Source organism: Oncorhynchus masou, chromosome 28 (genome assembly GCF_036934945.1).
Source record: "Oncorhynchus masou masou isolate Uvic2021 chromosome 28, UVic_Omas_1.1, whole genome shotgun sequence".
In the NCBI taxonomy this organism is placed as follows: domain Eukaryota; kingdom Metazoa; phylum Chordata; class Actinopteri; order Salmoniformes; family Salmonidae; genus Oncorhynchus; species Oncorhynchus masou.
Genome location: NC_088239.1, coordinates 78,543,034 through 78,615,122, shown reverse-complemented (window position 1 = coordinate 78,615,122; position 72,089 = coordinate 78,543,034). Strand labels below are relative to the sequence as shown.

Sequence of the window (72,089 nt, the reverse complement as noted above, 5' to 3'; positions counted from 1 at the left end):
AATTTCCATGCATTAAAGTCCCAGGCCACTAGGAGTGCCACCTCTGGATGAGCAGTTTCCTGTTTGCTTATGGTGGAATACAGCTCATTGAGTGTGGTTTTAGTGCCAGCCTCGGTCTGTGGTATGTGGTATGTAGACAGCTACGAAAGTTAGAGATGAAAACTATCTAGGTAGATAGTGTGGTCTACAGCTTATCATGAGATTCTCTACCTCAGGCGAGAAAAACCTTGAGATTTCTTTAGATATCGTGCACCAGCTATTGTTTACAAATATGCATAGGCCCCCACCCCATGTCTTACCAGAGGCTGCTGTTCTATCCTGCCGATATAGTGTATAACCCGTTTCACTGTTAGCACTGAGGCGGTGTGTCCTAGTAGGAAGACCACTTTCTGCAGCTCACCCTGCACTGTCAACTCCAATGTAAATGAGTAATGAGTAAGTCTACTTCTGATAAGCTTAACAGTAAAGCATTAAAAACAATCAAGCAACCCGGAAAAGTGCTGAAAAATAGGCCATATTAACATATGTAGCCTAAGAAACAAGGTCTACTAACTTGCTTGTAATAGATGACATTCATATTCTGACTATCTCTGAAACTCAGTTAGATAATACCTTTGACGATTCAGTGGTAGCAATGCATGGTTAAAACATCTACCGAAAAGACAGAAATGCCAACGGGGGTGGTGTTGCGGTCTATATTCAGAACCACATTCCTGTAAAGCTTAGAGACAATCTAATGTCAAATACTGTTGAAGTAATATGGCTACAGGTTCATCTGCCTCACCTACAGCTCATTCTTGGCTGCTATAGACCACCAAGTGCTAACAGTCAGTATCTGGATAATATGTGTGAAATGCTTGATAATGTATGTGATATCAACAGAGAAGTATATTTTCTGAGTGAATTAAATATCATCCGGCTATCATCAAGCTGCCCACTCAAGAAAAAACTTCAAACTGTCACCAGTGCCTGCAACCTGGTTCAGGTTGTCAGTCAACCTACCAGGGTAGTTACAAACAGCACAGGAATTGAATCATCAACATGCATTAATCACATCTTTACTAATGCTGCAGATATTTGCTTTAAAGCAGTATCCAAATTCATAGGATGTAGTGATCACAATATAATAGCCATATCTAGGAAAACCAAAGTCCCAAAGTCTGGGTCTAATGTAGTGTATAAGAGGTCATACAAGAAGTTTTGTAGTGATTCATATGTTGATGATGTAAATAATATTTGCTGGTCTGTGGTGTGTAATGAGGAGCAACCAGACGCTGCACTTGACACATTTATGAAATTGCTTATTCCAGTTACTAATAAGCAGCACCCATTAACAAAATTACTGTAAAAACTGTTTAATCCCCTTGGAAGGATGAGGAATTGAAAAATGGTACGGTTGAGAGGGATGAGGCAAAAGGTATGGCAAATAAGTCTGGCAGCCCAACTGATTGGCAAACGTACTGCTAATGAAGAAATCATGTGACTAAACTAAATAAAAATAAACTATACTATGAAACAAAGATCAATTATATAAAGAATGATTGGAAAAAGCTTTGGGGCACCTTCAATTACACCTTCAATTACATTTTGGGGAAAAAAGCCAACTCGCCTCCATCATTCATTGAATCAGAAGCTCATTCATCATTGAATTCTGTAAAGTCGGTGTAGAAGAGGTGAAAAAATGATTGTTGTCTATCAACAATGACAATCCACCGGTGACTGACAATCTGGATGAAAAACTACTAAGGATAATAGCAGACACGATATTGCTACTCCTACTTGCCACATCTTCAATTTAAGCCTACTAGAAAGTGTGTGTGGAGGTTGTGCTTTGGCAAAGTTGGTGGGGTTATATCCTGTCTGTTTGGCCCTGTCCGGAGGTATCGTCAGACAGGGCCACAGTGTCTCCCAACCCCTCCTGTCTCAGCCTCCAGTATTTATGCTGCAGTAGTTTATGTGTCAGGGGTCTAGGGTCAGTCTGTTATATCTGGAGTATTTCTCCTGTCTCATCCGGTGTCCTGTGTGAATTTAAGTATGCTCTCTCTAATTATCTTTCTCTTTTTCTCTCTCTCTCTTTCTCTCTCTTTCTCTCTCTCTTCTCTCGGAGGACTGAGCCCTAGGACCATGCCTCAGGACTACCTGGCCTGATGACTCCTTGCTGCCCCCAGTCCACCTGGTCATGCTGCTGCTCCAGTTTCAACTGTTCTGCCTGCGGCTATGGAACCCTGACCTGTTCACTGGACGTGCTACCTTGTCCCGGACCTGCTGTTTTGGACCCTCTCTCTACCGCACCTACTGTCTCTCACTCTGAATGACTGGCGATGAAAGGCCAACTGACATTTACTCCTGAAGTGCTGACCTGTTGCACCCTCTACAATCTCTATGATTATTATTATCTGACCCTGCAGGTCATTTATGAACGTTTGAACATCTTGGCCATGTTCTGTTATAATCTCCACCCGGCACAGCCAGAAGAGGACTGGCCACCCCTCAGAGACTGGTTCCTCTCTAGGTTTCTTCCTAGATTCTGGCCTTTCTAAGGGGTTTTTCCTAGCCACGGTGCTCTACATCTGCATTGCTTTCTGTTTGGGGTTTTAGGCTGGGTTTCTGTATAGCACTTTGTGACATCGGCTGATGTAAAAAGGGCTTTATAAATACATTTGTATGATTGATAGTAGCTAAAATGGGGAGAAGTCTGTTCATAATAAAGCCACATAATAACCACAAGGCAGGTCCTACAGGCTCTAGTTTTGTCGCACCTTAACTACTGTTCAGCCGTGTGCTCAAGTGCCACAGAAAAAGGACTCAGGAAAATTGCAATTGGCTCAGAACAGGACAGCACGGCTGGCCCTTGGATTTACACAGGCAGCTGATATTAAAAGTATGCATGTCAATCTCTCCTGGCTCAAAGTGGAGGAGAGATGAACTTCATCACTACTTGTGTTTGTGAGAGGTATTGACATGTTGAATGCACCCAGCTGTCTGTCTAAACTACTGGTGCACAGGTCGCACACCCATGTATACCCCACAAGACATGGCACCAGAGGTCTCTTCAGATGGGAGGCGCACTGTACCTCATAGAGCCATGACTACATGGAACTCTATTCCACAGTACTACATAGAGACATGACTACATGGAACTCTATTCCACAGTACCTCATAGAGCCATGACTACATGGAACTCTATTCCACAGTATTACATAGAGACATGACTACATGGAACTCTATTCCACAGTACTACATAGAGACATGACTACATGGAACTCTATTCCACAGTACTACATAGAGACATGACTACATGGAACTCCATTCCACATCAGGTAACTGATGCAAGCAGTAAAATTAGATTAAAAAACAGATAAAAAACACCTTATGTTAGAGCGGGGACTGTGAAGCAACACAAACATAGGCACAGACACACACATACACACACACACGATAACATACGCACTACACACACACACATACACATGGATTTATTACTGTAGATATGTGAAAGTGGTGGAGTAGGGGCCTCGGGGCAGAGGGTAGCCTAGTGGTTAGAGCGTTGGACTAGTAACAGGAAGGTTGCGAGTTCAAACCCCCGAGCTGACAAGGTACAAATCTGTCATTCTGCCCCTGAACAGGCAGTTAACCCACTGTTCCCAGGCCGTCATTGAAAATAAGAATTTGTTCTTAACTGACTTGCCTGGTTAAAAAAAGGTTAAAAAAAAAGGGCACACAGTGTGTTGTGAAATCTGTGAATGTATTAAAATGGTATAAACTGCCTTAATTCTGCTGGACCCCAGGAAGAGTAGCTGCTGCCTTGGCAATGGAGATCCATAATAAATACAAATATGACTTTCAGTAGTCTTATAAGCAACAATTTTATACAATGCCTTCAATTGCATAGGCCTACTTTATTCCAATATTTGGTGAGTTTTCCTATCTCCTCGCTTTTCTGAGACAAGGGCTGTCTCCTCATCTGACTGTCTCCTCATCTGGCCGTCTCCTCATCTGGCCGTCTCCTCATCTGGCCGTCTCCTCATCTCCTCACATTTCACTGCCGTCCGCCTCTGCTGCATTGTTCTCAACACCTTAAATCAACGAAATGTGGCTTTTTTTTCAGGTCTGAGCTTACATTTCAGTGATGTTGGACCGGGCCTGGGCTTAGGCTTCAGTTCAAGCCCCGATGGCTCGAATTTTCAAGCCCGATGAGAACTCTAACACACACAAACACATCCAGCATTCGAAGAAGACCTTAAGAGGGGACCAGCCAATAAATATCATATTTATTAATATTATTAATCATATCAAATAAATATCAGAGTAATAGTCTGTCTCCTCTTATCAATTTCCTGCCTCGTTGTCTTCTATGTCGATGACCTTTACTAGTGAATTTCCTGCCTCGTTGTCTTCTGTGTCGATTACTTTTACTAGTGGATTTCCTTCCTCGTCTTCTATGTTGATGACCTTTACTAGTGAATTTCCTGCCTCGTTGTCTTTTATGTCGATGACCTTTACTAGTGATTTTCCTGCCTCGTTGTCTTCTATGTCGATGACCTTTACTAGTGAATTTCCTGCCTCGTTGTCTTCTATGTCGATGACCTTTACTAGTGAATTTCCTGCCTCGTCTTCTATGTTGATGACCTTTACTAGTGATTTTCCTGCCTCGTTGTCTTCTATGTCGATGACCTTTACTAGTGAATTTATTGCCTCATCTTCTATGTTGATGACCTTTACTAGTGAATTTCCTGCCTCGTTGTCTTTTATGTCGATGACCTTTACTAGTGATTTTCCTGCCTCGTTGTCTTCTATGTCGATGACCTTTACTAGTGAATTTCCTGCCTCGTCTTCTATGTCGATGACCTTTACTAGTGAATTTCCTGCCTCGTTGTCTTCTGTGTTGATGGCTTTTACTAGTGAATTTATTGCCTCGTCTTCTATGTTGATGACCTTTACTAGTGAATTTCCTGCCTCGTTGTCTTCTGTGTTGATGACCTTTACTAGTGAATTTCCTGCCTCGTTGTCTTCTGTGTTGATGACCTTTACTAGTGAATTTCCTGCCTTGTTGTCTTCTATGTTGATGACCTTTACTAGCGGATTTCCTGCCTCGTCTTGTGTGTTGATGACATTTACTAGTGAATTTCCTTCCTCGTTGTCTTCTGTGTTGATGGCCTTTACTAGTGAATTTATTGCCTCGTCTTCTATGTTGATGACCTTTTATAGTGAATTTCCTGCCTCGTTGTCTTCTGTGTTGATGACCTTTACTGGTGAATTTCCTGCCTCATTGTCTTCTGTGTTGATGACCTTTACTAATGAATTTCCTGCCTCGTTGTCTTCTGTGTTGATGACCTTTACTAATGAATTTCCTGCCTCGTTGTCTTCTGTGTTGATGACCTTTACTAATGAATTTATTGCCTCGTCTTCTATGTTGATGACCTTTTATAGTGAATTTCCTGCCTCGTTGTCTTCTGTGTTGATGACCTTTACTGGTGAATTTCCTGCCTCATTGTCTTCTGTGTTGATGACCTTTACTAATGAATTTCCTGCCTCGTTGTCTTCTGTGTTGATGACCTTTACTAATGAATTTCCTGCCTCGTTGTCTTCTATGTTGATGACCTTTACTAATGAATTTCCTGCCTCGTTGTCTTCTGTGTTGATGACCTTTAAAAGTGAAATTCCTGACTCGTCTTCTGTGTCGATGACCTTTACTAGTGAAGGGCATTTCAGTCTTTTCTCTCAGCCTTTTCATGCTTATCGGATTGTGATGTGAATCCGAGAACACGCCATTTAGTATGAGATGTTACATTTCGTATGATATGTATTAATTTGTGCATAGCCATCACCCATTTTATAAGATATCTTACAAATTACAATTCGTAATATATGTTACGAATTTGAAAAATGTACAATATGCTGCACATTTTCTAAATCACTATATGTTACAGATTTGCTAAATGTTTGACGTTACAAATTCTAGCTAGGTGACTAATGTTAGCTAGCTGGCTAACGTTAGCTAGGCTAGGGATTAGGGTTAAGGTTAAATTTAGGAGTTAAGTTAAACAGTTAAGGTTAGGGTTAGGGGAATGGTTAGCTAACATGCAAAGTAGATAAAAAGTAGTAAGTACTTCAAAAGTTAATAATTAGCTAAACTGCTAAAGTTGTCCGTGTTGAGATTTGAACTTGCAACCTTTGGCTTGCTAGACGTTAACGTCATACGCCTACCCCTCCACCCCGATCAACCACCCTACTTTCATTTTTGCCTGAAGTACTCATCTGTCTTATGTAACCATACCAAACATAAAGTATCATACTCATTTGTCCAAGATTTACTTTTACTATGTTACATCTAGTATATGAGACCAGGCTGTGTCAAGTCGAATAAGAAAAAATGTATGAGATGGCATGCTTTATTCAATTCAACTACAGCAGCAATACCAAAATGGTCATATTCAGAATACAAGAATGAAGTGAAAGATAACTATCTTATTGCTGGAAGATTGTCATGTAATATAATTTACACGTGGTAGACTATATACTGTACTAATCTATATAATAATGCTCTTGTGTGCTCTGACTGTATATCCAGGGTCATGGCTTTCTTACGTATATAGATCCAGATATAATAAAGTTAATTGTATGGATGGTCTCATCCCCATTGTCTGGCACTGTGCAGATCTAAATAAATAGATGGAGAGGTCAGTAAGGACACTGGGCAGATATTTAAAAAAGATGTGGAGTGGCCAGTAAGGACACTGGACAGGCCTTTATGGTAGAGCCCGCTTGGAGTTTGCCAAAAGGCACCTAAAGACTCTCAAACCAACAACAAGATTCTCTGGTCTTATGAAACCAAAGTTGAACTCTTTGGCCTGAATGCCAAGCATCACATCTGAAGGAAACCTGGCACCATCCCTACAGTGAAGTATGGTGGCGGTAGCATCATGCTGTGGGGATAGTATTCAGCGGCAGGGACTGGGAGACTAGTCAGGATCGAGGGAAAGATGAATGGAGCAAAGTACAGAGAGGTCCTTGATGAAAACCTACTCCAGAATGCCCAGGACCTCAGACTGGGGGTGAAGGTTCACCTTCCAACAGGACAACGACCCTAAGCACACAGCCAAGACAACGCAGGAGTGGCTAGGGGACAAGTCTCTGAATTTCCTTAAGTGGTCCAGCCAGAACCTGGACTTGAATCCCATCAAACATCTCTGGAGAGACCTAAAAAGAGCTGTGCAGTGATGCTCCCCATCCAACCTGACAGATCTTGAGAGGATCTGCAGACGCGAATGGGAGAAACTCCCCAAAGATAGGTGTGCCAAGCTTGTAGTGTCATACGCAAGAAGACTTGATGCTGTAATCGCTGCAAAAGGTGCTTCAACAAAGTACTGAGTAAAGGGTCTGAATACTTATGTAATTGTGATTTCAGATTTGTATATATACACATATATATAGTCGGAAGCTTACACATACACCTTAGCCAAATACATTAAAACTCAGTTTTTCACAATTCCTGACATTTAATCCCAGTAAAAATGTCCTGTCTTGGGTCAGTTAGGATCACCACTTATTTTAAGAATAAGAAATGTCAGAATAGTTGTAGAGAATGATTTATTTCAGCTTTTATTTCTTTCATCACATAACCAGTCGGTCAGAAGATTACATACACTCAATTAGTATTTGGTAGCATTGCCTTTAAATTGTTTAACTGGGTTCAAATGTTTCAGGTAGCCTTCCACAAGCTTCCCACAATAGGTTGGCTGTATTTTGGACCATTCCTTCTGACAGAGCTGCTGTAACTGAGTCAGGTTTGTAGGCGTCTTTAATCGCACACAGTTATTCTGTTCTGCCCACAAATGTTATATAGGATTGATGGCCACTCCAATACCTTGACTTTGATGTCCTTAAGCCATTTTGCCACAACTTTGGGAGTATGCTTGGTGTCATTGTTCATTTGGAAGACCCATTTGAGAACAAGCTTTAATTTCCTGACTGATGTCTTGAGATGTTGCTTCAATATATCCACATAATTTCCCTACCTCATGATGCCATCTATTTTGTGAAGTGCACCAGTCCCTCCTGCAGCAAAGCACCCCCACAACATGATGCTGCCACCCCTGTGCTTCACGGTTGGGATGGTGTTCTTCGACTTGCAAGCCTCCACTTTTTCCTCCAAACATAACGATGGTCATTATGGCCAAACAGTTCTATTTTTGTTTCATCAGACCAGAGGACATATCTCCAAAAATTACGATCTTTGTCCCCATGTGCAGTTGCATCCCGTAGTCTGGCTTTTTTATGTCGGTTTTGGAGCAGTGTCTTCTTCCTTGCTGAGCGGCCTTTCAGGTTATGTTGATATAGGACTCGTTTTACTGTGGATATAGATAATTTTGTACCTGTTTCCTCCAGCATCTTCACAAGGTCCTATGCTGTTGTTCTGGGATTGATTTGCACTTTTCGCACCAGAGTACGTTCATCGCTAGGAGAGAACGCGTCTCCTTCCTGAGCGGTATGACGGCTGAGTGGTCCCATGGTGTTTAAACTTGCATACTATTGTTTGTACAGATGAACGTGGTACCTTCAGGCGTTTTGAAATTGCTCCCAAGGATGAACCAGACTTGTGGAGGTCTACAATTTTTTTTCTGAAGTCTTGGCTGATATCTTTTGATTTTCCCATGACGTCAAGCAAAGAGGCACTGAGTTTGAAGGTAAGCCTTGAACTACATCCACAGGTACACCTCCAAATGACTCAAATTATGTCAATTAGCCTATCAGAAACTTCTAAAACCATGACATCATTTTCTGGAAATTTCCAAGCTGTTTAAAGGCACAGTCGACATAGTGTAAACTTCTGACCCACTGGAATTGTGATACAGTGAATTATAAGTGAAATAATCTGTCTGTAAGCAATTGTTGGAAAAATGACTTGTGTCATGCACAAAGTAGATGTCCTAACCGACTTGCCAAGCCTATAGTTTGTCAACAAAAAAATTTGTGGAGTGGTTGAAACTAGTTTTAATGACTCCAACCTAAGTGTATGTAAACTTCTGACTTCAACTGTTCATATATATAAACAGTACCAGTCAAATGTTTGGACACACCTACTCATTCAAACGGGTTTTCTTTCTTTTTATAATTTTCTACATTGTAGAATAAGAGTGAAGACATCAAAACTATGAAATAACACATATAGAATCATGTAGTAACCAAAACAGTGTTAAACAAATCACAATATATTTGAGATTTTTCTAAGTAACCATCCTTTGCCTTGATGACAGCTTTGCTCACTCTTGGCATTCTCTCAACCAACTTCATGAGCAACGCTTTTCCAACAGTCTTGAAGGAGTTCCCACATATGGGGAGGCAGTGTAGCCTAGTGGTTAGAGCATTGGACTAATAACCGAAAGGTTGCAAGTTCCAATCCCCGAGCTGACAAGGTGCAAAATCTGTCGTTCTGCCCTAGAACAGGCAGTTAACCCACTGTTCCTAGGCCGTCATTGAAAATAAGAATTTGTTCTTAACTGACTTGCATAGTAAAATAAAAGGTATATTGAGCACTAGTTGGTTGCTTTTCCATCACTCTGCATTCCAACTCATTCCAAACCATCTCAATTGGGTTTACCATCAGGATATTTTGGAAGCCAAGTCATCTGATGCTGCACTCCATCACTCTCCTTCTTGGCCAAATAGCCCTTACACAGCCTGGAGGTGTGGGTCATTGGGGCGGCAGTGTAGCCTAGTGGTTAGAGCGTTGGACTAATAACCGAAAGGTTGCAAGTTCTAATCCCCAAGGTACAAAGGCTGTCATTTAAAATAAGAATTTGTTCTTAACTGACTTGCCTAGTCAAATAAGGGTAAAATAAATTTAAAAAATGCTTCATGGTGGAACCACACATGCAGAGATCATTTAATCACTTACTCTGCCTCTCACAAAGACACAGTGGTCAGAGCCAAAAATCTCCAATTTGGACTCATCAGAGCAAAGGACAGATTATTCTTATTGCTGTCCTTTAGTAGTGATTTTGTTGCAGCAATTGGACCATGAAGGCCTGATTCACACAGTCTCCTCTGAACAGTTGATGTTGAAATGTGTCTGTTACTTGAACTCTGTGAAGCATTTATTTAGGCTGCAGTTTCTGAGGCTGGTAACTCGAATGAACTTATCCTCTGCAGCAGAGGTAACTCTGGGTCTTCCTTTCCTGTGGCGGTCCTCATGAGAGACAGTTTCATCATAGTGCTTGAAGGTTTTTGCGACTGCACTTGAAGAAACGTTCAAACTTCTGGAAATGTTCCGTACTGGCTGACCTTCATGTCTAAAAGTAATGATGGACTGTCATTTCTCTTTGCTTATTGGAGCTATTCTTGCCATAATATGGACTTGGTATTTAACCAAATAGGGCCGTCGTCTGTTTATCACCCCTACCTTGTCACAACATAACTGATTGGCTCAAACGTATTAAGAAGGAAAGAAATTCCACAAATTAACTTTTAAGAAGGCACACCTGTTAATTGAAATGTATTCCAGGTGACTACCTCATGAAGCTGGTTGAGAGAATGCCAAGAGTGTGCAAAGCTGTCATCAAGGCAAAGAGTGGCTACTTTGAAGAATCTAAAATCTAAAATCTATTTTGATTTGTTTAACACATGTTTGGTTACTACATGATTCCATGTGTGTTATTGAAGAGGTTGATGTCTTCACTATTATAAATTTGTAAAAAAAAATGAAGAGTTTTTCCTTTGTCATTATGGGGTATTGCGTGTGTATTGAGGGGGTGGGGGGTATTTAATCAATTTTAAAATAAATCTATAACGTAACAAAATGTGGAAAAAGTTAAGGGGTCTGAATACTTTCCAAATGCACCGTACTCTATATATACAAAGTATGTGGACACCCCTTCAAATTAGTGGATTGGCTATTTCAGCTACACCCGTTGCTGATAGGTGTATACAATCCAGCACACAGTCATGCAATTTCTATAGACAAACATTGGCAGTAGAATGGCCTTACTGAAGAGCTCAGTGACTTTCAACGTAGCACCGTCATAAGATGCCACCTTTCCAACAAGTCAGTTAGTTACATTTTTGCCCTGCTAGAGCTGCCCCGGTCAACTGTAAGTGCTCTTATTGTTAAGTGGAAATTAAGTTAAGTGGAGCAACAGCGGCTCAGGCGCGAAGTTGTAGGCCACACAAGCTCATAGAACGGGACCGCTGAGTACTGAACCGCGTAGCACGTAAAATTCATCTGTCCTCGGTTGTAACACTCACTACTGAGTTCCAAACTGCCTCTGGAAGCAATGCCAGCACAATAACTGTTCGTCGGGAGCTTCATGAAATGTGTTTCCATGGCCGTTTAGCCATACACAAGTCTAAGATCACCATGAGCAATGCCAAACGTTGTCTGGAGTGGTGTAAAACTTGCTGGAGTGATGAATCACGCTTCACCATCTGGCAGCCCGACAGACGAACCTGGGTTTGGCGGATGCCAGGAGAACGCTACCTGCCCTAATGCATAGTGACTGTAAAGGAGGAGGAATATTGGTCTGGGGCTGTTTTTCATGTTTGGGCTGGGCCCCTTAGACCCAGTGAGGGGATATCTGAACGCTCCAGCATACAATGGCATTCTAGATGATTCTGTGCTTCCATCTTTGTGGCAACAGTTTGGGGAAAGCCCTTTCCTGTTTCAGCATGACAATGGACCCGTGCATAAAGTGAGGTCCATACAGAAATGGCTTGTCGAGATCAGTGCGGAAGAACTTGACTGGCCAGAGCCCTGACCTCAACCCCAGTGAACACCTTTGGGAGATATTTGATCTCCGATTGCAAGCCAGGACTAATCGCCCAACATTAGTGCCCGACCTCACTAATGCTGCTGTGGCTGAATGGAAGCAAGTCCACGCAGCAATGTTTCAACATCCAATGGAAAGCCTTCCCAGATAAGTGGAGGCTGTTATGGCAGCTAAAGGGGGGACCAACTCCATATTAATGCCCATGATTATGGAATGAGATGTTCCACGAGCAGGTGTCCACATACTTTTGGTCATGTAGTTTAAATTAAGAGGTGAAGAGGTCAGCTAGGACACTGGACAGATATAAATAAACAAGTGAAGAGGTCAGTTAGGACACAGAAAAAAGGGATGTCAATTACCCCTCCCATTCTGTTACTGTTAAGTGGAAGACATTACATCAAACATATTTTAGAGTTCAATCAGATTTCATGCCATGAGTAAAATTAGAGTGTACATTTGCTGAAAACTGTTGATTGTGTAAAATGGTTTGTGCTGTTCCCAGCATTTGTTTTGTTGATTCACTTTATTTACATCTGTGGTCTCACACCTCTCATTTTCTTACAGTCTCTTCTTAAATAAAGGCAAACATTTGACAGAATACACATGAACAAATACCTATACTGTATAAAGAAAGACTCGATCTCTGGACAATATTTTTCTCATTTCACGTTTCAGGTGGACCTGTTTGGTATTATCAAGGTTTTATTCAAAAATGATTTGGGATTTAGAGCTCAATAGAGGAAAGGACAGAAAGGGCTCTATTCAATCCGCCAAGCTGAAGATCCGCTTTATAGTGCCATTGACAATTAAAGGCAATGTTCCCGTGGTCGCGGAGACCGTATTCAAGGTCAACGATGCATATGTTGGCTCAATCGGAAATGACTTGTTATGTTGACGCTGTTAAAACGTTCAAATGTTTAACGCTCCTCTTCCACGATACTTTGGCTCTAAGAGGGAGACATCTGGAGCAGACAAAGAAAACAATTTCACATGTACAAAAGGCCTACATAAAGTGAAAGAGAAGGTGAAGGTCTTGTAAAGAACCAACCCACACATGGACTGATTAAATCTAAAGTGGACACTAGGTAGGTCTCCAAATAGATTGGTGGAGCAGATTGGATCTGTGAAAATCACTCATCAGCATGAAGTGTCGCCCCTTGATCCATTCAAGAAGGCCATATCCATAGTGAGATGGGTTGGGACACTTCAGGGGGTCCTGATTTCGAGTCGTGGTATGAGCTGAATCAGGGGGAAGCGGTACTCGCTAAGCGAGCATTGTGGCATCCTTAACATGGGCACTGGAGCAAATGGCTGAAAAACAACAGCTTGCACCCGGAAAGTAGTGCAATATAACTACTGTAATACAACTGAATGTAATTTTTCAGGATTTTTACCAACATTTCATAGTAGGCCCCATCATACATGCGAGTTATGTATTTGTCCTCACCCCCCAAAAGCATAGATTGATCAATAAAGACACCTTTGTGTAAAATGACTTATAAGCCTCATTTAATGTATTTGAACTATTTCACGCAAATTTATATTCATGTATGTATGTTGATGTGTTCATTTAGCCTGTTGCACAAGCATATCAGACTCCTCGGATGTCTCTGATTGATGGAAGGCTACAATAACCAATGAGATTTGGGACCTCCCCTGATGTTTCTGAAGCTGCTGAGGGAACTTTATGAACCTGAGCCGCGGTGCACCGGTATATGGCCCGTGATATGAGCGGCCAAAAGCGGTGAGGGAGGAGCGCCCTTCTCAAATGCAACAGTAATCTGCACCGCTTGGTTAGGTTGTCAACAAGGCAGCATGGTACATCTTCCAGAAACATATAATATATATTTTCATATAATATATATTTTCTGTGAAACATATGGTAGAATGTTCAAACTAGTTTTCATTGGGAAGGCAGATAAAGCATTTTTTTTAAAGCAATCCTTTTTTAATGTGAAAACACAGATTCCTACTCATTACTCAACATGCCTAATATAGCCTAGGCTACATTACTTTTGTTTTGAGCCGATTTCTCGAGTGGACTTTGAACTGGGCACCTGGCTCACACCCAGGAGGCAGACCGGTTCCAAAACGAATGCTATCGTTTTACAAACCGTTGATAACCTAGGCCAGATAATCGAATCCCCTCATTGTCAACACAAATATGGAAAATGGCCGCGTGCATCTCCGCTACTTCAAAACAAGCTATTCACTATTAACAATACAATTAAACAATTTAACATAATTTTTAGAAACGCCACTGAACAGGGGGACATTTGAATATGAGTTTTAGCAAGTAGTTTTTCCCTCCGTGATGCTCAATAGTTGAAAGATGGCAAGACTTTCAATAGTTTCTTTGAGGAAACTTTTTGTTTTCTTCCTCTGCCTATCAGCTGTACTTTTCCTTCTGATTACTCTGCAGGTATTTATCGTTACAGTGACATGAACGAAAAGTATCGAGGTCGAACAGAAACACTGTCAGTTGTACACGACAGTAGTGACCTTTTCACGCCAATGGTTTCCACCGTTGTGAAATGTATCCATTTTTCTCCAGAGCTCGAGGAGTGCTTACATTGTGTCTTCAAGAACGTGCCACTATATATAATAACAAACGCCGCTTTGCACGCACACATTTGCATATAGAGAGTTGTGTTGATTAATATATTTTGTTTGCAGGCAGAAACGCAATATATTCCATCCCCAATCTCTGTTCCTAGGTCTGTTTGGTCTATCTGACTAATACTGGGATGAAAACTAGAATCTCTTTCACCTCTGGTATTTCCTTATCTTTTCCCACCTGGTTAACCATCTCAATCCCATACCAGTAACTGGTATATTCCAGAATGCATGGAATTAGATGTCTATTGGTATTTTTAAACTCATTAATTTAGCTATACATGCATTATTGTATGTATTAGCATCATACTTTTGTGGGGTTTTACTGTCAGGCTGCATGTGTGTGTTTATGCTGAGGTGCATGCTATTGCATGCATTGCACATCTTCATGAAAATGACCACAACCGGAATCGTTCAAAATCCATATACTTCCTAAACAGTGTGGTGTCAAAAAGGTGGTCTACATTTCCCAAAATATACTATATATATTTTCTGTCTTTGCATAGGTGGTGGTGGAGCTTGGTCAGTTTGAAAGGACAGTACACATCCTCCCTCCAAGGGACCTACACGAGTCAGACTGGAGACATCGTTTACATGGCAGCGGACTGTTGGCCAGTGAGAGAACGTCCCCTGGGGGACCAGAGGGCCAGTACCCTTACATTGTATGGTGGTCCCCACTAACAGGAGAGATTGGCCGACTAGGAGAGTGTGGGACAAACAAGTGCTTCTTCACCATCAACAGGACCCTCTACTCTCACCCATCTACACAGGCATTCCTTTTCTATGGTGAGACTTTTATTTTTTATTAATTTGTTGAAACTATAGGAACATCTGAAAATTAGAAAATGTACAATGTATGGGCCTGTATAGTTCCTGAAGTTCAGTGTAAATCATTATCTTAACTTGGTATGGTGTTTGATATAGATTAATTGTTTGTTTTCATGATACTTAGCCTAGTTGACAAGAGGCTTGAAGGAGGACAAGATGTAGTACATTGTTACAGTCAAGTGAAAACTGATTAGGCCATCTTTCTTGTGGTGTAATCATATACATGGATGGTTTGTTATACCATTAGCATCCTCTGATTCTTCAATTGATGTCATACTTGACAGTCAGGATGGAACCGGGTTTTTTGATTTGAGTAAACATAATCAAATGTACACTAGAGGGAGCCATTGTTGTGTAGGTTCAAGCTGAAGAGAAGGCCCTGGTATTGCAGCTGTAAGTAACTCTGTTGGTTCAACTGGTTCCAAGTAAATAGTTTACCCTAGAGCACCTAATTGTGAAACAGTGATTGGTGATAGATAATATTTGCATATCCTGTAGGCCTGCCTTATGTGTATAGCTTTAAAAACTCCTGATGGCAATTGCAATGCAATTTAATGTATGTTCAGAATCACATTTGGTTCTTACAGTTAACTCCAATGAACTTATCAAATAAAATGTTATTTGTCACATGATTCGAATACAACAGGTGTAGACCTTACTGTGAAATGCTTACTTATAAGCCCTTAACCAACAATGCAGTTCAAGAAATAGACTTAAAAATATTAAATATATAATAAATAATAATAAAATATTTACTAAATAAAATAAAGTAAAAAAATATCTCATCAATCAAAAAGTAACACAATACATTTACATAACAGTAACAAGGCTCTATACAGGTGTACCGGTACTGAGTCAATATGCAGGGGTACAAGTTGGTCGAGGTAATTTGTAACGTGACTATGCATAGATAATAAACAGCGAGTAGCAGCAGTGTCAAAACAAAGGGGGGTCAATGTAAATAGTCCCAGTGGCCATTTGATTAGTATAGTTGTTCAGCAGTCTTATGGCTTGGGGATAGAAGCTGTTTAGGAGCATTTTGGTCCAAGACTTGGCACTCTGGTACCATTTGCCGTGCGGCAGCAGAGAGAACAGTCTATGACTTGGGTGAATGGAGTTTTGGAAAAAAATGTAGGCCTTCCTCTGACACCGCCTAGTATATAGGTCCTGGATGTCAGGAAGCTTGGCCCCAGTGATGTGGGGTGACAGGGTAGCCTAGTGGTTAGAGCGTTGGACTAGTAACCGGAAGGTTGCAAGTTCAAACCCCTGAGCTGACAAGGTACAAATCTGTCGTTCTGCCCCTGAACAAGCAGTTAACCTACTGTTCCTAGCCCGTCATTGAAAATAACAATTTGTTCTTAACTGACTTGCCTAGTTAAATAAACGTCAAATTAAAAAAAAAAATGTACTGGGCCGTACGCACTACCCTCTGTTGCGCCATTTGATTAGTTTAGTTGTTCAGCAGTTGCCATACCTGCTCTCAATGGTGCAACTTTTTGAGGATCTGGGGACCCATCCCAAATCTTTTCAGTCTCCTGAGGGGGAAAAGGTATTGTCGTGGCCTCTTCACAACTGTCTTGGTATGTTTTGACCATGATCGTTTTTTGGTGATGTGGACACCAAGGAACTTGAAACTCTCGACCCGCTTCACTTCAGTCCTGTCGATGTTCGGCCCTCCTTTTCCAATAGTCCACGATCAGCTCCTTTGTCTTGCTCACATTGAGAGGTTGGTGTCCTGGCACCACACTGTCACCTATAGGCGGTCTCATCGTTGTCGGTGATCAGGCCTACCACTTTTGTGTCATCAGCGAACTGGTGTTGGAGTCGTGCTTGGCCACGCAGTCATGGGTGAACAGGGAGTACAGGAGGGGACTAAGCACGCACCCCTGAGGTGCCCAAGTGTTGAGGATCAGCATGGCAGATGTGTTGTTGTTTACCCTTACCACCTAGGGGTGGCCCATCAGGAAGTCCAGGATCCAGTTGCAGAGGGAGGTGTTTAGTCCCAGAGTCCTTAGCTTAGTGATGATCTTGGTGGGCACAATGGTGTTGAATGCTGAGCTGTAGTCAATGAACAGTATACTCACATAAGTGTTTCTTTTGTCCAGGTGGGAAAAGGCAGTGTGGAGTGTAATTGAGATTGGGTCATCTGTGTATCTGTTGGGGCGGTATGCGAATTGGAGTGCGTCTAGGGTTTCTGGCATGATGGATGTGAGCCATGACCAGCCTTTCAAAGCACTTCATGGCTACCGACATAATCATTTAGGCAGGTTACCTTCGCTTTTTTGGGCACAGGAACTAGGGTGGTCTGTTTGAAACAGGGAGAAGTTGAAAATGTCAGTGAAGGCACTTGCCAGTTGGTCGGCTAGTTGAGAACAAGTTCTCATTTGCAACTGCGACCTGGCCAAGATAAAGCATAGCAGTGTGAACAGACAACACAGAGTTACACATGGAGTAAACTATTAACAAGTCAATAACACAGTAGAAAAAAAGAAAAAAAAGAGAGTCTATATACATTGTGTGCAAAAGGCATGAGGAGGTAGGCGAATAATTAAAATTTTGCAGATTAACACTGGAGTGATAAATGATCAGATGGTCATTAACAGGTAGAGATATTGGTGTGCAAAAGAGCAGAAAAGTAAATAAATATAAACAGTATGGGGAAGAGGTATGTGTCTCTGTGTGTGGAGTAAAGGTGGTCTAGAGTAATTTTTTTCCTCATGTGACACATGTGACATGCTGGTAGAAATGAGGTAAAACTGATTTGTTTGCCTGCATTAAAGTCCACGGCCACTATGAGTGTTGCCTCTGGATGTGCATTCTATTGTTTACTTATGGCCTTATACTGCTCATTGAGTGTGGTCTTAGCGCCAGCATCGGTTTGTGGTGGTAAATAGATGGCTATGAATAATATAGATATTGTGGTCTACAGCTTATCATGAGGTACTCTACCTCAGGCGACTAGTACCTTGAGACTTCCTTAATGTTAGACATCGCGCACAAGCTGTTGTTGACAAATAGACACATCTTATCAGACGTAGCTGCTCTGTCCTGCCGAAACACGGAGAAGCCAGACAGCTCTGTATTATCCACATCGTCGTTCAGCCAAGTCTCTGTGAAACATAAGGTATTACAGTTTTAATATCCCCTTAGTCTTAATCGTAGATCATCCAGTTTGTTTTCCAATGATTGTACGTTGGTTGATAATTGACTCGCCAACAAGTTTTCACACCCAGACCTCCCCCTCTGTATTTCCATCTTCACGCAAATTACGGAGATTTGGGCTTGGTCTCTGGGGAATTTTATTTAAAAACTAAAATATTTAACCTTTATTTATTGACTAGGCAAGTCAGTTAAGAACAAATTCTTATTTACAATGACAGCCTACCAACACTCAAAAGGCCTTTTTATCCCAGGGCCTGGGATATATATATATATGACAAAACACACACTTCATTCATTCACTGCCTACAAGGCCAGCTTCCTGGAGTCGCTTATTCACTGTTGACCTTGAGACTGGTGTTTTGCGGGCAGCTAGTTTCTCAAACTAGACATTCTAATGTACTTGTCCTCTTACTCAGTTGGACTACTGGGCCTCCCACTCCTCCTCTTTCTATTCTGGTTAGGGCCAGTTTGCGCTGTTCTGTGAAGGGAGTGGTACACAGCGTTGTACCAGATCTTCAGTTTCTTGGCAATTTCTCGCATGGCATAGCATTCATTTCTCAGAACAAGAATAGACTGACGAGTTTCAGAAGAAAGTTCTTTGTTTCTGGCCATTTTGAGCCTTTAAACGAACCCACAGATGTTGATGCACCAGATACTCAACTAGTCTAAAGAAGGCCAGTTTTATTGCTTCTTTAATCAGAACAACAGTTTTCAGCTGTGCTAACATAACTGCAAAATTATAAACTTTGAATAGCTAACACAACGTGCCATTGGAACACAGGAGTGATGGTTGCTGATAATGGGCCTATGTAGATATTCCAGCTGCAATAGTCATTTACAACATTAACAATGTCTACACTGTATTTCTGATGAATTTGATGTTATTTTAATGGACAAAAAAGTTACTTTTCTTTCAAAACAAGTGACCCAAAACTTTTGAATGGTTGTGTATATCTTATTATTACTGTAATATTAACCTTCTCATTGAGGATTTCCTATATATATCTAATTATTACTGTAATTTTAACCTTCTCATTGAGGATTCCCTATATTTATCTTATTAGAGTAATATTAACCTTCTCATTGAGGATTTCCTATATACACTGCTCAAAAAAATAAAGGGAACACTTAAACAACACAATGTAACTCCAAGTCAATCACACTTCTGGCTGATGTTTTGGTCACTTTTGAATGCTGGCGGTGCTTTCACTCTAGTGGTAGCATGAGACGGAGTCTACAACCCATTACAAGTGGCTCAGGTAGTGCAGCTAATCCAGGATGGGACATCAATGCGAGCTGTGGCAAGAAGGTTTGCTGTGTCTGTCAGCGTAGTGTCTAGAGCATGGAGGCGTTACCAGGAGACTGGCCAGTACATCAGGAGACGTGGAGGAGGCCGTAGGAGGGCAACAACCCAGCAGCAGGACCGCTACCTCCGCCTTTGTGCAAGGAGGAGCAGGAGGAGCACTGCCAGAGCCCTGCAAAATGACCTCCAGCAGGCCACAAATGTGCATGTGTCTGCTCAAACGGTCAGAAACAGATTCCATGAGGGTGGTATGAGGGCCCGACGTCCACAGGTGGGGGTTGTGCTTACAGCCCAACACCGTGCAGGACGTTTGGCATTTGCCAGAGAACACCAAGATTGGCAAATTCACCACTGGCGCCCTGTGCTCTTCACAGATGAAAGCAGGTTCACACTGAACACATGTGACAGATGTGACAGTCTGGAGACGCCGTGGAGAACGTTCTGCTGCCTGCAACATCCTCCTGCATGACCGGTTTGGCGGTTGGCCCTGGGTTCCTCCTAATGCAAGACAATGCTAGACCTCATGTGGCTGGAGTGTGTCAGCAGTTCCTGCAAGAGGAAGGCTTTGATGCTATGGACTGGCCCGCCCGTTCCCCAGACCTGAATCCAATTGAGCACATCCTGGGACATCATGTCTCGCTCCATCCAGCAACGCCACGTTGCACCACAGACTGTCCAGGAGTTGGCGGATGCTTTAGTCCAGGTCTGGGAGGAGATTCCTCAGGAGACCATCCGCCACCTCATCAGGAGCATGCCCAGGCGTTGTAGGGCGGTCATACAGGCACGTGGAGGCCACACACACTACTGAGCCTCATTTTGACTTGTTTTAAGGACATTACATCAAAGTTGGATCAGCCTGTAGTGTGGTTTTCCACTTTAATTTTGACTCCAAATCCAGACCTCCATGGGTTGATGTCAGCACATTCAACTACTACTACTAAATATTTTTTTACTCTATTTCGTGAACTGTATTATTGGTTAAGGGCTTGTAAGTAAGCATTTCACGGTAAGGTCTGTGACGAATAGAATTTGATTTGATAATAACCTTCTCATTTAGGATTTCCTATATATATCGACAGCCTAGAAGAGGACAGAAGTGCACCCAATTTAAGAAGATATCCGAGACACATTGATTTGTACATTTCTGATGACAACAAAATACCTGGCATCTCCTATTATAAACACTGCAAGGCAGAAAGACAGACAACTGTTACTTCATCATTGTTCAGATCCCAGAGTAATATGTCTGTCATCTTAGACAAGGAAGAATATAAAACATATTTTATGTTAATCTACTCTACCTATTACCTATGTAATAAGCAAAATGGTCAGCATTGCATTCGATGTGCTGACCTTTCACATTCAAGACATATAAACTCTATACTAATGTCTCCCCTTTCCAACCTTCTTGAATCAAACAAGGCACCGATTTCAACATCGAGAGTCTTCCTCTGCCGAGGAGAGAGCACCACCAGTGGGCCTTGTTTCACGAGGAGTCGCCCAAAAACAACTACAAGCTCTTCCACGAGCCCGTCATCACCCTCTTTAACCACACGGCCACCTTCAGCCAGCACTCCCAGCTGCCCCTCACCTCCCAGTACCTGGAGAACCTGGAGGTCCTGACCTCCCAAACCTACCTGGTGTCCCTCAACCAGAAGAACGAGCTGAGGAAAACACTAGCCCCGGTGGTGTACGTCCAGTCAGACTGCGACCCTCCGTCGGACCGGGATGCCTATGTGAGTGAGTTAATGAAGCACATCAGGGTTGATTCCTATGGACAATGCCTCCACAACAAAGACCTGCCTTCCCATCTGAGGGACTCGATTGCCATGGAGGAGCAGGCCTTCTACCAGATCCTGGCCCAGTACAAATTCATTCTGGCCTTTGAGAACGCCGTCTGTGACGACTACATCACCGAGAAACTATGGAGGCCTCTCAAGCTTGGGGTGGTTCCTGTGTATTATGGTGCTCCCAATGTTCGGCAATGGCTGCCGAGCAACAGTAGTGCGGTTGTAGTCGACCCAGACGAGCCCCCTGAAAAACTGGCTCTGTATCTGAAGAGACTAGATGAGGACGACAAGGAGTATGCCACTTATCTGGAGTGGAAGTTGAAGCGTGAAGTCTCCAACCTGGAATTGGTAAAGGAGATGAAGGAACGCCCATGGGGAGTCCAGGATCTGACACAGGAGAACTACATAGATGTGTTTGAGTGCATGGTGTGCAGCAGGGTGTGGGAGAACATCGACAGACAGAAAAAGGTAACAAGAACTGAACTGTTTTATTTGTGACATCTAATGATAAGGTTGCTAATTCCTTTTGACTACAATTTACTTGGTGTGTCAATGGTTTTGACAATATGATTAGTTTGACTGTAAATTGTTGATTATACAGATTCTTAATTTGGATCACCATTAGCTGACTCCATCATGACAGCTAGTTATCCCATGGTCCATACACACAATAAAAAATACATTCGGCTTTAAATTATAAACATTACAAGACTGTAACACAATATTGTGTTAATAATAATAATATTCAAGCTGGTATGAAATAGACCTGCACCAGTATTGTGTTTTTCTAGTGTGCCAATATAGTAACATTTCTGCTTCCCAAACAGGGCCTTGTTCCTAAAACCTGGCAAGCAGAGGGAAACCACCTAAAGTGTCCACTTCCGAGGATATTTGACTTTGCTTCAGGCCCTAGAAAGCGGACATCTTTGCGAGGAATTTGGACGGCCAGTTACGAGCAGTCCAAGAAAGAGGCTAGGGCATTGCGTCACTTGGCTGAGAGGAACAGGAATTTCACTGTGGAGCAGTACTGGAAGGAGGTATTCACTGACTAAAACCCTACTACAACTAAAACACTATAATTCACATAGAAAGGACCCTTGTTGTGATACAGTGTCATTTTTCTATGGCCACCCAGTGCTTTGGTGGTGTGTCAAAGATCAGAAGCACTATGAAAATGACAATGGTCCACATATGATGACTCATGGTTGAACATGACAATCACACAATAACCTTTGATCAATATATTTCATATCTTTAATATTTCAAAAGCTTGCTGTATAGCTATTGAAATCAACCATAGTTTTGACGACCAAAAAATAAAAAAATGTGATTGATTCTAAAAGTGAGAGAATGTCTGGTCTTTCTAACGAAACCTTCCTTAATCTTCCTTAAACCAAATTCCTTCAGGAGTCTACACCTCTGTCACGTTCAGGAATTACCATACAGCTTTTATCTTGTTTTTATTATGTTTTTTTGTTAACTTTGCATTGCATTTTTTTTAAACTCTATTAAAATGGTCATAAGAAAACATTTACTTTCCATGTTCTATACTGAACAAAAATACCTTAAAAAAAAGGTGGATCAGAAAACCAGTCAGTATCTGGTGTGACCACCATTTGCCTCATGCAGCGTGACATCTCCTTTGCATACAGTGTCTACAAAAAGTATTCAGACCCCTTGACTTTTTCCACATTATGTTACGTTATGGTGTTGCTGATTGTGTTGCTGGTTATTGGAGGGAACCGGAACACGCTGTTGTACACAACGATCCAGAGTATCCTCAATGGGTAACATGTCTGAGTATGCAGGCCATGGAAGAACTGAGACATTTTTAGCTTCCAGGAATTGTGTACAGATCCTTGCGACATTGGGCCATGCATTATCATGCTGAAACATGAGGTGATGGAGGCAGATGAATGGCACGACAATGGGCCTCAGGATCCCATCATGGTGTCTCTGTGCATTCAAATTGCCATCGATAAAATGCAATTGTGTTTGTTGTTCGTAGCATTAACAAGTTGGCGCCGACTGATGGCGCCGATTATTTCTTACATTGTTAGCCCAGAAAATGTTAATACATACAGCCAAGATATCAGAGTGATGTCAACTTACCAACATTTCGACCAGGAATATGACCTTCCAGGACAATGGATCTAATCCCAGAGGCCGACCCAAAACAACGTCGCCACAGAAGAGGTAGATGGAGCAGCCTCCTGGTCTGACTTTATAGGCGTGCACACCACCCACCGCTTGCGATTATATTACTTGCCAATGTTCAGTCTCTAGACAACAAGGTAGACATAATTAGGGCAAGGATTGCTTTCCAGAGAGACATCAGAGATTGTAAAATTCTCTGTTTCACGGAAACATGGCTCTCTCGGGATATGTTGTCGGAGTCGGTACCGCCACTGGGATTTTTTTTTTAACCTTTATTTTACTAGGCAAGTCAGTTAAGAACAAATTCTTATTTTCAATGACGGCCTAGGAACAGTGGGTTAACTGCCTGTTCAGGGGCAGAACAACAGATTTTGTACCTTGTCAGCTCGGGGATTTGAACTTGCAACCTTTCGGTTAAGAGTCCAATGCTCTAACCACTAGGCTACACTGCCGGATTCTTCATGCGTCGCGGCCACAGAAATAAACAACTCTCTGGGAAGAATGACAGGGGTGTATGCTTCATGATTAACGACTCATGGTGTAATCGTAACAACATACAGGAACTCAAGTCCTTTTGTTCACCTGACCTAGAATTCCCCACAATCAACTGACGACCATATTATCTCCCAAGAGAATTCTCGTTGGTGATTATCACAGCCGTGTATATCCCACCCTCAAGCCAATACCACGACTGCCCTCAAGGAACTTCACTGGACTCAATGCAAACTGGATGCCATATATACTGAGGCTGCATTTACTGTAGCTGTGGAAATTTGAGAACAAGGCTACCTAAATTCTACCAGCATATTGATTGTAGCACTCATGCTGGCAATACACTGGATCACTGCTACTCTTCCGTGATGCATACAAGGCCCTCCCCCGCCCTCCCTTCAGTGAATCTGACCACGACTCCATTTTGCTACTACTGTCCTATAGGCAGAAACTCAAACAGGATGTGCCCGTGACAAGAACTATTCAACTCTGGTTTGACGAATCGGCTTCAAGATTGTTTTGAACACGCGGACTGGGAAATGTTCCGGGCAGCCTCAGAGAATAACATCGAATTATACAATGATTTGGTGAGTGAGTTTATAGGGAAGTGCATTGGCGATAATGTGACTATTAACCTACCCTAACCAGAAACCATGGATAGATGGCGGCATTTGCGCAAAACACCGCATTTAACCATAGAAAGATGACTGGGAATATGACCAAATACAAACAGTAGTTATTCCCTCCACAAGGTAATCAAATAAGCAAAATGTCGGTATCGGGACAAAGTGGAGTCACAATACAACGGCTCAGATACGAGACGTATGTGGCAGGGCCTACAGGCAATCACGGACTACAAAAAGAAAACCAGCCACGTCACGGACATCAATGTCTTGCTTCCGGACAAACTAAACACCTTCTTTGCCTGCTTTGAGGATAATACAGTGCCACAGACGCAGCCCGCTACCAAGGACTGCGGGCTCCCGCTCTCCTTCTCCGACGTGAGTAAGACATTTAAACGTGTAATCCCTTGCAAGGCTGCCGGCCCAGACGGCATCCCTAGCCGCGTCCTCAGAGCATGCACAGACTAGCCAGCTGGTGTGTTTACGGACATATTCAATCTCTCCCTATCCCAGTCTGCTGTCCCCACATGCTTCAAGATGGCCACCATTGTCCCTGTACCCAAGAAGGCAAAGATAACTGAACTAAATGACGATCGCCACGTTGTACTCACTTCTGTCATCATAAAGTGCTTCAAGGATCATATCACCTCCACCTTACCTGCCACCCTAGACCCAATTCAATTTGCATACCGCCCCAATACGTCCACAGACGATGCAATCGCCATCACACTGCACACTGCCCTATCCCATCTGGACATTAGGAATACCTATGTAAGAATGCTGTTCATTGACTACAGCTCAGCATTCAACACCATAGTACCCTCCAAGCTTATCAATAAGCTTGAGGCCCTGGGTCTCAACCCCACCGTGTGCAATTGTGTCCTGGACTTTCTGACGGGCCGCCCCCAGATGATGAAGGTAGGAAACAACATCTCCACTTTGCTGATCCTCAACACTGGGGCCCCACAAGGGTGGGTGCTCAGCCCCCTCCTGTACTCCCTGTTCACCCATGACTGCGTGGCCATGCACGCCTAAAACTCAATCATCAAGTTTGCAGACGACACAACAGTAGTGGGCTTGATTACCAACGATGACGAGACAGCCTACAGGGAGGAGGTGAGGGCACTCGGAGTGTGGTGTCAGGAAAACAACCTCTCATTCAGTGTTAAAAAAAACAAAGAAGATGATTGTGGACTTCAGGAAACAGCAGAGGGAGCACCCCCTATCCACATCAACAGGACAGCAGTGGAGAAGGTAAGAACGTTTTAAGTTCCCCGGCGTACACATCACTGACAAACTGAAAAGGTCCACCCACACAGACAGTGTGGTGAAGAAGGTGTAACAGCGCCTCTTCAACCTCAGGAAGCTGAAGAAATTTGGCTTGTTACCTAAAAACCTCACAAACTTTTACAGATCCACAATTGAGAGCATCCTGTCGGGCGGTGTCCACGCCTGGTATGGCAACTGCACCAATCTCAACAGCAAGGCTCTGCAGAGGGTGGTATGGTCTGCACAATGCATCACTGGGGGCAAACTACCTGCCCACCAGGACACCAACAGCACCCGATGTGACAGGAAGGCCTTAAAGATCATCAAGAACAACAACCACCCGAGCCACTGCCTGTTCACCCCACTACATCCAGAAGGCGAGGTCAGTACAGTTGCATCAAAGCTGGGACCGAGAGACAGAAAAATAGCTTCTATTTCAAGGCCACCAAGACTGTTACACAGCCATCACTGACACAGAGAGGCTGCTGCCTACACACAGACTCGAAATCATTGGCCACTTTAATAACTGGATCACTAGTCACTTTAATAATGCCACTTTAATAATGTAAACGTATCTTACATACTCATCTCATGTATATACTGTATTTTATACCATCTATTGGATCTTGCCTATGCCGCTCAGTCATTGCTCATCCATATATTTATATGTACATATTCTTATTCCATCCCTTCAGATTTGTGTGCATTAGGAAGTTGTGGAATTGTTAGATTACTTGTTAGATATTACTGCACTGTCGGAACTAGAAGCACAAGCATTTCACTACTCTCGCATTAACATCTCCTAACCATATGTATGTGACCAATAAAATTTGATTTATGCCTGCCCATACCATACCCCCACCGCCACCATGGGGCACTCTGTTCACAACGTTGACATCAGCAAACCGCTCGCCCAAACAACACCATACATGTGGACTGCGGTTGTAAGGCCGGTTGGATGTACTACTGAATTCTATAAAACGACATTGTAGGTTGCTTATGAAAGACAAATCAACATTAAATTATCTGGCAACAGCGCTGTTGGACATTCCTGCAGTCAGCATACAATTTCCCTTAAAACTTGAGACATCTGTGGCATTGTATTGTGTGACAAAACTACACATTTTAGAGTGGCCTTTTATTGTCTCAAGCACAAGGCGCACCTGTGTAATGATCGTGCTGTTAAAGCAGCTTCTTGATATACCACAGCTGTCAGGTGGATGGATTATCTTGGCAAAGGAGAAATGCTCACTAATAGGGATGTAAACCAATTTGTGCACAACATTTGAGCGAAATAAGCTTTTTGTGCATATGGACAATTTCTGGAATCTTTTTTCAGCTCATGAAACATGGGACCAACACTTTACAATAAACTATTTTTGTAAAGTTTATTGAATTAGCAGAAAGTATACCTTATTTATGTACAGCATAATGGAAGCAAAATGAACAATAACATTTTACAATATTACTATTACAGTAATTTCAAATCAATGGATAACTAAAACTTACAAGTAATTTATCGAATGATATGTACATCGTTGTGTGAAATGGTAACTGCGTGTGTGTTTGTGTGCGTGCGTGAGTCTGTTTGTGTGTGCCTTTCTCTCCCTAGTCTAATGCAGCATACTATTTTACCATAGATAGTCCTTTTTCAACAGCAGTGCAGAGAGAGGACCTATTATCCTATTTCTCACAGATCCCTTTATTTTTATTGGAACACTTCTCATCATTCCACAACCCTGAACGATTCCAGATCTCCCCACAGTCCTGGTCCGTTCCATTGTTGTCGTTGGGCTGCCCTCTCCCCCAATTCGCTGTGGTCAGTGGTGTACCATCCACCCATTTCCAGGTCCCTTCAGTAACTGAGTCAGTAAGACCAATCCAGACATTATTTTTTGTTTGGTACAATCCTTTGATAAATACCTGTTCCTCTTTGCTGTTTATGATCACCAGATCTGCTCCAAACTCTTGGCATTCTTCACTGCTCTGAGTCCAGGTTTTTTTCTCATTGGTGATGTAGTAACAGCTGAATTCAAACTCCCTCCAGCCTTCTGGACAGCGTCTCCCTTTGATCTTCTTGTTCAGGTTTTCTTTCTCCTTCTGTAGCTGGTCTCTCTCGTTAGTCAGGTTGTTGTAACTGGTCGATTGGTTTCTCTGGTAGACAGACAGGCTTATGATCCCAGCCAGTAGGAGAACACACAGCAGCCCCAGACACGCCACAGCAGCTCTGGAGGGTCTCTTCCACCTCTGGAAATATATTGCTCCTTCTCTTGGGCTGGCCCTGAAGGAACTTGAATTGGCATATGTATTTTCATCATTGTCCATCTTGACACACTTCTGCTCAAATACAGTTAACTTCAACTGTTACTTCAGTTCTTACTGTAAGTCTAGTTTTGAGTCAAGAGTCATCCACAGTAATAGTGGACAGGAAACAGGAAATGTACAGTTCCTCAGTGCATGAAAACGCATAATTGTCTTAGAAATGCTGTTGGGTAAATACAACCACTCTCAAATTCAGAGACTGAGTCCATGATGTCGACATGCTTGTTTTAATGTATATTTAAACAAAGTTGTTTATTTACTTTTTATCTTCCTCTTCAGTCATGGTAGGGTTAAACATGATAGGGTTAAACAGTTCTTCTAAACTCTTCAGTCATGATAGGGTTAAACATGATAGGGTTAAACAGTTATTCTAAACTCTTCAGTCATGATAGGGTTAAACATGATAGGGTTAAACAGTTATTCTAAACTCTTCAGTCATGATGGGGTTTAAACATGATAGGGTTAAACAGTTATTCTAAACTCTTCAGTCATGATAGGGTTAAACATGATAGGGTTAAACAGTTATTCTAAACTCTTCAGTCATGATAGGGGTTAAACATGATAGGGTTAAACATGATAGGGTTAAACAGTTCTTCTAAACTCTTCAGTCATGATAGGGTTTAAACATGGTAGAGTTAAACAGTTCTTCTAAACTCTTCAGTCATGATAGGGGTTAAACATGATAGGGTTAAACATGATAGGGTTAAACAGTTCTTTTAAACTCTTCAGTCATGATAGGGGTTAAACATGGTAGGGTTAAACAGTTATTATAAACTCTTCAGTCATGATAGGGGTTAAACATGATAGGGTTAAACATGATAGGGTTAAACAGTTCTTCTAAACTCTTCAGTCATGATAGGGGTTAAACAGTTATTCTAAACTCTTCAGTCATGATAGGGTTAAACAGTTCTTCTAAACTCTTCAGTCATGATAGGGGTTAAACATGATAGGGTTAAACAGTTATTCTAAACTCTTCAGTCATGATAGGGTTAAACATGATAGGGTTAAACAGTTATTCTAAACACTTCAGTCATGATGGGGTTTAAACATGATAGGGTTAAACAGTTATTCTAAACACTTCAGTCATGATGGGGTTTAAACATGATAGGGTTAAACAGTTATTCTAAACTCTTCAGTCATGATGGGGTTTAAACATGATAGGGTTAAACAGTTATTCTAAACTCTTCAGTCATGATAGGGTTTAAACATGATAGGGTTAAACAGTTATTCTAAACTCTTCAGTCATGATAGGGTTTAAACATGGTAGGGTTAAACAGTTATTCTAAACTCTTCAGTCATGATAGGGGTTAAACATGATAGGGGTTAAACATGGTAGGGTTAAACAGTTATTCTAAACTCTTCAGTCATGATAGGGGTTAAACATGATAGGGTTAAACAGTTATTCTAAGCTCTTCAGTCATGATAGGGTTTAAACATGGTAGGGTTAAACAGTTATTCTAAGCTCTTCAGTCATGATAGGGGTTAAACATGGTAGGGTTAAACAGTTATTCTAAGCTCTTCAGTCATGATAGGGTTTAAACATGGTAGGGTTAAACAGTTATTCTAAACTCTTCAGTCATGATAGGGGTTAAACATGATAGGGGTTAAACATGGTAGGGTTAAACAGTTATTCTAAACTCTTCAGTCATGATAGGGGTTAAACATGATAGGGTTAAACATGATAGGGTTAAACAGTTCTTCTAAACTCTTCAGTCATGATAGGGGTTAAACAGTTCTTCTAAACTCTTCAGTCATGATAGGGTTAAACAGTTCTTCTAAACTCTTCAGTCATGATAGGGGTTAAACATGATAGGGTTAAACATGATAGGGTTAAACAGTTCTTCTAAACTCTTCAGTCATGATAGGGGTTAAACATGGTAGGGTTAAACAGTTCTTCTAAACTCTTCAGTCATGATAGGGGTTAAACAGTTATTCTAAACTCTTCAGTCATGATAGGGGTTAAACATGATAGGGTTAAACAGTTATTCTAAACTCTTTAGTCATGATAGGGTTAAACATGATAGGGTTAAACAGTTATTCTAAACACTTCAGTCATGATGGGGTTTAAACATGATAGGGTTAAACAGTTATTCTAAACTCTTCAGTCATGATGGGGTTTAAACATGATAGGGTTAAACAGTTATTCTAAACTCTTCAGTCATGATAGGGTTTAAACATGGTAGGGTTAAACAGTTATTCTAAACTCTTCAGTCATGATGGGGTTTAAACAGTAATACTAAACTCAAAGGGCCATGTTAGTCTAATGATTGTTAAACAGCAAGACCTTTGTTTCTTAATATGATGTACCACTGTGTCCTTTAGAGGGAGCTATAGGGCTTTTAATGAGAAACAGATGAGCATTATATATCTTCAGATTCCAAATAGGATTTTAAGCATGGATCCACATCGCTAGACTGTATTGTTTTACTACAATATGTACCTATTATCCTCATCATTAAACACATTGATTATACTTGCTTACCTGACGGACACCATCTACTAGCCTCCCAGACCTCGTAGGCCAAGGTGCTCTTATGAGCAGATTTATATTGCTTTGTTTTGTATACGGAATTGTGAGGACATATTGGGATGTCACGGTGGGGTATCCCAAAACCATAGAAGGCCCAAAGCATGTTGTTGAACCATTTCTTAGAGGTAAGCCTCTGAAGCACAGAACCTTTTTAATACACCAACAAAGGCACCTAATGCTCATTGACTCTGCAGCCCTGAATGGCCACCGCTCTGCAGAGGGGAAAATATGTACAGTAGAGAGCAGTCTTCTGCTATGTTCTGTCTGATAGATTTATCCTCAGATTAGGTCAGTTTTCCATTCGCTCTCTGTGGTTTCATTTGTTCAGTTCTTGCTCCTCGTACCTGTGGAATTTGCAGCCATTTAACCTTAAGGGTTGGTTTCCCAGACATTAAGACTCGTCCTGGACTAAAAATCACTTTGGAATTAAAATAGTATTTTGGTCCAGTACTAGTCCTAATCTGTGTTCGGGCAGCCCTCTTTAAGGACTGGTTTCCCACTTCTAGATTAAGACTAGTCCTGGACTCTCTCTCCAAAGTTGGAACACAAAATTTGGTTCCAGCAAAGTATGTAAGAATGATGCAACAGATTATCTATTTTAGTGGGTCTTTTTCTTTTGTCGCTCGAAGAAACTGAAGTAATATTGCAATGCCGTTGATCAATATAATTTGTTATCAACTGACATCCCATGTTCATTAAGTAGTTTCACAGTGCCGGACCTGCTAGATAAAGTTAACACCTGAACTTTTCCACAATAATCTTGACTGCAGGATACATTTCAGCAGCAATGTCAGTTTTGAGTCTGATAAATGTAATTCTGGTATTTTCATAGAGTTTTATAACGTCTGCCTGAATAAAACCATGGAGAAGAGGATGAACAACATGTTTACATTATTTCTATGTGATGTATTAATACTCTCTGAACCTCATGTTAACTCTATTCTCACCTTCACCTTTCACCTGATTGATCAGTCACATGCAACCCAAATAAACCTAAAATGAATATCTAAAATGGCTATTTTAATGGCATTTTTGCGCTATTCATCAAATACCTCCAAGCTCGACTTCAAACCACTATTCCTGCAAAGGGTCTGGAACTTACTATAATACACTATATATACAAAAGTATGTGGACACCTCTTCAAATTAGGGGATTGACTATTTCAGCCACACCCATTACTGAGAGGTGTATACAATCGAGCACACAGCCATGCAATCTCCATTGACAAACATTGGCAATAGAATGACCTTACTGAAGAGCTCAGTGACTTTCAACGTGGCACTGTCACAGGATGGCACCTTTCCAACAAGTCAGTTCATCAACTTTCTGTCCTGCTAGAGCTGCCCCGGGTCAACTGTAAGTGCTGTTATAGTGAAGTGGAAACGTCTAGGCGCAACAACGGCTCAGCCATGAAGTGGTAGTCCACACAAGCTCATAGAACAGGACCGCCATTATCTGATCCCGTAGTGCGTAAAAATCATCTGTCCTCGGTTGCAACACTCACTACGGAGTTCCAAACTGTCTCTGGAAACAGCGTCCACACAAGAACTGTTTGTTGGGATCTTTGTGAAATGGGTTTCCATGGCCGAGCACACAAGCATAAGATCACCATGCGAAATGCCACATGTTTGTTGGAGTGGTGTACAGCTCACCGCCATTGGTTCGGGCTAGGCCCCTTAGTAACAGTGAAGGGAAATCTGAACACTACAGCATACAATGACATTCTAGATGATTCTGTGCTTCCAACGTTGTGGCAACAGTTTGGGAAACAGCCTTTCCTGTTACAGCATGACAATGCCCCTGTGCACAAAGTGATGTCCATACAGAAATGGTTTGTCGAGATCAGTGTGGAAGAACTTGACTGGCCTGCACAGAGCCCTGACCTCAACCCCATTGACCACCTTTGGGATGAATTGGAACGCTGACTGCAAGCCAGGCCTAATCACCCAACATCATTGCCTAACCTCACTAATGCACTTGTGGCTGAATGGAAGCCAGTCCCTGCAGCAATGTTCCAACATCTAGTGGAAAGCCTTCCCAGAAGAGGGGAGGCTGTTATAGCAGCAAAGGGGGGACCAACTCCATATTGATGCCCATGATTTTTTGACGAGCAGGTGTGGGGCAGCAAAGCCACTACTCAACACAATACTAAACAGTACATTAACTGAACTTGAATGGTGACAAACGGTGTCCACAAACTGTTAGGACCTACGTAAAGCTGCCCCAACACCTTACCACTGCTACACCTGGCTATCAGTGGAGCCTTGTCTGGACGTGAAACAGTTCATTGAGCCTAATTTACTGCCTTTAAAAAAAAGCATAGCTGATATGCTATGTTAACCAAAAGTGGTTTCTACTGACAATTGAGATGTACAAACTATGGCATAAGGGGATGACGAGTGGATAAGAGGCAATCTGTCATTTTGATTAAGACATTAATGAGCAAGCTAGGATAGACGTAGTCAATGTAACTATTTTCAGCACTTTTGAAATGTACAGCGACAGAATTCAGAACATGGGCTATTCTTCCTGTACAATATTTTATGATGACATTTCTCTAAAACGGGCTATAGGCTACATGTGCACCACCAAGTCAGAACAGTAGGCAAAATGATGAGGGGCTACTAACAGCTTACTACACAATATACACTTTGTATTACCTTCTTAGCTACAGTATACTTTTTCCCTGGCATTTTACATAATTTATTCAGCAGCATGCAAGACATTTTTGGACTCACCTTGCACTGTGCTCAATTGAACAGGAAGGTGGTGCTTTTATCATCGTACTTTGTCATAGGTCTGGCATTCTCTGGATTGATGGTGCTCTCAAGACAACTGGGAACTCGAGAGAAAAAAAACAAGGTTGCATCATGACGTTAGTGATCTTCAGGTCGGAGCTTTAGAAAGAGGCCCGAGTTCCTGACTTGGAGTTAATGTCCTCCTATTTTCCCAAGTTCCCAGTTGTCTTGAGCTCACTGAAAGGCTGAGATTTTCCAATTCTGAGTTCCCAGTTGTCTTGAGCTCACTGAAAGGCTGAGATTTTCCAATTCTGAGTTCCCAGTTGTCTTGAGCTCACTGAAAGGCTGAGATTTTCCAATTCTGAGTTCCCAGTTGTCTTGAGCTCACTGAAAGGCTGAGATTTTCCAATTCTGAGTTCCCAGTTGTCTTGAGCTCACTGAAAGGCTGAGATTTTCCAATTCTGAGTTCCCAGTTGTCTTGAGCTCACTGAAAGGCTGAGATTTTCCAATTCTGAGTTCCCAGTTGTCTTGAGCTCACTGAAAGGCTGAGATTTTCCAATTCTGAGTTCCCAGTTGTCTTGAGCTCACTGAAAGGCTGAGATTTTCCAATTCTGAGTTCCCAGTTGTCTTGAGCTCACTGAAAGGCTGAGATTTTCCAATTCTGAGTTTCCAGTTGTTTTGAAAGGTGCAGAAGTCCTGCTGGATTTACAGCATGGCCAATGTTGAATGTTTATCCTTTAAAGCTTGGAAAAGAGACCCTTAAACCCAGACTTGGACCACACATCCACTTCACTGAATAGCAGGCTAGTGGTTGCTTGGCAATGCTTGCAGTTAGCCACTGATTCCTACCAAACCACTCGTTGTTGAATTTGCTATTTCAAACTTGTGTAATGTTTATGTCCAATGGCCGATGAGCACTGATACGTTTTACTTATAGTTTCTCTACATTCGGCAGGTTGCCTACTGGCTAAAGTGTTGGGCCAGTAATCGCAAGGTCGCTGGATCAAATCCCCTAGCTAACAAGGGAAAAATCTGTTGTTTTACTCCTGAACAAGGCAGTTCACTGTTCCCCGGTAGGCTGTCATTTGTTCTTAACTGACTTGCCTAGTTTAATAATTGTTGACTTGATTCATTATGATGACTGATTTTGAAAGTAAGAATTTGAAAGTATGTTATTTACATGATAAGTCCAATCAAAGCAACTGTAGATAGAACGTGATTTGATGTCATTTTTGTCTGTGGCCAATGACCTTGAGCGTTCTTGGATGGGCACTTCTTTTTTTTAATATATATTTTTTAAACTTTGATTATTGGATTTTCAAGCCAGCATTTACAAGATAATTGCACTTGTACGTTATTTGGTAGTAACATAAAACACAACAAAGACAACAATACATCAAAACAAAGCGTGAGACAGAAATATAACAAAAAAAACAAAGACTAAAAATATATATATTTTGAGACAGTTGTTACAGGTCAACTAGCACAGATAATACAGTCCTCCTAAACATCCGAGATGCTGTGAATACACATATCAGGTCTCTGCACAGGTCTCTGCACAGAATTTGTCTATAGACCCATTGAGTGTGTGTGTTCATTTCTTCCAACTTTATGCAATTCAAAACATGTTTAATCCAAACTGCATGAGACGGGGGTGCAGAGGATTTCCATCTCAGTAAAATTAATCATCTCGTTAAACAAAGTGACGAAGGCAATTACATCCTTATTAATTTTGGTCAGTTGTAATGTGGGTAAGGAAACCCCAAATAATGCAAATAAAGGGTCTGGTTTGATCTGTGTTCTGCTTAATTCTCGGATGGGCACTTCTAATATAGATCTATGGCATCACCCAGGGGGCTTGAATTTTTTTGCTCTGCCTGTAGATTTTGTGGTGACGTAGTGTCCCCATGAGTGACAGAACGCTGAGCCAATTACAGCGCAACAAGACAACATTACGGACCCCTACACTCTGTATTTTCCGCTGGCTGCCCCACCACCACAGAAAGCACTGATCTACGACGAAACTCCTGCATTTTGGAGCTGCATTACTCAAGAAAGCAAAAGAGAGACCATGTTGTATGCGACTTTATTCATTCAAATATCTATATATTTGTTTTTACGTTGTTTGTAAACTGATATGTGACACATATTAATGCCAACATAACATGCAAAACAGGCTACAACAAAAGAATAGATGTATTGTGAGAGTTCAGTGACCAGCCGGAGGAAGACGACAGCACCCTCCTCAGGGGATAGGTACTCAGTGTAAAACCAATTAGTACACACCTGGGCCCACTAATTGCTTTGTGTCTTCCTCTATATAGATGTGCCAGGAGATGAGCTGAGGGAGAATGTGGAATAGAGACGGGGACCTGGGAGAACGTCAGATTTTCCGATCTCAGAGAAAGCTTTGTTTACTGGGGCACCTTGTCTCTCTGTTGACCAAGGCTGGCTTTAGGTAGAGAGAAGTGTTCCTCCTGGAACTATTATGTGTAGTCAATAGTCTAAAGACAGGAGTAGTTGTTTTTTGCCTCCCCTTTTTGGCCACTGCCTTTTGGTCAAAGGTTTAGTTTATGTTTATATGTTACACGGCAGGGCAGCAGGCGGCAGGGTGGCCTAGTGGTTAGAGCCTTGGACTAGTAACCGGAAGGTTGCAAGTTCAAACCCACGAGCTGACAAGGTACCAATCTGTCGTTCTGCCCCTGAACAGGCAGTTAACCCACTGTTCCTAGGCCATCATTGAAAATAAGAATTTGTTCTTAACTGACTTGCCGAGTTAAATAAAGGTAAAAAAATAAAATACACAGGTGTTTGGACGTTACCCTGTACTGGAGTTATTTTGTCGGGCGAAAGTACCTGTTTAGTAAACTTTCACAAGAAAAGGAATCTCAACCACTGCCTCTGTTCATGTCTTGACTCCCCTCCCGCCTGTGTTAGGGCGTTTCGGACAACTGGTGAAGAATACGGGCATCTTGAGGCAAGACCACAAGCTTTCCCTTTTCCGGTGGCTTTGATTTTATTTTTTAAATTTCATCTTTCGGAAGCCTGCTACGCCCGCTGATAGGCATGAGAGAAGAATTGCTACATCAACGGCCTGCGCCATCACCCAACAGGAGACCTTAGACCTCCTCAGGTCCAAAATAGCAGACCGCCGTCTCCCAGGGAACGTAGGATGCCCAATGTCAACGCTCTGATTTCACGTCTGACGGAGGACGACTATGTGAAGGCCCATCTCCTGGCCTTCGAACGAACGGCGCAGAGAGGGAGAGATGGCCTCAGGAAGACTGGGCGGGCCTCCTGGCTCCTGCTCACAGGCAAAGCCCAGGCAGCATACTATGACATTGAGGAAGGGGCTGCCGCGGATTACGCACGTCTAGGTGGAGATTCAGGCCAGCTATCAGCTGAATCCCAGAGACCGGGCCCAAAGATTTCATGACTGGAAGAACGCTGAAGTCACCAAAAGGCCAGCTCTACCAACTTTTCAGTCTGGTAATGGGGTGGTTATGCCCCACAAACTATGGCTGAAATGTTAGAAACCCATAGACAAGTGTTTGAGGGACTTACCCGTTACCATGCAGAGGATAGGCCTTCCTAGATTCGGGAAGCATGGTTTCTCTGGTACGGGAGGAGATCCTGGCCAACCGCCCGGTCTCGAGGCAGGGACCTCTGTAGCCTGCATCCACGGGGACAGCAAACGCTACCCCACAGCCCGAGTCAGCTTCCATACCCCTGCCGGTAAGACCACCCTGAGCGTTGGGGTTGTTCCCCAAATGAAGGTACCAGTGCTACTGGGGAGGAACTGCCCCGTGTTCGAGCTTCTGTGGAGGAAGGCGGGCTGAGGGAGTGGCCCCGATCGAGCACAGAGACTGAACAACTCTAATCGCCAGGCACTGGCGCACTCCGTGTTCCTGGAGACCACGGAGGAAGACACCTTGGAGGGGGATTGAGAGCGACAAGTCCACGAGCTCCAGAGGGAGCAGTTACGTCATCGAGGGATTCATCGAGGGAGAGCACCCTGAGTGGGTTTGGCACAAAGTCATCCGACCTGACCAGGAGTACCCCCTCCCTCACCCCAACACGCAAAACTTCCCCCTGTCGGAAGAGCTATTGGCCCAAGTCAGAAACCGGCCAACACCAGGAACCTGACCTTCACAAGGCGAAGAGGATAGATGGGCAGAATATCATCTCGGAAGGTGAGTTAACTACTCCTTATTACACCATTGGGTGTGTGCTGCCATCCTGTTCGAAGGTAACAGATTATTTTATTTACAATGGTTAAAATGTATTTTCATTGTGTTCCATGGTGTTATTCGCCCCCTATTGGAGCTTTCTGGTACTTAGAAAGACTACGCAAACAGGAAGTAGAGAATTTGTTCTGCACGCATAGAAGCAGCTAAAAACAACGCTACGGTGCAGGTCTTTCAGTGTAGTTATTTCTTGTCACGCTTCAGCCTTGGAAAATATTTGTTTGTAAGTTCGATTCAAGCATTTAGCTAATGATAGTCTTGTTATTGATAGAGTTGCTAACATATCAATGTTGGTTGGTTGCATTTACTCACACAAATTGCAATGCATTTCATGTATGTCGTGAACTGTATTACTTTGCTCGTGTGTCATGCAAACGAATTGTATAATATACAATACTGTAGTTTTGTTACTATTTCTAGTGTAATATGCTTTGTTATTCTACATAGATGGTTGTACATAATTAGAGTAATGAAAGGAGTTAGCCAATTACCATATGAGTAACAATTATCTATATGGTTTGGCCAAACGTAGAGGGGTAGAACAGGAACTGCTACTGGTGCCCCGTTCATACACATGGCCTATACACTAGGGGGCCACCACGCCCAGGAGATGATCACGAACGGTTGCTGGGGCATTTCTATTGGCATGGATTTACCCAAGATGTCGCTAAGTATTGCAAATCTTGTGACACCTGCCAACTCCCTGCTCCCAAGCGAACATACCGTAACCCTCTTATCACTCTCCCAATTATACAGACCCCGTTTGAGCGCATAGCCATGGACCTGGTGGGACCCCTTCCGCATTCGGCATGCAGACATGAGTACATCTTGGTGGTGGTGGACTATGCGATGAAGTTCTCAGAGGCTATTCCTCTGAGGTCGATGGAAACGAAAGCCATAGCAAAGGGACTGTATCTCATGTTGGACAGGCTGTGTGAACGGATTAATAAACCATCAAGAGCATGCTATGCCGGTTGGTGGACTGGGACAGGAAGAATTGGGATATGTTGTCCCATGCTCTGGGAGGTCCTCCAGACGTCCACTGGCTTCTCGCCGTTCGAGCTGCTCTATGGGCGGCCCTGGCGTGGCATCCTTGATTTGGCCAGGAAGGCCTGGGAAAGCCAACCCTGCCAGTACCGTACCTTCATGGAACACATCACATTCATGAAGGACAAAATAGCAGCGATATGGCCGGGGGTGAGGGAACACATGGCCAAAGTGCAGGAAACCCAAGCCTGGGTGTACAATAAAACGGCCCAGCTGCGACAGTTCCGCCCTGAAGATAAGGTCCTCGTCCCCAAGCCGGAACACCGGCTTCAGGCTCGGTGGCATGGCCAATATGTGGTGACAGAGCAAGTCTCCCTGGTAAACTACAGGGTGAGTAGTTAAGGATGACAGCGCCCTCAGCAGATATACCACATAAGCCTGTTGAAAGCCTATGTGGAATGAGAGGTGCAGGTGCTGATGGAACTTAAGGCAGACGGAGAGGAACGACCAACAGAAAAGGTTTTGGCCCCACTCTTATGGCTCAACAGACACAACACCTTGGAAGGATTGTCCACCAGAACCATCGGGTCTTCTCCCCCTTTCGGGGCAGACCTTGCTCTGCAACCGCATAGCCACAGAGCCAGGGAAGAAGGTTCATCTCCAACCCTACAGGGTACCAGAAGCACGCCGGGAGCTGGTACGGAAAGAAAGGAGGAAGATGTTGAAGATGAGGTCATTAAGCCAAGGATGAGGTCACCTGCGAATGGTCCAGCCCTATCGAGCTGGTGCCGAAACCCAGTGGGTCTATTCACTTCTGCAACGATTTCCGAGCCCTCAAAGCCATCTCCAGGTTCGACGCCTACCCCATTCCCGAGGATCGATGAGCTGCTTGGGAAAGCCCGCTATATATCGACCCTCGACCTCACAAAGAGGTACTGGCAGATGCCTCTGGTCCCCGAAGACCGCCACAAAACCTCCTTTGCCACCCCATATGGGCTATTTCAGTACGCAGTTACATCCTCACCAGGCATTCACTGCTGATGACATTGTAATACACAGTGAGGACTGGGAGGACCACCTCCGCCAGCTGCGCTCTGTGCTGGCCAGCCTGGAGGTGGCCGGCCGGACAGCTAACCCAAAGAAGTGCCACCTGGGACTGAATGAGGCTGAATACCTTGGTTACACCATTGGCAGCGGTCTGGTCTAACCACAAGTGGAGAGGACCCGGGCCATCCGGGAGTGGCTGCTGCCCTGGGACAAGAAGGGAGTTCGCTCCTTCCTGGGCCGGGTTACTACAGACGGTTCATCCCAAACTACAACACCATTGCCACCTCACTGACCAACATAACAAAGAAGAGAAACCCGGTGAGTTTGGTATGGACATCTGAAGCCAATGGGGAGTTCCTCCACCTCAAGACACACAGCTGAGAACTGGTGTTGAGAGCCCCCGATTTTCAGCAGCCCTTCACTGTTCACACCGACGTCTCCAGCACCGGCTTGGGGGCTGTACTGTCCCAAAGGGACGGGGTGGAGGAACGTCCCGTCCTATACGTAAGCCGCAAGCTGTTCGACCGGCAACGGAAGTATGTGACGATAGAGAGGGAGGCACTGGTAATTAAGTGGGCCCTAGAATACTTGAGGTAGTTTCTCCTTGGGAGGTGATTCTGGCTGGTCACGGATCATGCACCCCTCCAGTTGTTGGCATGGTATCCGAGACACGAACAGCCGAATAACAAGATGTTTCTTGTCGCTCCAACCATTTTAATTTCCTAGGTGGTTCACCGATTGGGGAGAGCACACAGAAATGCAGTCGCGCTATCCCGTCGAGACCCTGAGGCCTCGTCTGACGCACGCCCCTCTGGGTTGATCTTGGGAGGGAAGGCATGTGAGAGTTCAGTGACCAGCCGGAGGAAGAAGACACGACAGCACCCTCCTCCGGGGATAGATGCTCGGTGTAAAGCAAATTAGTAAACACCTAGGCCCACTAATTGCTTTGTGTCTTCCTCTATATAGGTTTGCCAGGAGAGGAGCTGAGGGAGAATAGAGACTGCAACCTGGGAGGACGTCAGATTTTCCTATCTCAGAGAAAGCTTTGTTTACTGGGGAACCTTGTCTCTCTGTTAACTAAGGCAGGCTTTAGGTAGAGCGACGTGTTCCTCCTGTAACTATTATGTATAGTCAATAGTTGATATTGAAATGTATTTTAATTGGTAACTCTGGGTCTTCCTTTCCTGTAGCGGTCCTCATGAGAGCCAGTTTCATCATAGAGCTTAATGGTTTTTGCGACTGCACTTGAAGAAACTTTCAAAGTTCTTTAAATATTCCGTATTGACTGACCTTCATGTCTTAAAGTAATGATGGACTGTTGATTGTCTTCGCTTATTTGAGCTGTTCTTGCCATAATATGGACTTGGTCTTTTACCAAATAGGGCTATCTTTTGTATACCAACCCTACCTTGTCACAACATGTCTGATTGGCTCAAATTAAACAGGAAAGTAATTCCACAAATGAACTTTTATCAAGGCACACTTGTTAATTGAAATGCATTCCAGGTGACTATCTTATGAAGCTGGTTGAGAGAATACCAAGAGTGTGCTAAGCTGTCATCAAGGCAAAAGGTGGCTACTTTGAAGAGTTTTGATGTCGTCACTGTTATTCTACAATGTAGAAAATAGTAAAAATAAAGAAAACCCTTGAATGAGTAAGTGTCCAAACTTTTGACAGGTACTGTATATATATATATTTTTTTTTTTCTCAGAAAATAGTGAAAGTTAAGAAGTACCGGCTTCAACATTGAGTGTCTCCACTGCCGAGGAGAGAGCACCACTAGTGGGCCTTGTTTCACGAGGAGTCACCCAAAACAACTACAAGTTCTTCCACGAGCTCGTCATCACCCTCTTTAACCACACGGCCACCTTCAGCCAGCACTCCCAGCTGCCCCTCACCTCCCAGTACCTGGAGAACCTGGAGGTCCTGACCGCCCAGACCTACCTGGTGTCCCTCAACCAGAAGAACGAGCTGAAGAAAACACTAGCCCCGGTGGTGTACGTCCAGTCAGACTGCGACCCTCCGTCGGACCGGGATGCCTATGTGAGTGAGTTAATGAAGCACATCAGGGTTGATTCCTATGGACAATGCCTCCACAACAAAGACCTGCCTTCCCATCTGAGGGACTCGATTGCCATGGAGGAGCAGGCCTTCTACCAGATCCTGGCCCAGTACAAATTCATTCTGGCCTTTGAGAACGCCATCTGTGACGACTACATCACCGATAAACTATGGAGGCCTCAAGCTTGGGGTGGTTCCTGTGTATTACAGTGCTCCCAAGGTTCGGCAATGGCTGCCGAGCAACAGTAGTGCGGTTGTAGTCGTCCCAGACGAGCCCCCTGAAAAACTGTCTCTGTCTCTAAAGAGGTTAGCTGAGGACGATGGGGAGTTTGACAATATGATTAGTTTGACAGTAAATAGTTGATTATAATGAATCTCAATTTGGATCCCCATTAGCTGATGCCAGGATGACAGCTAGTCTTCTCGTGGTACATACACAAAACTAAAAAGACAGACTTTACATTATTGACATTAACACAATATTGTGTTAATAATAATATTCAAGCTAAAATGAAATAGACCTGCTGGAGTATAGCCTTTTTTTATTGTGCCTATATAGTAATATTTCTGCTTCCCAAACAGGGCCTTGTTCCTAAAACCTGGCAAGCAGAGGGAAACCACCTAAAGTGTCCACTCCCGAGGATATTTGACTTTGCTTCAGGCCCTAGGAAGCGGACATCTTTGCGAGGAATTTGGACGGCCAGTTACGAGCAGTCCAAGAAAGAGGCTAGGGCATTGCGTCACTTGGCTGAGAGGAACAGGAATTTCACTGTGGAGCAGTACTGGAAGGAGGTATTCACTGACTAAAACCCTACTACAACTAAAACACTATAATTCACATAGAAAGGACCCTTGCTGAAATACAGTATAATTTTTCTACCCAATGCTTTGGTGGTGGTGTGTCAAAGTTTGATCAATATCATATCTTAAATTTTTTTTTTTTACCTTTATTTAACTAGGCAAGTCAGTTAGAACAAATTCTTGTTTTCAGTGATGGTCTAGGAACAGTGGGTTAACTGCCTTGTTCAGGGACAGAACGCCAGATTTGTCAGCTCTGGGTTTTGATCTTGCAACCTTTCGGTTACTAGTCCAATGGTCTAACCACTAGGCTACTTGCTTTTGCTTTGTCAACCATAGTTTTGACATCCAAATTGCAACAAGAGTAGCCCGAGGCAGAGCACTTTGAGGAAACAGTTCAGTCATGTCGTTATTTCACTGAAGCCATGAAATGTGAGTTATTATGAAAGTGAGAAGATGTCTGGTCTTTCTAACGAAACCTTCCTTAATCTTCCTTAAACCAAATTCCTTCAGGAGTCTACACCTCTGTCTACACCTCTGTCACGTTCAGGAATAGGAATATGTCATCACCTGACAAATGTTACGTTTACATTTAAAGCAACAGTGTAAATTTACCATACTGCTTTTATCTCTGATTTTACAGTAACTTTGTATTGCATTTTTAAACTCTAATAAAACATTTAATTTTCCTGTTTTATAATGAACAAAAATAGTAACACAACACGCAATACCTTCAAAGATTTTACTGAGTTACATGGTGGATGGATTATCTTGGCAAGGAGAAATGCTCACTAACAGGGATGTAAACAAATTTGTGCAGAGAAATAAGCTGTTTCTACGTATGGGCAATTTCTGGAATCTTGTTTTTCAGCTCATGAAACATGGGACCAACACTTTAAATGTTTTTGTTCAGTTTATTGAATAAGCAGAAAGTACATCTTAATGTACAGCATAATGGAAGCAAAATGAACAATAACATTTCACAATAGTAATGTATCATTAATTTCAAATGAATGGAGAACTAAAACGTAAAGTAATTTATTGAATGATATATAGATCGTGTGAAATGGAAACTGTGTGTGCATGCCTGTGCCTTTCTCTCCCTAGTCTAATGCAATGTACTATTTAACCAAAAAACATCAATCTTCAGACCATCACCATAGTCCTTTTTCAACAGCAGTGCAGAGAGAGGATCTATTATCCTATTTCTCACAGATCGAATTTTGTTTATTGGAACATTTCTCATCATTCCACCACCCTTGACTAGTTGGATGATATACAAAGTCCCCACAGTCCTGGTCTGTTCCATTGTTGCCGTTGGGCTGCCCTCTCCCCCAATTCGCTGTGGTCAGTGGTGTAGTCCGTCAATCACGGACTACAAAAAGGAAACCAGCCCAGTCACGGACCAGGATGTCTTGCTCCCAGGCAGACTAAATAACTTTTTTGCCCGCTTTGAGGACAATCCAGTGCCACTGACACGGCCTGCAACGAAAACATGCGGACTGTCCTTCACTGCAGCCGAGGTGAGTAAAACATTTAAACGTGTTAACCCTCGCAAGGCTGCAGGCCCAGACGGCATACCCAGGCACGCCCTCAGAGCATGTGCAGACCAGCTGGCTGGTGTGTTTACGGACATATTCAATCAATCCCTATACCAGTCTGCTGTTCCCACATGCTTCAAGAGGGCCATCATTGTTCCCGTTCCCAAGAAAGCTAAGGTAACTGAGCTAAACGACTACCGCCCCGTAGCACTCACTTCCGTCATCATGAAGTGCTTTGAGAGACTAGTCAAGGACCATATCACCTCCACCCTACCTGACACCCTAGACCCACTCCAATTTGCTTACTGCCCAAATAGGTCCACAGACGATGCAATCTCAACCACACTGCACACTGCCCTAACCCATCTGGACAAGAGGAATACCTATGTGAGAATGCTGTTCATCGACTACAGCTCAGCATTTAACACCATAGTACCCTCCAAGCTTGTCATCAAGCTCGAGACCCTGGGTCTCGACCCCGCCCTGTGCAACTGGGTACTGGACTTCCTGACGGGCCACCCCCAGGTGGTGAGGGTAGGCAACAACATCTCCACCCCGCTGATCCTCAACACTGGGGCCCCACAAGGGTGCGTTCTGAGCCCTCTCCTGTACTCCCTGTTCACCCACGACTGCGTGGCCACGCACGCCTCCAACTCAATCATCAAGTTTGCGGACGACACAACAGTGGTAGGCGTGATTACCAACAACGACGAGATGGCCTCAAGGGAGGAGGTGAGGGCCCTCGGAGTGTGGTGTCAGGAAAATAACCTCACACTCAACGTCAACAAAACTAAGGAGATGATTGTGGACTTCAGGAAACAGCAGAGGGAACACCCCCCTATCCACATCGATGGAACAGTAGTGGAGAGGGTAGTAAGTTTCAAGTTCCTCGGCATACACATCACAGACAAACTGAATTGGTCCACTCACACAGACAGCATCGTGAAGAAGGCGCAGCAGCGCCTCTTCAACCTCAGGAGGCTGAAGAAATTTGGCTTGTCACCAAAAGCACTCACAAACTTCTACAGATGCACAATCGAGAGCATCCTGGCGGGCTGTATCACCGCCTGGTACGGCAACTGCTCCGCCCACAACCATAAGGCTCCCCAGAGGGTAGTGAGGTCTGCACAACGCATCACCGGGGGCAAACTACCTGCCCTCCAGGACACCTACACCACCCGATGTTACAGGAAGGCCATAAAGATCATCAAGGACAACAACCACCTGAGCCACTGCCTGTTCACCCCGCTATCATCCAGAAGGCGAGTTCAGAACAGGTGCATCAAAGCTGGGACCGAGAGACTGAAAAACAGCTTCTATCTCAAGGCCATCAGACTGTTAAACAGCAACCACTAACATTGAGTGGCTGCTGCCAACACACTGACTCAACTCCAGCCACTTTAATAATGGGAATTGATGGGAAATGATGTAAAATATATCACTAGCCACTTTAAACAATGCTACCTAATATAATGTTTACATACCCTACATTATTCATCTCATATGTATACGTATATACTGTACTCTATATCATCTACTGCATCTTTATGTAATACATGTATCACTAGCCACTTTAACTATGCCACTTTGTTTACATACTCATCTCATATGTATATACTGTACTCGATACCATCTACTGTATCTTGCCTATGCTGCTCTGTACCATCACTCATTCATATATCTTTATGTACATATTTTTTATCCCCTTACACTTGTGTATAAGACAGTAGTTTTGGAATTGTTAGTTAGATTACTTGTTGGTTATTACTGCATTGTCGGAACTAGAAGCACAAGCATTTCGCTACACTCGCATTAACATCTGCTAACCATGTGTATGTGACAAATAAAATTTGATTTGATTTGTACCATCCACCCATTTCCAGGTCCCTTCAGTAACTGCTAACTGGTCTCTCTCGTTAGTCAGGTTGTTGTAACTGGTCGATTGGTTTCTCTGGTAGACAGACAGGCTTATGATCCCAGCCAGTAGGAGAACACACAGCAGCCCCAGACACACTGCAGCAGCTCTGGAGGGTCTCTTCCACCTCTGGAAATATATTGCTCCTTCTCTTGGGCTGGCCCTGAAGGAACTTGAATTGGCATATGTATTTTCATCATTGTCCATCTTGACACACTTCTGCTCAAATACAGTTAACTTCAACTGTTACTTCAGTTCTTACTGTAAGTCTCGTTCTGAGTCAAGAGTCATCCACAGTAATAGTGGACAGGAAACAGGAAATGTACAGTTCCTCAGTACATGAAAACACATAATTGATTTAGAAATGCTGTTAAATACAACCACTCTCAAATTCAAAGACTCCGTCATGGACATCAAGAGTCCATTACATCGACATGCTTGTTTTAATGTATATTTAAACAAAGTTGTTTATTTACTTTTTTTATCTTCCTCTTTAGTCATGATAGGGGTTAAACATGATAGGGTTAAACAGTTATTCTAAACTCTTTAGTCATGATAGGGGTTAAACATGATAGGGTTAAACAGTTCTTCTAAACTCTTCAGTCATGATAGGGTTTAAACATGATAGGGTTAAACAGTTCTTCTAAACTCTTCAGTCATGATAGGGTTTAAACATGATAGGGTTAAACAGTTCTTCTAAACTCTTCAGTCATGATGGGGTTTAAACAGTAGTACTAAACTCAAAGGGCCATGTTAGTCTAATGATTGTTGAACAGCAGGACTTTTGTTTCTTAATATGATGTACCACTGTGTCCTTTACAGGGAGCTATAGGGCTTTTAATGAGAGAGATCACCATTATTTATCTTCAGATTCCATATTGGAATTTAAGCATGGATCCATTTTTAATAGCATGAACTACTCTTAGGTATGAAACATAGCTAGACTGTATTGTTTTACTACAATATATACTTATTATCTTAATCATTAAACACATTGAATATATGGTTATTACAACCAGTGGTGGAAAAAGTACCCAATTGTGATACTTGAGTAAATGTATAGATACCTTAATAGAAACTCAATGATCCTTTACGATAGACTGTCACGCCCTGATCTGTTTCACCTGTCCTTGTGATTGTCTCATCCCCTTCCAGGTGTCGCTTATGTATTTATACCTGTGTTTCCTGTCTTTCTGTTCCAGTTCGTCTTGTTTGTTTCAAGTCAACCAGCGTGATTTTCCCCATGCTCCTGCTTTTACTATTCTCTCTTTCTCCCCACTCTGAACCTCCTAGATCTGGTTTTGACTCTTTGCCTGTCCACGACCATTCTCTTGCCTACCCCTTTTGGAACTAATAAATATCAAACACTCAAACCATGTGCCTCCCGTGTCTGCATCTGGGTCTGGGTCTGACACTGAGCCCTTATAGTACAAACTGGCCATGACAGACCCAGCATACTTGGACCAGCTCAGCCACGCTGTCTCCCTGCAGGAAGCCACCACTGGGAGACAGGAGGAGCTACTTCAGGACCTTCTGGAAGGGTTTCATTCCCTGACGGAACGCCACGACCAAGAGTTTAAGGCTATTATGGAGCAAACCAGGGAGTTAGCTCATAGGCAACCTACCACCTCTGAGAACCCTCAACCACCCAGAAACCTTTGCCCTATGAGTGGTGAGTTTGTACAGCCTACCCTGGCTCCCCGGGAACCCTGCTTCCCTCCTCCGGAGCATTATTCTGGGGGATCATGGTACCTGCCGGGGTTTTCTTGCTCAATGCTCCCTTATTTTTGAGCTACAGCCATCTTTGTTCCCTTCGGACCGATCTAAGATAGCAGATATTATTACGCTAATGTCAGGAAGGGCGCTCTCCTGGGCAACGGCTGTTTGGGAGCAACAATCCGTAATTTGTCATCATCTGGAGGATTTCATGGCAGAGGTGAGGAAGGTGTTTGATTCTCTGGTATCTGGGAGAGAGGCGGCCCGTAAACTTCTTGAATTATGTCATGATTCCCATAGTGTGTCAGACTATGCTGTTGATTTTCGCACAATTGGCGCGTGAGAGTGCCTGGAATCCCTTTTCAATACCTTCCTTCACGGACTATCTGAGGTGATAAAGGATGATCTAGCTGCTGGGGAATTGCCGGTGGACCTTGATTCCCTCTTCGCCCGTACATTATGAGTACCTGGTTATGGCGTTTGGACTCACCAATGTGCCTGCTGTTTTCCAGGCTCTGGTCAACGATGTGCTCCGGGACATTTGAATCGTTTTGTTTTTGTCTACCTCAACGGCATCCAGGTTTTCTCTCATTCTGCCCAGGAACACATTATCCATGTTCGACAGGTTCTTCAGCGCCGCTTGGAGAATAAGTTGTTTAGTAAAGGCTGAGAAGTGAGTTCCACCACTCCACTATCTCCTTTCTAGGATACATTATTACTGAGTGGAATGTACAGATGGATCCGGAGAAGGTGAGAGTGGTGATGGATTGACCCCAGCCCATGTACAGGGTGCAGCTCCAACGGTTTCTGGGTTTTGCTAATTTGTACCACCGTTTCATTCTGGGCCACATCAACCTGGCGGCTCCCCTCTCAACCTGGCGGCACTGACTTCTCCCAAGGTACCATTCACATGGTCTCCAGTAGCGGACAAGGCTTTTGGGGATCTTAAGCAGCGACTCACTACTGCTCCTACCCTCTATCCTCATCCATCCAGACCCAAATCGTCAGTTTGTGGTGGAGGTTGATGCTTCAGACATGGGAGTAGGGGTCGACCAGTGATCCGTCCAAGACCAAAAGCTTCATCCCTGTGCCTTCAAGTCCCATCTTCTCAACTCTGCGGAAAGGAATTATGATATTGGGAACCGGGAACTCCTAGCTTTAAAGATGGCTCTGGAGGAGTGGAGACACTGGCTGGAAGGGGCTGAACATTCATTCCTGGTATGGACGGATCATAAAAATGTAGAATCTCTATATACTGCCAAGCTCCTAAACCCAAGGCAAGCTCGTTGGGCTCTGTTATTTACCAGGTTCAATTTCACCATCTCCTACCAACCAGGGTCAAAGAACGTGAAGCCGGACACTCTATCCCATCTGTACAGTTCCACTGCCACTCCCTCTGAATCTGAGACCATCCTCCCGGCGGCTAAACGGATGTATGTTTTGGATTCGGTCCGGTCTCAGGTATTGGAATGGGCTCACTCCTCCAGGCTTACCTGGCATTCTGCTTTTCGTCAAACACTGACTTTCCTCCGTCAAAGCTTCTGGTGGCCCACCATGGTTCCTGATGTCTCGGGCCTTCGTCGCCGCATGCATGGTGTGCGCACAAAGCAAGACTCCGCGGCAAGCTCCGTCTGGCCTCCAACAGCCACTCCCTGTCCCTCATCGCCCCTGGTCCCATATTTCCCTGGATTTTGTCACTGGGCTTCCTCTGTCAGACGGCAACACCCCCATCCTGACAGTGGTTGACTGATTCTCCACGGCCGCCCATTTCATCCCTCTTCCGAAGTTAACTTCAGCCAAGGCGACGGCCCAACTTATGGTGCAGCACGTCTTTCGAATCCATGGACTCCCGGTTGACATTGTCTCGGACCGGGCTCCTCAGTTCTCGTCCCAATTCTGGAAGGCGTTCTGCACTTTTATTGGGTTGTCAGCCAGCCTGCCCTCTGGGTTTCATCCTCAATCTAACAGCCAGTTGGAGCAAGCCAACCAAGATATGGAGACTTCACTCCGGTGTCTTGTTGCCAGTAACCCTGGAGTCAGCAACTGGTCTGGTTGTAATATGCCAGGAACACTCTCCCCTGCTCGGCTACTGGACTATCAGCCCCCGCTCTTTCCAGAGCAAGAAGTAGAGGTCAACATACCTTCAGCCCAGATGTTCGTCCGCCTCTGTCGGCATACCTGGAGAAGAGCTCGGGCGGTTCTTCTCAAGACCACCTCCAGGTATTGTCGACAAGCGGACTGCCACCTATTGGGTCGGGCAGAGGGTATGGTTGTCCACTCGGGACCTACCCATCCAGGTAGAATTGCTTAGACTTTCCCCCCATTTCATTGGTCCTTTCCCCATTTCTAGAGTCATTAGTCCCACTGCTGTCTGTCTGTTGCCCCGTACCCTCCGTGTTCACCCCACTTTTCATGTGTCCAGGATTAAGCCCTTGTCTCAGTCCTCTGTCTTCTGTTTCTAGGCCCATCCCTCCCCCCCAGGTCATCGATGGCCAGCCAGCATATACAGTGAGATGCCTCCTGAGGGGTCAACCACGGGGCAGGGGTTTTCAGTACCTGGTTGACTGGGAGGGTTATGGCCCAGAGGAGAGGTGCTGGGTTCCTGCTAAAGACAACCTGGACCCGGCCCTCCTCGCCGATTTTCACTTCAGACACCCCGGTCAGCCAGTTGGCGTCCCTGGGGTTAGGGGGGGGGGGAACTGTCACGCCCTGATCTGTTTCACCTGTCATTGTGATTGTCTCCACCCCCTCCAGGTGTCACTTATTTTCCCCAGTGTATTTATCCCTGTTTCCTGTCTCTCTGTGCCAGTTCGTCTTGTCTGTTTCAAGTCAACCAGCGTGTTTATCCCGTGCTCCTGCTTTTGCTATTCTCTCTTTTGTTAGTCCTCCCGGGTTTGACCCTTTCCTGTTTTCTGGACTCTGTACCCGCCTGCCTGACCAGTCTGCCTGCCCTGAGCCTACCTGCCACTCTGTACCTCCTGGATCTGGTTTTGACCTTTTTCCTGTCCACAACCATTCTCTTGCCTACCCCTTTTGGAACTATTAAATATCAAACACTGAAACCATCTGCCTCCCGTGTCTGCATCTGGGTCTGGCCCTGAGCCCTTATATAGACGGTGTGGAATACTCAATCAGCTCCCAAAAATATGTACGTTGCCTCATGGTGTGCAGAAGTGGGGGTGGTGGTGTCACTGCTTTGGTTGGACCTACTTCCTTTCAGTTGCAATCAATTCAGGAGATTCATTGAAATGTAATTGGACAGATATTTCCTCTTTAAAAATAATTCACTTTTTGAATTAATCTCCTGGGATATATTGACAAACTGTCAACCATGACCATTCTCTTTCAAGATGGTCTCCTGCAGTTAGTTTAACCTGGTAGAATTCATATTTATTCAGGAATCTGTTGCCAATTGTGGTCTAACAGGCTGTGACCATAGGAAGGCCATTGTTTTGGGAATCGGGTGCAGGCAAGGGGAAGTGACTCACCTTCTACAGTATGCTACTGTTCTCCTACATTTTAATTAGCTGTAACAGAGTTGAGTTGGTTGCAATACCTCCACCTCCACTAGCTTTTCGGTGGCGCAGCTGGTTAATGATGTTTCAAGAGTGCGGGCATATGAGTCAGCTGACCGATGAGTCAACTCTTTTCCAACTTCCCGTTCTTCATTGCACCTGATGTGCATCTCTCACCCTTCTGTAGATGGATTTTGCTGGTGGAGAGTGGGTCATTATTACAAGATATTCGTGCTGTTGGTATATCGAAGTTGGATCTACCCTCTGGAAACCCTTCCTACTAGCATGGCTCCGGGTGTTTCCTAACTGGATTTGGATACAGACACAGGAGTCAGCTCGCCCTAAGGGGCCAATTTGCAATTCTTTAAAGATTGCAATATGTTCAACATCACCTATTGTTTTGATTTTCAGGTTATAAAACTTTTGATTAAATTCAATAGCAAGATTTTAAATTCAAATCAGATTTTATGAATCAATTGACCAATGGTACGAATCATCACATAGCTTTCCCCTAATCATTTGTGATGAGGCCTATACAGCCTTGTTAGCAGCCTTATTCTTACTGCATGTAGCAACAACATCAGCTGACTAGTATAACCTGCATGGCCAGTAAATGTGATGATGTCCTCATTAGCTACACTTGGTTCATCTTCATGGAGGGCTGCCAGTTTGAGGACATGTCGCTGGATGCATCCCATATGGCACTCTTTTCCCAATATAGTGCACTACTTTTAACCAGGGCCCATAGAGTAAGTGCACTATGTAGGAAATAGGGTGTCATTTGGGATGCATACACTTTCTTTGCCTCACACAAAACCCTCATCATTATTTTTTATAAACTAATTAGTAACTTTCCCTTTCACTGTCTGAAACAGAATAAAATGTATTGTGTGTCTTGGGGGATCGGGGAGAGTTCAAAGAGCAGCTCTCAGTTCAAGGAAACGTCTGACTGATAATCTAGGCTCTCTGTAGAGCAGCTCAAATGTAAAGCCTTCACACGCTGTACAAGAGTCATTACTTTAAATGGGGTTACCCTGCAAATAATTATCCTATTAACTCTGACCAATAGATGGGTTTACCCTGCTTATAATTATCCTATTAACTCTGACCAATAGATGGGTTTACCCTGCTTATAATTATCCTATTAACTCTGACCAATAGATGGGTTTACCCTGCAAATAATTATCCTATTAACTCTGACCAACAGATGGATTTACCCTGCAAATAATTATCCTATTAACTCTGACCAATAGATGGGTTTACCCTGCAAATAATTATCCTATTAACTCTGACCAATAGATGGGTTTACCCTGCTTATAATTATCCTATTAACTCTGACCAACAGATGGATTTACCCTGCTTATAATTATCCTATTAACTCTGACCAACAGATGGATTTACCCTGCTTATAATTATCCTATTAACTCTGACCAACAGATGGATTTACCCTGCAAATAATTATCCTATTAACTCTGACCAACAGATGGATTTACCCTGCAAATAATTATCCTATTAACTCTGACCAATAGATGGATTTACCCTGCAAATAATTATCCTATTAACTCTGACCAACAGATGGATTTACCCTGAAAATAATTATCCTATTAACTCTGACCAATAGATGGATTTACCCTGCAAATAATTATCCTATTAACTCTGACCAACAGATGGATTTACCCTGCAAATAATTATCCTATTAACTCTGACCAATAGATGGGTTTACCCTGCAAATAATTATCCTATTAACTCTGACCAACAGATGGATTTACCCTGCTTATAATTATCCTATTAACTCTGACCAACAGATGGATTTACCCTGCTTATAATTATCCTATTAACTCTGACCAATAGATGGGTTTACCCTGCTTATAATTATCCTATTAACTCTGACCAATAGATGGGTTTACCCTGCTTATAATTATCCTATTAACTCTGACCAACAGATGGATTTACCCTGCTTATAATTATCCTATTAACTCTGACCAACAGATGGATTTACCCTGCTTATAATTATCCTATTAACTCTGACCAACAGATGGATTTACCCTGCTTATAATTATCCTATTAACTCTGACCAACAGATGGATTTACCCTACTTATAATTATCCTATTAACTCTGACCAACAGATGGATTTACCCTGCTTATAATTATCCTATTAACTCTGACCAACAGATGGATTTACCCTGCTTATAATTATCCTATTAACTCTGACCAACAGATGGATTTACCCTGCTTATAATTATCCTATTAACTCTGACCAACAGATGGATTTACCCTGCTTATAATTATCCTATTAACTCTGACCAACAGATGGATTTACCCTACTTATAATTATCCTATTAACTCTGACCAATAGATGGGTTTACCCTGCTTATAATTATCCTATTAACTCTGACCAATAGATGGGTTTACCCTACTTATAATTATCCTATTAACTCTGACCAATAGATGGATTTACCCTGCTTATAATTATCCTATTAACTCTGACCAACAGATGGATTTACCCTACTTATAATTATCCTATTAACTCTGACCAATAGATGGGTTTACCCTGCTTATAATTATCCTATTAACTCTGACCAATAGATGGATTTACCCTGCTTATAATTATCCTATTAACTCTGACCAACAGATGGATTTACCCTGCTTATAATTATCCTATTAACTCTGACCAATAGATGGATTTACCCTGCTTATAATTATCCTATTAACTCTGACCAATAGATGGATTTACCCTGCTTATAATTATCCTATTAACTCTGACCAATAGATGGATTTACCCTGCTTATAATTATCCTATTAACTCTGACCAACAGATGGATTTACCCTACTTATAATTATCCTATTAACTCTGACCAATAGATGGGTTTACCCTGCTTATAATTATCCTATTAACTCTGACCAACAGATGGGTTTACCCTGCAAATAATTATCCTATTAACTCTGACCAACAGATGGGTTTACCCTGCTTATAATTATCCTATTAACTCTGACCAATAGATGGGTTTACCCTGCTTATAATTATCCTATTAACTCTGACCAATAGATGGGTTTACCCTGCAAATAATTATCCTATTAACTCTGACCAATAGATGGGTTTACCCTGCTTATAATTATCCTATTAACTCTGACCAATAGATGGGTTTACCCTGCTTATAATTATCCTATTAACTCTGACCAATAGATGGGTTTACCCTGCAAATAATTATCCTATTAACTCTGACCAATAGATGGGTTTACCCTGCTTATAATTATCCTATTAACTCTGACCAACAGATGGATTTACCCTGCTTATAATTATCCTATTAACTCTGACCAATAGATGGGTTTACCCTGCTTATAATTATCCTATTAACTCTGACCAACAGATGGATTTACCCTGCTTATAATTATCCTATTAACTCTGACCAATAGATGGGTTTACCCTGCTTATAATTATCCTATTAACTCTGACCAATAGATGGGTTTACCCTGCTTATAATTATCCTATTAACTCTGACCAATAGATGGGTTTACCCTGCTTATAATTATCCTATTAACTCTGACCAATAGATGGGTTTACCCTGCTTATAATTATCCTATTAACTCTGACCAATAGATGGGTTTACCCAGCATATACAGTGCATTCAGAAAGTATTCAGACCCCCTTTTTTACATTTTGTTACGATCGTTTTTTTTGTGACATTTTTGCATATTTATAGAAAAAAAATACAAAAACTAAAATGTCACCATTTATATAACTATTCAGACCCTTTACTCAGTACTTTGTTGAAGCACCTTTGGCAACGACCACAGCCTCGAGTCCTCTTGGGTATGACATTACAAAATTGGCACCACTGTATTTGTGGAGTTTCTCCCATTCTTCTCTGCAGATTCTCTCAAGCTCTGTCAGGTTGGATGGGGAGCGTCGCTGCACATATATTTTCAGGTCTCTCCAGAGATGTTCGATCGGGTTCAAGTCCGGGCTCTGGCTGGGCCACTCAAGAACATTCAGAGACTTGTCCCGAAGCCACTCCTGCGTTTTATTGGCTGTGTGCTTAGGGTCGTTGTCCTGCTGGTGAACTTTCTCCCCAGTCTGAGGTCCCGAGCGCTCTGGAGCAGGTTTTCATCAAAGATCTCTCTGTACTCTGCTCATTCATATTTTCCTCGATCCTGACTAGTCTCCCAGTCCCTGCAGCTGGAAAATATATATGATGATGCTGCCACCACCATGCTTCACCGTAGGGAAACCTGGGTTTCCTCCAAACGTGATGCTTGGCATTCAAGCGAAAGAGTTCAATCTTCATCAGACCAGAGAATCTTGTTTCTCATGGTCTGAGAGTCCTTTAGGTGCCTTTTTGCAAACTCCAAATGGGATGTCATGTGCCTTTTACTGAGGAATGGCTTCCCTTTTGCTACTCTACCATAAAGGCCTGATTGATGGAGTGCTGCAGAGATCGTTGCCCGTCTGGAAGGTTCTCCCATCGCCACAGAGGAACTATGGAGTGACCATCGGGTTCTTGGTCACCTCCCTGACTAAGGCCCTTCTCCTCCGATTGCTCAGCTTGGCTGGGCGGCCAGCTCTAGGAAGAGTCTTGGTGGTTCAAAACTTCTTCCATTTTAAGAATGAAGGAGGCCACTGTGTTCTTGGGGACCTTCAATGCTGCAGACATGTTTTGGTACCCTTCCCCAGATCTGTGCCTCGACACAATCCTGTCTCTGAGCTCTACAGACAATTCCTTCGACCTCATGGCTTGGTTTTTACTCTGACATGCACTGTCAACTGTGGGACCTTATATAGACAGCTGTGTGCCTTTTCTAAATCATGTCCAATCAATTGAATTTACCACAGGTAGACTCCAATTAAATTGTAGAAACATCTCAAGGATGATGAATGGAAACAGGACGCACCTGAGCTCAATTATCAAGTCTTATAGCAAAGGGTCTGAATACGGGTATTCAAAGGGTATTTCAAATTATCTTTTTTTTTACATTTGCAAACAACATTTCTAAAAGTCTGTTTTCGCTTTGTCATTATGGGGTATTGTGTGTGTGTGTATATTGATGAGGAAAATGTTTGATTTAATCAGTTTTAGAATAAGGCTGTAACGTAACAAAATGTGGAAAATGGGAATGGATCTGAATGCACTGTATATAGTTATATTGATTTGTTTTACATTGATTCTCTGATCATTAGATTGGTTTACCCTGCTTATAATTGTCATTTTAACTCTGACCATTAACGGAGCAAGATTGATTTAATTTGTATTTGCAGCATAAATGCATGCGCGCACCCACGTAAGCACACACACACACTGACATCTAAAAACTCTATTTCTTTACATCAAAAACAGAGTAGAATAGTTTTTGAGACCGGAGGTCATAAACAGTAGTGAACCAATCTGTGGTTTCTCACTCTGTCAGCCAAATTTCAAAAGGACATCCAATAATGAACGCTAGACTTTTCTGAACATTCCAACAGCTGTGATCAAGGCTGTATTCCCTTTGTTTGTCACTGAAAGAGTCCAGGGATAGCTTTGATGGGATGACATGCTGCCGGTTCTTTCAGGCATTTCAGACTAATATGTTTCAATTCCAAGAAGATCAGCTGAAGAGAACAAGCACCTTGATACAAATCTCTTCGGAAGACATTCGATTGTCTGAGGGAATATTTTGAATATTCTAAAGCCCTTTTTATAATAGTTTGCAAATATATATTGCATTTATTCATTCAAGGGGTTTTCTTTATGTTTACTATTTTCTACATTGTATGGTAATAGTGAAGACATCAAAACTATAAAATAACACGTATGGAATCATGCAGTAACCAAAAAAGTGTTAGACAAATCCAAATATACTTGAGATTCGTCAAAGTAGCCACCCTTTGACTTGCTTACAGCTTTGCACACTCTTGGCATTCTCTCAACAAGCTTCATGAGGTAGTCACCTGGAATGCATTTCAATTAACAGGTGTGCCTTGTTAAAAGTACATTTGTGGAATTTCTTTCTTGATGCGTTTGAGTCAATCACTTCAATCACAAGTCCATATTATGACTAGAACAGATCAAATAAGCAAAGAGAAACGACAGTCCATCATTACTTTAAGATTTGAAGGTCAGTCAATCTGGAAAATTTCAATAACATTGAAAGTTTCGTCAAGTGAATTCGCAAAAACTATCAAGCTCTATGATAAAACTGGCTCTCATGAGGACCGCCACAGGAAAGGAAAACCCAGAGTTACCTCTGCTGCAGAGGACAAGTTCATTGGAGTTAACTGCACCTCAGATTGCCGCCCAAATAAATGCTTCACAGAGTTCAAGTAACAAACACATCTCAACATCAACTTTTCAGAGGAGATTATGTGAATCAGGCCTTCATGGTCAAATTGCTGCAAGGAAACCAATACTAAAGGAAACCAATAATAAGAAGAGACTTGCTTGGGCCAAGAAACACAAGCAAAGGACATGTCGGTTGAAATCTGTCCTTTGATCTGATGAGTCCAAATTTGAGATTTTTGGGTCCGTCTTTGTGAGACGCAGAGTGGGTGAACGGATGTTCTCAGCATGTGTGGTTCCCACCGTGAAGCATAGAGGAGGAGGTGTGATGGTGTGGGGGTGCTTTGCTAGTAACACCAATTTATTTAGAATTCAAGGCACCCTTAACCAGCATGGCTACCACAGCATTCTGCAGCGATACGCCATCCCACCTGGTTTGCGCTTTGTGGTACTATCATGTTTTTCAACAGGACAATGACCCAAAACACACCTCCAGGCTGTGTAAGGGCTATTCTACCAAGAAAGAGAGTGATGGAGTGCTGCATCAGATGGCCTGGCCTCCACAATCACCCCCGACCTCAACCGAATTGAGATGGTTTAGAATGAGTTCGACCTCAGAGTGAATGAAAAGCAGACAACAAGTGCTCAGCATATGTGGGAACTCCTTCAAGACTGTTGGAAAATCATTCCAGTGAAGCTGGTTGAGAGAATGCCAACAGTGTGCAAAGCTGTCATCAAGGCAAAGGGTGACTATTTTGAAGAATCTCAAATATATTTTGTTTAACACTTTTGATTGGTCACTACATGTCTTCACTTTTATTCTACAACGTAGAAAATAGTAAAAATAACGAAAAACCCTTGAATGAGTAGGTGTGTCCAAACTTTTGACTGGTACTGTATATATTTACATATATTAGCAATGTTTTGTTTTCGCTGCTGTTAGTTGTTTAAATCCTTTCAGCTTTGCCTCCCTGATCTTCCACTGAACCTTGTGAACATCTCTGACCATCTTTTCCTATGGAGTTACCCTAGCAACTATGCAACAGCTGTAGAAATAACAGTGATAAACACTTTCATTGGACTCCTGGGGGTTATCTTCTCACCCATCAGGAGAATGGTATTTTGTATTTTATTAGGATCCCCATTAGCTGTTGCGAAAGCAGCAGCTACTCTTCCTGGGGTCCACACAAAACATGAAACGACATAATACAGAACATTAATAGAGAAGAACAACTCGAGAAAAGAACTACGTTAATTTGAAACATCACACAAAAAGTATTCATACCCCTTGACTTATTCCACATTTTGTTGCGTTACAGCCAGAATTAAAAATTGATTAAAGAGATTATTTTATCACACATCTAAACACGGCAGTGTAGCCTAGTGGTTAGAGCATTGGACTAGTAACCGAAAGGTTGCAAGTTCAAATCCCCGAGCTGACAAGGTAGATTATCTGTCGTTCTGCCCCTGAACAGGCAGTTAACCCACTGTTCCTAGGCTGTCATTGAAAATAAGAATTTGTTCTTAACTGACTTGCCTAGTAAATAAAGGTATATAAAAAAAACACAATTCCCAAAAATGACAAAGTGAAAACAAATTTGTATAATTTTTTGCAAATTTATTGAAAATGAAATACAGAAATATCTAATTTACACAATTATTCACACACCTGAGTCAATACTTTGTCGATGTACCTTTAGCACCAATTACAGTTGTCACTCCTTTTGGGTAAATCTCTGAGATCTTTCCAGACCTGGATTGTATGACATTTGTCAATTTATTCTTTAAAAAATTATTCAAGCTCTGCCAAATTGTTTGCTGATCATTGCTAGACAACCATTTTCAGGTCTTGCCATTTGATTTTTAAATAGATTTAAGTCAACTGTAACTCGGCCACTCAGGAACATTCACTCTCTTCTTGGTAAGCAACTCCAGGGTAGATTTGGCCTTGTGGTTTAGGTTTTTGGAATTCAGCTCCTAGTGTTTAGTGGAAAGCAAACTGAACCAGGGTTTCCTCTAGGATTTTGCATGGGCTTTAGCTCCCTTCCATTTCTTTTTTATCCTGAAAAACTCACGAGTCCTTAACGATTACAAGCATACCCATAAGATGATGCAGCCACCGCTATGCTTGAAAATATGTAGAGTAGTACTCAGTTATGTGTTGTATTAGATTTGCCACAAACATAACACGTTGTATTCAGGACAAAAAGTGAATTGCTTTGACAAATGTTTTGCAGTGTTACTTTAGTGCCTTGTTGCATGTTTTGGAATATTTGTATAATGTATAATGTACAAGCTACTCAATACTGCCCCCAGCCATAAGACGTTAATACAGACAGATAATAGCTCCAACTTCAGTCTCCCGAGTGGCACAATCTCAGGCACTGCATCGCAGGTGTGCCAGGTGTGCCACTAGAGATTCTGGGTTAGAATCCAGGCCCTGTCACAGCCGAGCCATGACCGGGAGACCCATGGGGCGGCGCACAATTGACCCAGCATCGTCCGGGTTAGGGGAGGGTTTGGCCGGCAGGGATGTCCTTGTCCCATCGCGCACTAGGGACACTGTTGCCAGGTGCACGGTGTTTCCTCTGACACATTGGTGTGGCTGGCTTCTGGGTTAAGTGGGCATTGTGTCAAGAAGCAATGCGGCTTGGTTGGGTTGTGTTTCGCAGCGATGAGACAAGACTGTAACTCCCAATTGCATACCATGAAATTGGGTAGAAAAAGGGGGTTTATATATCACATTTAACATTGTCTGTAAGCTTGCGTTAATTTGCACACAAAGAATCATACAATGATGGAAAGACCTGTGTGTTGTCCTTGTTAATTCAGACAGAGAACAGCTTCAACTTCTTAATCATAGCCTCAATTTTATCCCGGACATTGAATATAGTTGAGGTCCCTGTAATCCTAGATTCAGATCATTCAGGTGAGAAAAAACATCACCCAGATAGGCCAGTCGTATGAGAAACTCGTCATCATGCAAGCAGTCAGACAAGCGAAAATTATGGTCAGTGAAGAAAACTTTAAGCTTGTCTCTCAATTTAAAAAAAACGTGTCAATACTTTGCCCTTTGATGACCAGTGCACTTCTGTATGTTGTAAAAGCGTTACATGGTCGCTTCCCATATCATTGCATAATGCAGGAAATACACGAGAGTTCAGTGGCCTTGCTTTAACAAAGTTAACCATTTTCACTGTGGTGTCCAAAACGTATTTCAAGCTGTCAGGCATTCCCTTGGCAGCAAGAGCCTCTCGGTGGATGTTGCAGTGCAATCAGTACAGATACCAACACATCTTGACCACCAAAGTCCATTTGATGTCACAAAGCTGTCCAGTACGTTAAAAATATCATTTCCTGTTGTCCTGGTTTCCAGTAGTTTGCAGAAGAGGATGTCTTCCTTAATTGACCCCCCATAAATGTATCGGACATACAGTTGAAGTCGGAAGTTTACGTACACTTAGGTTGGAGTCATTAAAACTAGTTTTTCAACTACTCCAAACATTTCTTGTTAACAAACTATAGTTTTGGCAAGTCGGTTAGGATGTCTACTTTGTGCATGACACAAGTCATTTTTCCAACAATTGTTTACAGACAGACTATTTCACTTATAATACAATGTACCACAATTCCAGTGGGTCAGAATTTTACATACACTAAGTTGACTGTGCCTTTAAACAGCTTGAAAAATTCCAGAAAATGATATCATGGCTTTAGAAGCTTCTGATAGGCTAATTGACATCGTATGAGTCAATTGGAGGTGCACCTGTGGATTTCAAGGCCAACCTTCAACTCAGTGCCTCTTTGCTTGACATCATGGGAAAATCCAAAGAAATCAGCCAAGACCTTAGATTTTTTTTGTAGACCTCCATAAGTCTGGTTCATCCTTGGGAGCAATTTCCAAACACCTGAAGGTACCACATTCATCTGTACAAACAATAGTACGCAAGTATAAACACCATGGGACCACGCAGCCTTCATACCTCTCAGGAAGGAGATGCATTGTGTCTCCTAGAGATGAACGTACTTTGGTGCGAAAAGTGCAGTTCAATCCCAGAACTACAGCAAAGGACCCCGTGAAGATGCTGGAGGAAACCGGTACAAAAGCATCTATATCCACAGTAAAACGAGTCCTATATTGACATAACCTGAAAGGCCGCTCAGCAAGGAAGAATCCACTGTTCCGAAACTGCCATAAAAAAGCCAGACTACGGTTTGCAGCTGCACATGTGGACAAATATCATACTTTTTGGTCTGGTCTGATGAAACAAAAATAGAACTGTTTGGCCATAATGACCATCGTTATGTTTGGAGGAAAAAGGGGGAGGCTTGCAAGCCAAAGACCTGTATGTGTAGGGTACAGAGATGAGGGAGTCATTCAAAAGTAATGTTCAACACATTTATTGCACACAGAGTGAGTCCATGCAACTAATTCTGTGACTTGTTTTTGTAAGTGTTTACTCCTGAACTCATGTAGGCTTGCCATAGCAAAGGGGTTGAATACATATTGACTCGAGACATTTCAGCTATTTATTTTTTATTCATTTGTTATGTCTAAAAACGTAATTCCACTTTGACATTTATGGGGTATTGTGTGTAGGCCAGTGTAATTTATTTTTTTAAAATTTCATCCATTTTAAATTCCGGCTGTAACACAACAAAATATGTAAAAGTCTTTCTGAAGGCGCTGTAGGCTACATATAATACACACACAAATATTTAAGGGCAAATGGGGGAGAGGCATTGTGCCATGAGGTGTTGCTTTATCAGATTTTTTAAAACCAGATTTGCTGTTCAATTGAACAATCTGAGATGGGAGTTCCATGCAATCATGGCTCTATATAATACTGTACGTTCTCTTTAATGGGGCATGTCTGGTGGGGTGAGTGTCTGTGTCAGAGCTATGTGTAAGTTGACTGGAATTTTCAACACATTAATGTTTCTTGTAAAAAGAAGTGATGCAGTCAGTATCTTTACTTTTAGCAAAGAGAGACTGGCAGCATAGTATTGATATTAGACCTCTGATTACAGTGAAGCGCAAGATGTGCCACTCTGTTCTGGGCCAGATGCAGCATAACTAGGTCCTCCTTTGCAGCACCTGACCATATGACTGGAGAATGATCAAGATAAGATACAACTAGAGCCTGCAGGACTTGCTTTGTGGAGTGTGGTGTCAAAGAAGCAGAGCATCTCTTTGTAACGGAAAGACCTATTCCTGGCTTTACAACCATTGAATCAATATGTTTTGACCATGACTAAGGTAACACCAAGTCATTTGGTCTCCCCAACTTTTTCAACAGCCACATTATTCATTATCAGATACAGGTGAAGTATAGAACTCAGGGAATGATTTGTACCAAATGCAATGCTCTTAGTTTTAGGGAATGGAGCATCTAAGCACATCCCTGACACTCAGCCAGAGATGGGCTTTTCACAGGGCTATGTTGAAGAAGAGATTGGGGAAGATTCATTCATTCCACACTGCATAAGCTTGTTCCTCTCCCACAGAAAATCGTGAAAAAGAGCTCTTGTATCCTAATCTAGGATGATAAAAAAGGGTCAAATATGTATCATATTTCACAATTAAAGCTGTTAATGTTTGGTTAATGGTTTAGCCGTTACCAAGGAGTTGCGCTGTAAAAATGGAATAGTCCCATGTTTTGTTTCATCTTCCAATATCAACAACAATGTGCTTTAACTAACAGCATTGTGATTTAAAATGACATAGTATTGTGACAGTGTTCCAAAAAGTATTAAACCGCAAAGAGAGAGGTTTTGTTGGCCAGAACTAGTTGTTCTCTGTGTACACATTTATAGTCATACCTTAGCTGTGTATCTGATAGAAAATGTATCTGGAATTCCCCAAGGGGTGCGCATTCTCCTCCTTTCTTGTTTTGTTTGGGCTTCACACACTTGAACTCAGAAACTCTGTGCACTCAAGTGATTTAGATAAACTGGAATCTAGGCAGAGCAGTCAAGGGCTCTGAGGAAATACTACTGTACCCTTCCTTGTCAGGCGTTTAAAACATCCCAGATCAATGCATTCTTTATGGCTTGCACCTCTTCCTTGTGACTTCCTATCAGATGATAAAAGTGTCAATTCACATAGTATGTTAAATTACCTTAAATAATAATAATAATCTTGAGCTGACTGCTTATGTCAATGCTTAGATTAAAGACTGTTCTACCCACTGGGTTTACCATTACCTGAACCTTTTATCAATTTCACAGTCATATTTTATACTTGATCCATTTCCCACTTTGAAATGTGAAGTTCTAAGCGTTCTATCAAATCCATTTCAAAATATGTATCCCAATGGGCAAAATGTTTCACATCGAGACCTTGGGACGATAAGGTTCTATCTACGCAAAGCATCGTTCTGGGATATTGAGCATCAACATTTTTACATCCCAGATCTCAGATTTTTTTTGTAGTGAATTCTTCTTTCATAATCATTTAAGGTCTTCACCTTTAACAGTACCTAAAGTGCAGATTAACTAATTCCTGAGACATTTGTAAAAAAAGATATATAATAATTTAGGTGGGTGCAATCGCAGATAGAACCTTAGGGCTCTGAAATGTCAACCTGGGTTCAACCATACGATTCTACCTGACACTTCTGAAGTAGACATTCAAATGGATTTATGCAGATAGAACATTCTAGTTTTTTTCACTTAAAACATTTAACTTCACAGACATATGAATAAACATAAAAAGATCAACTATATGTGACTAACTCATTTTTGACAAAAAATGTCAGTTAGAACCTTATAGTCCCAAGATCAAGACATGCCATCTTGATGATGTCATTTTTCTGGTTGTTTTCTTGGTTGTGTTTTCTTGGTTGAGAATATTTTGTATAACCAGATTACCAACTGGTCACTGTTACCACCAGAGTAAAGACATATTTTTCATGAAAATATCAAGATGTCATGGAAAATAAGTCACATGCTGGTTATCTGTGAACGTTTCTGGTCTGTTTGTCAACGTCACTGGTTGCTAAAGAGATGTTAACAAAAGTTTTACATTACAACTAGTATACAATCTGACCACGACGTCATAAAAACAATCAAATCTAAATCAAATGTATTTATTTAGCCCTTCTTACATCAGCTGATATCTCAAAGTGCTGTACAGAAACCCAGCCTAAAACCCCAAACAGCAAGCAATGCAGGTGTAGAAGCACGGTGGCTAGGAAAAAGTCCCTAGAAAGGCCAATAATGATGTCATTGTAACCACATTTTCCCCACTGGGATAGGTATTCTGTCAGTCGATGTGAAGTAGGGTTGCATGGCGGTTACCTCCCAAAACCACAGGTAACACCAAGTCATTTGGTCTCCCCAACTTGATCAACAGCCACATTATTCATTATCAGATACAGGTGAGGTCTAGAACTCAAGGAGAAACTAGGAAATTATAATGAATTACATCAACAGCATGACATGAAATGGAAATGTTATATGGAAATGCAATGTCTAAATCTGGCTTCTCTACGGTCTTCTCTCTGCTCTCTGCATGATCAATCATCAATGCTCATGGTGGGGATAGACAGCCCATACCTGTATGGAGTGCAGTTCCTGTCCACTACATGACCAAAAGTATGTGGACACCTGCTTGTTGAAAATATCATTCCAAAATCATGGGCATTAATATGGAGTTGGTCCCCCCTTTGCTGCTATAACAGCTTCCACTCTTCTGGGAAGGCTTTCCACTAGATGTTGGAACATTGCTGCAGGGACTTGCTTCCAGTCAGCCACAAGAGCATTAGTGAAGTATGGCTCTGATGTTGGGCGATTAGGCATGGCTTGCAGTCGGCATTCCAAAACATCCCAAAGGTGTTCAATGGGGTTGAGGTCAGGGTCCTGTGCAGGCCAGTCAAATTCTTCCACACCGATCTCGAACAAGCTATTTCTGTATGGACCTCGCTTTGTGCACAGGGGCATTGTCATGCTGTAACTGGAGGAATCGTCTAGAAAGTAATTGTATGCTATAGCATTAAGATTTCCCTTCACTGGAACTGAAGGGCATACCCTGAATCATGAAAAGCAGCCCCAGACCGTTATTCCTGCTCCACCAACCTTTACAGTTGGCACTATGCATTCGAGCAAGTAGCATTCTCCCGGCATCCGCCAAACCCAGATTCGCCTGTCGGACTACCAGATGGTGAAGCTTGATTCATCGCTCCAGAGAATGTGTTTCCACTGCTCCAAAATCCAATGGCGGAAAGCTGTACACCACTCCAGTTGATGCTTGGCATTGTGCTTGGTAATCTTAGGCTTGTGTGCGGCTGCTCGGTCATTGAAACCCATTTCATGAAGCTCCCGACAAATAGTTATTGTGCTGACGTTGTTGCCAGAGTGTTGCAGCCGAGGACAGTTTTTTTATGTGCTTCAGCACTCAGCGATCCTGTTCTGTTAGCTCGTGTGGCCTACCACTTCGCAGCTGAGCCGTTGTTGCTCCTAGGTGTTTCCACTTCATAATAATAGCACTTACCTTTGGGATGTTTACAGTTGACCGGGGCAACTCTAAAAGGGCAAAATTTGACGAACTGACTTGTTGGAAAGGTGGCATCCTATGACGGTACCACGCTGAATGTCACGGAGCTCTTTAGTAAGGCTAATCTACTGACATTGTTGGTGTATGGAGATTGCATGGCTGTGTGCTCGATTTTTATACACCTGTCAGCAACGGGTGTGGTTGAAATAGCTCAATCCACTCATTTGAAGTGGTGTCCACATACTTTTGTACATTTAGTGTATCATCTCATCATTGCAACTTTTTTATTGTGATAGGTAGGCTTACATTTACTGCAGCATAGCCTATGCTACAGTAATAAAATGACCGAATGTGCATCTCATTTACACATCTCCATCTGGCTTTTGGGGTCACAATATTTTTTACTTGTAAAGATAGTTTTTTTTTTAAATTACAGCTGCAGGGTTTTAAAACAGCCTTTCACTCAAATATCGTTGCTTTAAATCAGAGCATGCGTGAGCAGTCTCTCGCTCTCCATCAATTCCATTCAAAGATATCAAGATATCCTAGCCTACATAGCCATGGAAAATAGGGGTGCTGCAGCACTCCCTGAAAAATCTGAATAATACAGTACCTTCAGCATTCAGACCCCTTGACTTTTCCCACATTTTGTTACGCTACAGCCTTATTCTAAAATGGATGAAATTATTTTTTCCCCCTCATCGATCTACACACAATGCCCCATAATGATCAAGCAAAAACAGGTTTTTAGAAAACGGAAATATAACATTTACATAAGTATTCAGACCCTTTACTCAGTACTTTGTTGAATCACCTTCGGCAGCGATTACAGCCTTGAGTCTTCTTGGGTATGACGCTACAAGCTTGGCACACCTGTATTTGGGGAGTTTCTCCCATTCTTCTCCTCTCAAGCTCTGTCAGGTTGGATGGGGAGTGTTGCTGCACAGCTATTTTCAGGTCTCTCCAGAAATGTTAGATCTGTATCAAGTTCGGGCTCTGGCTAGGGCCACTCAAGGACATTCAGAACTCCTGCGTTGGCTTGGCTGTGTGCTTAGGGTCGCTGTCCTTTTGGAAGGTGAACCTTCACCCCTATCTGAGGTGCTGAGCGCTCTGGAGCAGGTTTTCATCAAGGATCTCTCTGTACTTTGCTCCGTTCATCTTTGCCTTGATACTGACTCGTCTCCCAGTTACTGCCGCTGAAAAACATCCTCACAGCATGATGCTGCCACCACCATGCTTCACCGTAGGGATGGTGCCAGATTTCTGATGCTTGGCATTCAGGCCTTGCTTTCAACAGACCAGAGAATCTGGTCTCTCATGGTCTGAGAGTATTTAAGTGCTTTTTGACAAACTCCAAGTGTGCTGTCATGTGCCTTTACTGAGGAGTGGCTTCCGTCTGGCCAGTCTACCATAAAGACCTAATTGGTGGAGTGCTGCAGAGATGGTTGTCCTTCTGGAAGGTTCTCCCATCTCCACTGAGGAACTCTATAGAGTGCTGTCAGAGTGACCATCGGGTTCTTGGTTATCTCTCTGACCAAGGCCCTTCTCCTCCGATTGCTCAGTTTGGCCGGGCGGCCAGCTCTAGGAAGAGTCTTGGTGGTTCCAAACTTCTTCCATTTAAGAACGATGGAGGCCACTGTGTTCTTGGGGACCGTCAATGCTGCAGACATTTTTTGGTACCCTTCCCTAGATCTGTGCATCGACACAATCCTGTCTTGGAGCTCTACGGACAATTCCTTCAACCTCATGGCTTGGTTTTTGGTCTGACATGCACTGTCAACTGTGAGATCTTATATAGACAGGTTTGTGCATTTCCAAATCATGTCCAATCAATTGAATGTACCACTTTTTCATAATGGGGTATTCTTTGTAAATTGATGAGAAAAATAAATAATTTAATCCATTTTAGAATAAGGCTGAAACATAACAGAATGTAGAAAAAGTCAAGGGGTCTGAATACTTTCCAAATGCACCGTATATATTTCTTCCACAAAAGTAGTGCACTGGGCCTTTACTAGTATTAGCAGACCGATATAGATGTCTGTAGCTGGTTTTTTGGTAACTTTCTCATTATATAAACAGCAGTGGTGAGATTAATTATACCACTATTCATGGCTTTATTATGTGCTTTATTATGTGTGCCTGCATCGGCCACAGGCTATAAAAATACCGCATGCATCCAATAGTCTATTTAGTCAGGGGGGGTTCTATATCAGGCCCTAGTATTGAAATTATACAATTGTATAACATTGAGGTCCATGAAAAGTACAATTAGGTACTTGAAAATGTCCTTGAATTTGACTTTCCAATGTCTATGAACCCTGCTTAAAGGATGTAGAGTCCTTGACCTATGTTGTTGTATAGGTTAGGGGCAATTTGCATATATTCACTTTTATTCAAATGTGAAACTGCATGAAAATAATTTAAATGTTGATCCCAATGTTCCATATTGGCCTCATTATTTATAGAAAGACCCATATGCACATCATAAATAATGTATGCGATGTACATGTTCAAATATGCAAGATGTAAAAGTAATAGTTCTGTTAAATGCCTCCTTCTGCTCCTCTGTGCGAAGTTGACAGCTGGGAAGCTGTTGGAGTAGAAGGTAAATGCCCCATTTGTCTAATGCCCAGGGTCCAAGATCATGTTTGATACTGCCTTTCCTTCATCTTCCTCCTGTCACTTACTACATCCTTTTACTTTCACTGAATCCTCTGAATTGTGTGTCACTTTACCTCATTGATGGAGCTGTTTGTTTGTGAACATGTGTGGCACGTATCCCTAGAAGTGGTGAAATTACATTGTGGACATTAGTCATACATGTTAATAGTAGTTACTGTATATAGAGTATAATATATACCAGGGTTCCCCAGCTGTCGGTTATTTTATTTTAAGTTTTAAATAAAAAAATGATAAAAACACCAGCAAATCAGCTCCAAGTGGATTTAATTTTGGAAATCTGTTCCAAAGTATTCTGGGATTTTTATGAATAATGACTAAATGATGTATACATTTAATGTAGACCTATAAGTAACAGAATTCTACCCTGTCTGATGAAGAATGTTTGTATACAGGCAAAGACGAAGTGTTAACAGACAACTTGTGACTACAGTGAAACTAACCACAGGAAAGATGTCTCGCTCCCACTCAGGGAGGGGAGAAACCATTGGACTTGCAGTGGATTGTGTATAACGTGGTAGCATATGATAAGCAATATGTATGTGTTGGAATGGAATTGAAAAGCAGCTTTGCCATTGTCAGAGAGGAGGAGGGACATTTAGGGCGCTATGGTGCTATGTGTGATATATAAACTAATGTACATGATATTATGAGCAGAGCTCTCGAGAATAAACGTAACGGACTGTTTCATTTCAACCAGAACCTTACAACCTCTGGGTCACAGACCGAGAATTCTAATTGAAGTTCAGCTTATGAACCTTGAGAACATAATTCTCCTAACATATTCTCACACATAATAGATACAGTTGAAGTCGGAAGTTTACATACACCTTAGCCAAATACATTTAAACTTAGTTTTTCACAATTCCTGACATTTAACCATAGTAAATTCCCTGTCTTAGGTCAGTTAGGATCAGCACTTTATTTTAAGAATGTGAAATGTCAGAATAATAGTAGAGAATGATTTATTTCATCTTTTATTTCTTTCATCACATTCCCAGTGGATCAGTAGTTTACATACACTCAATTAGTATTTGGTAGCATTGTCTTTAAATTGTTTAACTTGGGTCAAACGTTTTGGGTAGCCTTCCACAAGCTTCCCACAATAGGTTGGGTGAATTTTGGCCCATTCCTCCTGACAGAGCTGCTGTAACTGAGTCAGGTTTGTAGGCCTCCTTGCTCACACATGTTTTTTCTGTTCTGTCCACATATTTTCTATGGGATTGAGGTCAGGGCTTTGTGATGGACACTCCAATACCTTGACTTTGTTGTCCTTAAGCCATTTTGCCACAACTTTGGAAGTATGCTTGTCCATTTGAAAGACCCATTTGCGACCAAGCTTTAACTTCGTGACTGATGTCTTGAGGTGCTGCTTCAATATATCCACATAATTTTCCTATCTCATGATGCCATCTATTTTGTGAATTGCACCAGTGCCTCCTGCAGCAAAGCACCCCCACAACATGATGCTGCCACCCCCGTACTTCACAGTTGGGATGGTGTTCTTCGGCTTGCAAGCCTCCCCTTTTTTCCTCCAAACATAACGATGGTCATTATGGCCAAACAATTCTATTTTTGTTTCATCAGACCAGATGACATTTCTCCAAAAAGTACGATATTTATGGCGGTATTGGAGCAGTGGCTTCTTCCTTGCTGAGCAGCCTTTCAGGTTATGTCGATATAGGACTCGTTTTACTGTGGATATAGATACTTTTGTACCTGTTTCCTCCAGCATCTTCACAAGGTCCTTTGCTGTTGTTCTGGGATTGGTTTGCACTTTTTGCACCAAAGTACGTTCATCTCTCGGAGACAGAACATGTCTCCTTCCTGAACGTTATGACGGCTACGTGGTCCCATGGTGTTTTTACTTGCGTACTATTGTTTGTACAGATGAATGTGGTACCTTCAGATGTTTGGAAATTGCTCCCAAGGGTGAACCAGACTTGTGGAGGTCTACAATTTTCTTTCTGAGGTCTTGGCTGATTTCTTTTGATTTTCTCATGATATAAAGCAAAGAGGCACTGAGTTTGAAGGTAGGCCTTGAAATACATCCACAGGTACACCTCCAATTGACTCATATGATGTCAATTAGCCTATCAGAAGCTTATAAAGCCATAACGTCATTTTCTGGAATTTTCCAAGCTGTTTAAGGGCACAGTCTACTTAGTGTATGTAAAGGTTTGACCCACTGGAATTGTTATACAGTGAATTATAAGTGAAATAGTCTGTCTGTAAACAATTGTTGGAAAAACGACTTGTGTCATGCACAAAGTAGATGTCCTAACTAACTTGCCAAAACTATAGTCTGTTAACAAGACATTTTTGGAGTGGTTGAAAAAACTAGTTTTAAAGACTCCAACCTAAGTGTATGAAAACTGTGTATACTCACCAGACAGTTTATTAGGTACACTACCCTATTCACGAATATGGACCGCTCCTACAGACAGTGAGTCAGTTTCTGTTCGATTGAACGTTAGAATGGGCAAAACAAGTGATCTAAGCGACTTTGAGTGTGGTATGATCGCCGGTGCCAGGCACGCCGAATCCAGTATCTCCTGGGCTTTTCACACACACAACAGTGTCTAGGGTTTACCGAGAATGGTGCGACAAACAAAAAACATCCAGTCAGCGGCAGTCCTGTGGGCGAAAACAGCTTGTTGATGAGAGAGTTTGAATGAGAATGGCAAGAATCGTACAAGCGGGCCACAAACAGACAAATAACGGTGCAGTATAACAGTGGTGAGCAGAACAGCATCTCATCAATCCTTGTCACAAACGGGCTATTGCAGCAGACTCCCAATCACGGCCGGTTGTGATACAGTCTGGAATCAAACCAGGGACTGTAGTGACGCCTCTAGTACTGAGATGCAGTGCCTTAGACTGCTGCGCCACTTGGGAACCCTATTTGGTAGGGGTGGTATACAGAAGATAGCCCTATTTGGTAAAAGACCAAGTCCATATTATGGCAAGAACAGCTCAAATAAGCAAAGAGAAATGACAGTCCATCATTACTTTAAGACATGAAGGTCAGTCAATCCGGAAAAGGTCAAGAACTTTGAAAGTTTCTTCAAGTGCAGTCACAAAAACCATCAAGCTCCATGATGAAACTGGCTCTCATGAGGAAAGGAAGACCCAGAGTTACCTCTGCAGAAGAGGATAAGTTCATTGAAGTTAAAAAACAGACACATCTCAACATCAACTGTTCAGAGGAGACTGCATGAATCAAGGCCT

At 42.5% G+C, this 72,089-nt stretch overlaps 3 protein-coding genes across 3 annotated transcripts; 1 reads left to right on the top strand and 2 right to left on the bottom strand.

The window, feature by feature from the left end:
• Window positions 1-13,920: 13,920 nt before the first annotated feature.
• fut10 (fucosyltransferase 10) lies at window positions 13,921-22,806 on the top strand. Its single transcript, XM_064943472.1, has 4 exons — window positions 13,921-14,187; window positions 14,888-15,167; window positions 21,097-21,932; window positions 22,292-22,806. Exons 1-4 carry the CDS (start codon window positions 14,098-14,100, stop codon window positions 22,514-22,516), a joined length of 1,431 nt encoding a protein of 476 aa, XP_064799544.1. The 5' UTR covers window positions 13,921-14,097; the 3' UTR covers window positions 22,517-22,806.
• Window positions 22,807-27,581: 4,775 nt separating this feature from the next.
• LOC135516927 (CD209 antigen-like protein A) lies at window positions 27,582-28,345 on the bottom strand. Its single transcript, XM_064940996.1, has one exon. The coding sequence runs from the start codon at window positions 28,328-28,330 to the stop codon at window positions 27,689-27,691; it is 642 nt and encodes a 213-aa protein (XP_064797068.1). The 5' UTR covers window positions 28,331-28,345; the 3' UTR covers window positions 27,582-27,688.
• A 15,594-nt stretch (window positions 28,346-43,939) lies between these two features.
• Window positions 43,940-46,400, bottom strand: LOC135517068 (hepatic lectin-like). The gene is made up of 2 exons (XM_064941090.1): window positions 46,145-46,400; window positions 43,940-44,103 (listed from the first exon to the last, which is right to left on the bottom strand). The coding sequence occupies exons 1-2, from the start codon at window positions 46,398-46,400 to the stop codon at window positions 43,940-43,942; spliced, it is 420 nt and encodes a 139-aa protein (XP_064797162.1).
• Between the last annotated feature and the right edge of the window lie 25,689 nt (window positions 46,401-72,089).

What these genes read in the sequence shown, in the direction of transcription:
- LOC135516927 (XM_064940996.1), bottom strand. Translation starts at nt 28,330, where the DNA reads ATGGACAATGATGAAAATACATATGCCAATTCAAGTTCCTTCAGGGCC.
- LOC135517068 (XM_064941090.1), bottom strand. Translation starts at nt 46,400, where the DNA reads ATGGACAATGATGAAAATACATATGCCAATTCAAGTTCCTTCAGGGCC. An exon ending in GACCTGGAAATGGGTGGATG is followed by an intron (nt 44,104 to 46,144) that starts GTACAAATCAAA and finishes TAGTCCGTGATT; the next exon opens with GACGGACTACACCACTGACC.
- fut10 (XM_064943472.1), top strand. Translation starts at nt 14,098, where the DNA reads ATGGCAAGACTTTCAATAGTTTCTTTGAGGAAACTTTTTGTTTTCTTC. An exon ending in TCCTTCTGATTACTCTGCAG is followed by an intron (nt 14,188 to 14,887) that starts GTATTTATCGTT and finishes GTCTTTGCATAG; the next exon opens with GTGGTGGTGGAGCTTGGTCA. An exon ending in ACAGGCATTCCTTTTCTATG is followed by an intron (nt 15,168 to 21,096) that starts GTGAGACTTTTA and finishes GAATCAAACAAG; the next exon opens with GCACCGATTTCAACATCGAG.